The 71,526-nt window shown below is 46.8% G+C and overlaps 3 protein-coding genes across 3 annotated transcripts; 2 read left to right on the top strand and 1 right to left on the bottom strand.

Moving 5' to 3' along the window:
• The first annotated feature begins 50,598 nt into the window (after window positions 1–50,598).
• On the top strand, window positions 50,599–55,467 carry LOC127335359 (ABC transporter I family member 6, chloroplastic). The gene is made up of 7 exons (XM_051362002.2): window positions 50,599–50,967; window positions 51,082–51,132; window positions 52,656–52,877; window positions 53,015–53,137; window positions 54,182–54,358; window positions 54,881–54,980; window positions 55,159–55,467. The coding sequence occupies exons 1-6, from the start codon at window positions 50,716–50,718 to the stop codon at window positions 54,968–54,970; spliced, it is 915 nt and encodes a 304-aa protein (XP_051217962.1). The 5' UTR covers window positions 50,599–50,715; the 3' UTR covers window positions 54,971–54,980; window positions 55,159–55,467.
• Window positions 55,468–55,947: 480 nt separating this feature from the next.
• LOC127335358 (phosphoglycolate phosphatase 1A, chloroplastic) lies at window positions 55,948–58,518 on the top strand. Its single transcript, XM_051362001.2, has 11 exons — window positions 55,948–56,294; window positions 56,383–56,450; window positions 56,537–56,629; window positions 56,720–56,791; window positions 56,907–56,978; window positions 57,169–57,228; window positions 57,312–57,364; window positions 57,625–57,722; window positions 57,814–57,913; window positions 58,055–58,158; window positions 58,242–58,518. Exons 1-11 carry the CDS (start codon window positions 56,039–56,041, stop codon window positions 58,346–58,348), a joined length of 1,083 nt encoding a protein of 360 aa, XP_051217961.1. The 5' UTR covers window positions 55,948–56,038; the 3' UTR covers window positions 58,349–58,518.
• Window positions 58,519–58,920: 402 nt separating this feature from the next.
• Window positions 58,921–61,317, bottom strand: LOC127335356 (uncharacterized). Its single transcript, XM_051362000.2, has one exon. The coding sequence runs from the start codon at window positions 61,023–61,025 to the stop codon at window positions 59,055–59,057; it is 1,971 nt and encodes a 656-aa protein (XP_051217960.1). The 5' UTR covers window positions 61,026–61,317; the 3' UTR covers window positions 58,921–59,054.
• Between the last annotated feature and the right edge of the window lie 10,209 nt (window positions 61,318–71,526).

The raw sequence follows: 71,526 nt of genomic DNA, 5'->3' as shown, positions 1-71,526 counted from the left end.
CAAATATGACGTGTCCAATATTATTAAGGATGATTGTATTGCTTCCACTTCCGGCCGTGATGAGTTCTCATCTTCATCCACTTCACCAAAGTGTGTCAAGACACAAGGTAATGATATGGTGAGTGGTGATGAAAATTGCAATGTTGATATTGAGCTTTCTATTGATGATACTTCATCTCTATCTCATTGCAATGCTTCATCTTTGGACTTAAACACATCTATCTCTATAAATGATTTACATGCTTGTGTTGATAGTCCTTGCATATCATGTGTAAGTTGCTTGAATAAATCTCATGATGATATGCTTGATTTGTCTTGTGGCCATGATAAAAATGCTTCTATTTCCTCTAGTTGTTGTGTGGCTAACAATGTAGAGAAAACCAAAGATTCTATTGGTCAAGACAAGATCTTGAAAGGAGCCTCCTCATCTTTATCTCACGGTTCTCATATATGCCTTATGGCCAAGGGTTCCACGGTACCTCCTACCATGGAACCTAATATTTCTCGTGGGGATAAGGATGAGGATGAATATGAAGAAGATGATTGGGTTGTCTCTCTACGCGATAAGGGTAAGAGTGTATTCAAGGTTCTTTGCAAAGATAAAATTGCTAGCTCTCACTTCTTCGAAATCTTGACTACCGCTATTGAGAGCCAAAAACTTATTTGGTTGCATGAGAACACCATTGATAAAATGGGTGATCTTGAACGAGAGTATGCCGATGATGTGGCATCTCTAAAGGATGAACTTGAAGAAGAACAAACCACCAAGGAAGCTCTTGAGGAAACCTTCGCTCTAGAATTGTCTAGAGAAAAGGAAAACCATGATAGAGCTCTTGAGGTGGCAAATGAACTAAAGCTAAAAAATGATAAGCTTGTGTTTGTTAATTCTAAACTCCTTGAGGATTTTGAGCAACTCAAAAAGGCCTCAAGGGCTATTGAGAGTGCGCTCACCAAACTCACCGAGTCGCATGAGCAACTTAAAGCTTCTTATCTAAAAGAGCATGACAACTTGCCTTCTCCCATTTCTATTAATAATGATGCTTGTGCTACTAACTCTACTTCTTGTGAAACATCTATCTTGAAGGAGAATGTTGAGCTAAGAGCTCAACTTAAATTGCTAACTAGCAATTATGGGAAATTGGAAGAAAATCATGGAAAGCTTTCTAGCTCCTATGAGGATGTTCTAGCCTCTCATGATAGGATAAAGTTAGCTCATGAGGCTATCATATCAAAGGCAACACCTTGTGAGCCTCATGTGGATACTAGCACTACTACCCAAAATGCTACATTGCAATGTGCTAGTCCTAGTAATTCATCCACTCATAATATTGCTAAATCTTGTGATGAATTATCTTCCTTGCCTTGTTGCTCTAACAATGAAGGTTCTACTTCCTCTAGTACTTGTGTTGTTACTAACCATGTAGAGGAAATGAAAGAGCTCAAGGCCCAAGTCTCTTCTTTGAAGAACGGCTTGGTAAAGAGTCATGAAGGGAAATGCAAACTTGACAAGATGTTGAGTGTGCAACAATCCCCCAATGACAAGAGTGGACTTGGATTCAACTCCAACAACAAGAACAAGTCCAAGAACAACAATAAGAAGAAGGGCCAAGTACAAGTCAAAGACCCGGCCAATATTGTTTGCTTCAAGTGCAAGATTGAAGGGCATCATGTTAGATCTTGCCCTTTGAAGAAGAAGCAAAAAGGGAAGCGGCCTCAAGCTCAAACTCATCTTCAACCTCAAGTTGAAGAAATGCCACTTCCCAAGAAGAATCAAGCCAATGCTCCCATTGTGGTAAAATCTAGTGAGAAGAAGAGAAGAAAAGAACTTGCTACATATGCCGTGAGAAGGGCCACATCTCCTCCTTTTGCACTATTGGTACCTCATCCAACTCTATCACCATTGATGATGTTTATTCTCTTCGTAAGGATGGGGGTGGCAATGTGTTTGCCAAATTTGTTGGTGCTCAAAGTGGTGTCAAGAAAAGAACCATTTGGGTTGCCAAGCCTATTGTGACTAACCTCTTAGGACCCAACTTAGTTGGGGACCAACAATCCAAAATTTGATCAATAGGTGCTTGTTGGAGGGCATTGGAGACTTGGCTACATCATGAATAATTAAGGGATCTTCATCATTTATATTATCTCAAGCCAAGTCTTGGTTATCTTGCTTCTATCATATGATCAATGTTCCTCCTTGCGGTAACATATGCTCAACTCATTTATATTGAAAGTTACTCGCCCCTTTGCATGTGTTAGTTTTTGTTCCTAACATGTGTTTGTATATGTTGTGCTTCCTACTTGCTTTTCTTGATAAATCAAGTCTATGCATGTTGGGTTGCACACCATGTATTTGTGTTTGTGTTGGAGCCACTTTGCATCTTGTTGTATCTTATATGGCTCTTATGAGCGATTAATGGACTATCCCATTTTGGGGGAGTGATATTCCTTTGGGAATTTCATGATCCTAACAATGTGTGTACATGAGGAATATCACTTAGAATTGATATTGCAAGATTATCTAGTCTCTATGTGGTATGTCATATTCATGAGAAATTCAAATTCTAATGTCCATTAATATCTCTTGTTGGATCTTATTTGTGAAAGTTTTTCTTGGCATGATTTTTCACAACGTGTCCCTCATTACATTTTTGGAAAACCATGTGCTTCAAGTCATACTATTAATTGCTTTGCGTGTTGGTATGAATACTATTAATTGCTTTGCATGTTGGTATGAATACTATTAATTGCCTTGCATGTTGGTATGACTAAATGAAGCTATCAAGAAACTATCTTTGCATGATGGTTAACTCTTATCTTTTACCATATGCTTTATTCGTTGTAAATATGATCTTATGTATACTTACAAACTACCACCGGGAAATATTTCCTAATACCTCTTGTCCTAGTACAATTGGTAATCAATTATGAGGTAGATATTTATTGATCATATCTACATTGGCTCTTGTGTTTAATTGCCTTATTTATTGCCATGAATTTGTTGTGCTTTGACTCCCATGTGTCTTCCTTGCATCTTATGGATCTAATTTGTCTATTCAAACTTTCTTAGCATTTTTAGTAGATATAGGTAGCGTGATGATCCTAGTTTTGTGCATTTTGTATCCATATTCTAAATCCTAGATAATGCACTAATCTTGGGGGAGCTCTCCTATATTTTTTATAATGTTTAAACTTCTCTTGATCATTATCAAAAATTTGGTTTTGGGAGACATAAATTTTCTTTTTGGTACTTTGTGCCATCATAAAAAGTGTCGAGGGTTTGGTTTATTTATTGGAACCTTGCTCTCTTGGGAGTTGATTATCTCATTCCTTTGTGCTTAGGCTTAATTAGCTTCTTATAATGAGATAAGTCTTTGGAGTCAATCTTGTGTTGATTTGATTCTTTGATATAATTTGGGCAACCATTGTCTCTTGATTTATTTGGTGTTTTGTCCAAATTGTATCTTCCTTTGGTTCTTGAAAGTATTGTGCATGCATATTTAATATATGTATATCTTATGGCATGTGTCACTTTCTTTGATCCAATATATAGGGTAAACTCCATCAAATCCTAATTTGGCTAAGATGTGCATGCAATTCAATTTCATATCTATATGCACATCGAATTGTGGAGTTTGTCCTATATGTTGTAGTGTGTCTAACTACTTCGGACCCAATTAGTTTGGGGACCATTTTGTACTTACCTTTGTGTTAGGTACAATGGATATGCATTGGATGCTTGTCTCACTCTTGGAAAGAAGTGGTGACTCAATGGTAACTTGAGGCAAGCTAGGATGGTCAACGAACACATATCTACTACATCCACACCAATGCTATCTTGGTAACAAGTATCTTCTCATGCATACTTTTCTTGTATCCAACCTTATGGTTGCATCTTGGCATGAATCTCTTGATTTGCAAATGTTGTGCTTCTTGCAAAAGTCTTAATGAAACCTCTTTTTTGTGAATGTGAGTAATTTGAGATGAGTGCATTTGTTGGGAAGTATTTTAAATCATGCTCATGATTCATCCATCCCAACTATGCCTATCTAGCAATTTTATTGCATATCAATTCCTCAAGGCTCTCACATGTGCAATATAGATGAAAGTGCAAATTTAGTTACTTCTTTTGGTATCCTCGTTTGTGATACTTGTTGCCTTTCTCAATGCATCCCAACTATCTTCTATCCCTTGTTGATATTTGTGATGTATTTTAGTTGTTTGTGGTTGAAGTTCATGAATGTACAATAAGATAAAATTGAGCCTTTGGCCATGCTATTAAGCAAAAATTCTTATTGGTATATTGCATGACTTCGTCTTGGATATCATGCTATATGTCTTGTGTGTCTATTTTGTGTGTGCATGTTTCTTTGTGGATAAATATCTTAGTGATTTTGTCCACTTAGAGAAACTTATACACATAAGAGATGATACATCTTCATTTGATATTTTTTTTTGCATGTTGATTGGTCATGCTAAGCAATATAATTCATTGAAGACTATGATGATGCTTTTTGCTCATCCATATAATAGTCTTATAATATGCTTTGTCATGCCTTTCACATATTCTCTTGGTTGAGCCTTTTATTATGGTGCCTCTTACTTGATTGCTCAACCATTTGTTTGTTGCAAGTGTTAAGCTTAATTTTCTATCTATGATCTATTGCAAATGTTTGTGTTTTAAATGGTAATGAGGGAGTGAGGATTCCATGTTATGCATATTGTATTCAAATGCAACATTTTATTTTATGCATGTACCTTGGGGAGCGTCCTCATTTGATTTAGAGCACTATATTTTGGTGATCATTAGAGTTTGATTCACTTGGTATCTTTTGTTTCTTGAATGATATTATGGGAGCGATGATTCCATGTTTGTGCACTTTATACTCCAATGCAAATTGTCTAGTTTTGTGCACAAACCTTGGAGAGCTTCCTCATATTATTTAGAGCAATCTTCTTGATCTTATCATAATATCTATCTTTCTTTTGGTATCTTCTTTGCGGTTCATTTGGTTGCTTGCTTCATTTGTTGAAGCTTCTAGTATTTGTTATCTTTTTGCAATCTTTGATCCTATCTATAGTGTGATTCCTTCCGAATATTCGTCATTGGATACGTGCATTTGATTCCACTCAAATTATGAGAAATGCACACGCTATGGAGGAACTCTCACTATATTGGCCTTCTAAAATTTTCACCCATTTCGGCAATTGGTGCCAATGAGGGAGAAGTTTGGAGGGTTTAAGGGAATTTGGTTATGTCTTTGCTTTGTGCTTAAGCATGTGCCTTTATTGCATTGCATCTTGTTGCTTTGCATAGTTGAATAGTTAGAGGAAACTCCACTAGGCTTTGAATGCCAATATATGCAATGAAAGTCAAGATCATTCACACATGCATATATTATGGGGGAGTTTGCTCTATTTATTCAACTTGTTTGTTACTTCAATTCCTTATATAAACCCTCTCAAAGAGATTGTCATCAATTACCAAAATGGGGGAGATTGAAAGTGCATGGAGCCCCCATGTGTGGTTTTGGTAATTAATGACAATCCCTATGGACTAATGTTTGCATTGAGTTATATTTGTAGGAGTTGTCCATAGGCAATTCTTGAACCATATGTTGGCTTGAAGGTTGCAATAAGAAGAATTTGATGAAGGATATCAAGTGTCAAGTATGTCTTGAAGATGAAGATGAAGTGAGCCCTCAAGTTACTTCAAGACATCAACATGATGAAGTATGAAGAAATGAAGTGCAAGTTCAAGATGAGCCATCTTGAAGAGATCCTTTGATTGACTCTTGCCATCCATATGGTGATCATGGATATGTGAAGTTGCGCCGAAGAAGGAGCTCTCCCATGGTGGTTTATGGGGGAGCAATCTACAAGACTTCGTCAAGCAAGCACAAGCAAGAAAGGCGTTCCATCTTGTTGCGGTCAAGATCGTCATCATCGAGCTCAAGTGGAATGCGCAAGTATAAGGTTTGCTCTTGATAGGGTTTCTTTCTCACCGGTCTCATAGTGTAGTTGGAGACCGGTTTATAGTTTAGTTGCCATACTATCAAGAGGGCTCTCGAGTGAGTAACTCGATCGTATCCTTCGGAGAGCTCAAACCTTTGCATCCTTGCATCATATTTCTTGGTTGTTATTTGTATCTTATCCATATGGTGTTTTAGAGCTTGTGCTTATTCTCATGACAAGCTCTAGTTCATCGAAAACGGATTCCGCATGAATCACTTATTGCGTTTTCGATATTGGAGTTTTTCTCGGTTTCTCGTATTGAGAGTTTTCACTCTAAAACACATAGAAAAACCTACCCCACTTGTTATTAAGCTTTTCACTCTTTGTGGGGTAGCTCTTGTCATCTTCTTTACAACAAAATTGGTTTCACCCAAATCCGAGTTTCCTAACTCAAGTTGTTGCATTTTCGAGGCTGGAGGTTTTACCGGCATGTCTTTTTTAGATAGGTCAAACCTTTCATCATTTATTTCTATCATACCTTACTGGACTATGATGGTTACCTGCATTATCTTGTAGAGCTTGTTACTAGCTTCGAAACGATCCCAAGATCATCAAAATCGGAGTCCGGATGCAAAAGTTATTCAAGTTTCCGTGAAGCAGTTTTTTGGCAGGAAGTTGGCCGGAAGTTCCGGTGGCCGGAACTTCCGCCCTACTTCCGCCGAACTTCCGGAAATGACGATTCTGCACGCAGAAAACATACTGTAAGCTTTCCGGGGACGCCCTACTTCACCCGGAAGTTGGCCGGTACTTCCGGGGGGGCGGAAGTTCCGCCCCAAATGACCGGAAGTTCCGGTTTTGACGAGTTTTGTGCATAACGGGCAGATTTCTCTTGCCCTATTTAAGGGGGTCTTCTTCCCCAAAGTTTCCCAACCGTTTGAGCTCGTTTTTGCCTCCATTGTTGACCTTCTTTGAGCTTGCTATCTCCCTCTGATACGTCTCCGACGTATCGATAATTTCTTATGTTCCATGCCACATTATTGATGTTATCTACATGTTTTATGCACACTTTATGTCATATTCGTGCATTTTCTGGAACTAACCTATTAACAAGATGCCGAAGTGCCGATTCTGTTTTCTGCTGTTTTTGGTTTCAGAAATCCTAGTAAGGAAATATTCTCGGAATTGGACGAAATCAAAGCCCAGGGGCCTATTTTTCCACGGAGCTTCCAGAAGACCGAAGAACACACGAAGTGGGGCCACGAGGTGGCGACACCACGTGGCGGCGCGGCCCAGGGGGGGCCCGCGCCGCCCTATGGTGTGGCCCCCTCGTCTGGCCCCCGACTCTGCCCTTCCGCCTACAAATAGCCTCCGTGACGAAAACCCTACACGAGAACCACGATACGGAAAACCTTCCAGAGACGCCGCCGCCGCCGATCCCATCTCGGGGGATCCAGGAGATCGCCTCCGGCACCCTGCCGGAGAGGGGAATCATCTCCCGGAGGACTCTACGCCGCCATGGTCGCCTCCGGTGTGATGTGTGAGTAGTCTACCCCTGGACTATGGGTCCATAGCAGTAGCTAGATGGTTGTCTTCTCCCCATTGTGCTATCATTGTCGGATCTTGTGAGCTGCCTAACATGATCAAGATCATCTATCTGTAATTCTATATGTTGCGTTTGTTGGGATCCGATGAATAGAGAATACTTGTTATGTTGATTATCAAAGTTATGCTTATGTGTTGTTTATGATCTTGCATGCTCTCCGTTACTAGTAGATGCTCTGGCCAAGTAGATGCTTGTAACTCCAAGAGGGAGTACTTATGCTCGATAGTGGGTTCATGCCTGCATTGACACACAGGACGATGTGAGAAAGTTCTAAGGTTGTGTTGTGCTGTTGCCACTAGGGATAAAACATTGATGCTATGTCTAAGGATGTAGTTGTTGATTACATTACGCACCATACTTAATGCAATTGTGCTGTTGCTTGCAACTTAATACTGGAGGGGTTCGGATGATAACTTTGAAGGTGGACTTTTTAGGCATAGATGCGGTTGGATGGCGGTCTATGTACTTTGTCGTAATGCCCAATTAAATCTCACTATACTCATCATGATATGTATGTGCATTGTCATGCTCTCTTTATTTGTCAATTGCCCAACTGTAATTTGTTCACCCAACATGCTGTTCGTCTTATGGGAGAGACACCTCTAGTGAACTGTGGACCCCGGTCCAATTCTCTTTACTGAAATACAATCTCTTGCAATACTTGTTCTCTTGTTTTACGCAAACAATCATCTTCCACACAATACGGTTAACTCTTTGTTACAGCAAGCCGGTGAGATTGACAACCTCACTGTTTCGTTGGGGCAAAGTACTTTGGTTGTGTTGTGCAGGTTCCACGTTGGCGCCGGAATCCCTGGTGTTGCGCCGCACTACATCTCGCCGCCATCAACCTTCAACGTGCTTCTTGGCTCCTCCTGGTTCGATAAACCTTGGTTTCTTTACGAGGGAAAACTTGCTGCTGTGCGCATCATACCTTCCTCTTGGGGTTGCCCAACGAACGTGTGAAATACACGCCATCAAGCTCTTTTTACGGCGCCGTTGCGTGAGATCAAGACACGCTGCAAGGGGAGTCTCCACTTCTCAATCTCTTTACTTTGTTTTTGTCTTGCTTAGTTTTATTTACTACTTTGTTTGCTGCACTAAATCAAAATACAAAAAAATTAGTTGCTAGTTTTACTTTATTTGCTATCTTGTTTGCTATATCGAAAACACAAAAAAATTAGTTTACTTGCATTTACTTTATTCATCATGTTTCCTTTTAATTTTACCACGAAAAACATACCGGTAGGAGATGGGTCTATAGTTGGGAGAAATAATATAGAAGAATTTTTCAATCATGTTAGTACTATTGAAAATTTTGAAGATAGACACTTGGTAGACCTTGCGCCTACTTATGAAATTGCTTTGCGCATTTAGTCCGCTTGTTGGAAACTAAATTTGTTAATCTTAATCCTATAATCCAACACATGTTCTTTGCACTTGGTGATATGGAAGAAGGGGAAAAGAAAGATTTTGTGTTAGAAACCCTTCTTAGAGAATTTGGAGGTCTAGCAAGAGAAGCTAGAAAGGTGTTTGCTAAATTTAATATGCTTGGTTCTCCAACTAATTTTGTTAGTCTCCTTGAAAAGATGGATATGGATAGAATAAGATTCACTAACAATGTTGATAATGGAGGGGAGATCAAAGCACCAATACCATGTAAGCTCCTAGCTATGAATGATGCGCTAGAAAATAACTATGCTTGGCTTGTTCCTGAAAATTTGTTTGATGAGAGTAGCACGCCTAAGACTAATGAAAAGGGAGATGCTGAAACTTATGTATCCAATATAATATGCCTGGTTGAGAAAAGCCCACACCCCGCTAACGATGCACCACCCTTTGATAATACTTGATGCACACTTACTGCGCCTAGCTGAAAGGCGTTAAGAAAAGCGCTTATGGGAGACAACCCATGTTTTTACCTACAGTACTTTGTTTTTATTTTGTGTCTTGGAAGTTGTTTAATACTGTAGCAACCTCTCCTTATCTTAGTTTTGTGTTTTGTTGTGCCAAGTTAAGCCGTTGATAGAAAAGTAAGTACTAGATTTGGATTACTGCACAGTTCCAGATTTCTTTGCTGTCACGAATCTGGGTCCACCTCCCTGTAGGTAGCTCCGAAAATTAAGCCAATTTACGTGCATGATCCTCAGATATGTATGCAACTTTCATTCAATTTGAGCATTTTCATTTGAGCAAGTCTGGTGCCATTTTAAAATTCGTCAATACGAACTGTTCTGTTTTGACAGATTCTGCCTTTTATTTCGCATTGCCTCTTTCGCTATGTTGGATGAATTTTTTTGATCCACTAATGTCCAGTAGCATTATGCAATGTCCAGAAGTGTTAAGAATGATTGTGTCACCTCTGAATATGTCAATTTATATTGTGCACTAACCCTCTAATGAGTTGTTTCGAGTTTGGTGTGGAGGAAGTTTTCAAGGATCAAGAGAGGAGTATGATGCAACATGATCAAGGAGAGTGAAAGCTCTAAGCTTGGGGATGCACCCGGTGGTTCACCCCTGCATATATCAAGAAGACTCAAGCGTCTAAGCTTGGGGATGCCCAAGGCATCCCCTTCTTCATCGACAACATTATCAGGTTCCTCCCCTGAAACTATATTTTTATTCCATCACATCTTATGTGCTTTTTCTTGGAGCGTCGGTTTGTTTTTGTTTTTGTTTTGTTTGAATAAAATGGATCCTAGCATTCACTTTATGGGAGAGAGACACGCTCCGCTGTAGCATATGGACAAGTATGTCCTTGGTTTCTACTCATAGTATTCATGGCGAAGTTTCTCCTTCGTTAAATTGTTATATGGTTGGAATTGGAAAATGATACATGTAGTAATTGCTATAAATGTTTTGGGTAATGTGATACTTGGCAATTGTTGTGCTCATGTTTAAGCTCTTGCATCATATGCTTTGCACCCATTAATGAAGAAATACATAGAGCATGCTAAAATTTGGTTTGCATATTTGGTTTCTCTAAGGTCTAGATAATTTCTAGTATTGAGTTTGAACAACAAGGAAGATGGTGTGGAGTCTTATAATGTTTTCAATATGTCTTTTATGTGAGTTTTGCTGCACCGGTTCATCCTTGTGTTTGTTTCAAATAAGCCTTGCTAGCCTAAACCTTGTATCGAGAGGGAATACTTCTCATGCATCCAAAATACTTGAGCCAACCACTATGCCATTTGTGTCCACCATACCTACCTATACTACATGGTATTTTCCAGCCATTCCAAAGTAAATTGCTTGAGTGCTACCTTTAAAATTCCATCATTCACCTTTGCAATATATAGCTCATGGGACAAATAGCTTAAAAACTATTGTGGTATTGAATATGTAATTATGCACTTTATCTCTTATTAAGTTGCTTGTTGTGCGATAACCATGTTTACTGAGGGAACGCCATCAACTCATTGTTGAATTTCATGTGAGTTGCTATGCATGTTCGTCTTGTCCGAAGTAAGGGCGATCTACTCTGAGTTGAATGGTTTGAGCATGCATATTGTGAGAGAAGAACATTGGGCCGCTAACCGAAGCCATGTTCCATGGTGGAAGTTTCAGTTTTGGACAAACATCCTCAAATCTCTAATGAGAAAAGAATTAATTGTTGTTGAATGCTTTAAGCATTAAAAGAGGAGTCCATTATCTGTTGTCTATGGTGTCCCGGTATGGATGTCTAAGTTGAGAATAATCAAAAGCGAGAAATCCAAATGCGAGCTTTCTCCTTAGACCTTTGTACAGGCGGCATAGAGGTACCCCTTTGTGATACTTGGTTAAAGCATATGTATTGCGGTGATAATCCAGGTAGTCCAAGCTAATTAGGACAAGGTGCGGGCACTATTAGTACACTATGCATGAGGCTTGCAACTTATAAGATATAATTTACATGATGCATATGCTTTATTACTACCGTTGACAAAATTGTTTCATGTTTTCAAAATCAAAGCTCTAGCACAAATATAGCAATCGATGCTTTTCCTCTATGGAGGACTATTCTTTTACTTTCAATGTTGAGTCAGTTCACCTATCTCTCTCCACCTCAAGAAGCAAACACTTGTGTGAACTGTGCATTGATTCCTACATACTTGCTTATTGCACTTATTATATTACTCTATGTTGACAATATCCATGAGATATACATGTTACAAGTTGAAAGCAACCGCTGAAACTTAATCTTCTTTTGTGTTGCTTCAATGCCTTTACTTTGAATTATTGCTTTATGAGTTAACTCTTATGCAAGACTTATTGATGCTTGTCTTGAAGTGCTATTCATGAAAAGTCTTTGCTATATGATTCACTTGTTTACTCATGTCATACACATTGTTTTGATCGCTGCATTCACTACATATGCTTTACAAATAGTATGATCAAGATTATGATGGCATGTCACTCCAGAAATTATATGTGTTATCGTTTTACCTGCTCGGGACGAGCAGAACTAAGCTTGGGGATGCTGATACGTCTCCGACGTATCGATAATTTCTTATGTTCCATGCCACATTATTGATGTTATCTACATGTTTTATGCACACTTTATGTCATATTCGTGCATTTTCTGGAACTAACCTATTAACAAGATGCCGAAGTGCCGATTCTTTGTTCTGCTGTTTTTGGTTTCAGAAATCCTAGTAAGGAAATATTCTCGGAATTGGACGAAATCAAAGCCCAGGGGCCTATTTTTCCACGGAGCTTCCAGAAGACCGAAGAACACACGAAGTGGGGCCACGAGGTGGCGACACCACGTGGCGGCGCGGCCCCGGGGGGGCCCCCGCCGCCCCATGGTGTGGCCCCCACGTCGGGCCCCCCACACTGCCCATACGCCGACAAATAGACTCCGTGTAGAAAACCCCGGTGCGAGAACCACGATACGGAAAACCTTCCGGAGACGCCGCCGCCGCCGATCCCATCTCGGGGGATCCAGAGATCGCCTCCGGCACCACCTGCGGAGAGGGGAATCATCTCCCGGAGGACTCTACGCCGCCATGGTCGCCTCCGGTGTGATGTGTGAGTAGTCTACCCCTGGACTATGGGTCCATAGCAGTAGCTAGATGGTTGTCTTCTCCCCATTGTGCTATCATTGTCGGATCTTGTGAGCTGCCTAACATGATCAAGATCATCTATCTGTAATTCTATATGTTGCGTTTGTTGGGATCCGATGAATAGAGAATACTTGTTATGTTGATTATCAAAGTTATGCTTATGTGTTGTTTATGATCTTGCATGCTCTCCGTTACTAGTAGATGCTCTGGCCAAGTAGATGCTTGTAACTCCAAGAGGGAGTACTTATGCTCGATAGTGGGTTCATGCTGCATTGACACAGGACAGTGACAGAAAGTTCTAAGGTTGTGTTGTGCTGTTGCCACTAGGGATAAAACATTGATGCTATGTCTAAGGATGTAGTTGTTGATTACATTACGCACCATACTTAATGCAATTGTCTGTTGCTTGCAACTTAATACTGGAGGGGGTTCGGATGATAACCTGAAGGTGGACTTTTTAGGCATAGATGCAGTTGGATGGCGGTCTATGTACTTTGTCGTAATGCCCAATTAAATCTCACTATACTCATCATGATATGTATGTGCATTGTCATGCTCTCTTTATTTGTCAATTGCCCAACTGTAATTTGTTCACCCAACATGCTGTTCGTCTTATGGGAGAGACACCTCTAGTGAACTGTGGACCCCGGTCCAATTCTCTTTACTGAAATACAATCTACTGCAATACTTGTTCTACTGTTTTCTGCAAACAATCATCTTCCACACAATACGGTTAACTCTTTGTTACAGCAAGCCGGTGAGATTGACAACCTCACTGTTTCGTTGGGGCAAAGTACTTTGGTTGTGTTGTGCAGGTTCCACGTTGGCGCCGGAATCCCTGGTGTTGCACCGCACTACATCTCGCCGCCATCAACCTTCAACGTGCTTCTTGGCTCCTCCTGGTTCGATAAACCTTGGTTTCTTTCTGAGGGAAAACTTGCTGCTGTGCGCATCATACCTTCCTCTTGGGGTTGCCCAACGAACGTGTGAAATACACGCCATCACCCTCTCCCTCCCATGAATCTTGCATCTATTTGAGAGAAAGATAGAGGAGATCTAGATCTACATCTTCACCAATCAAATCCCTCTCTTTGTGAGGGGAATCCACTAGACCTAGATCTTGGAGAAATTTGGTGTTCCTCCTCCTATTTGTTCTTCCTCTCTTATTCCCCCAATAGCTTTTGTAGCTTTGTTGGAATATGAGAGAGAAGTACTTGAGCATCTTTGTGGTGTTCTTGCCATTGCATTTGGTGCATCGGTTTGAGTTCTCCACGGTGATTCGTGGAAGTGAAAGCAAGAAAGTTGTTACTCTTGGGTTCTTGGAACCCTAGACGGATTTGAGGCCTTTGTGGCAATTTCTTGGGAGCCTCCAATTAAATTGTGGATTCGTGCCCCAAGCTTTGTGTAAGGCTCGGTTTCCGCCTCGAAGGAAATCCCTTAGTGGAACCGTGACCTAGGCCTTTGTGGCGAGGGTCACCGGAGATTTAGGTGAGGCGCCTTCGTGGCGTTCGGTGTGTGGTGTGAGTACCGCATCTTGGGGTGAGGCCTTTGTGGCGTTGGTGTGCATCGAGCAACCACACCTCAAGGTGAGCCTCTTGTGGCGTTCGGGAGCACTAAGCCACCGCACCTCTCCAACGGAGATTAGCACTCGCAAGAGTGTGAACTTCGGGATAAATCTTCGTCTCCCGCGTGCCTCGGTTATCTCTATACCCGAGCTCTTTACTTATGCACTTTACCTTGTGATAGCCATCGTGCTTGAAGTTATATATATCTTGCTATCACATAAGTTGCTTGTATTCCTTAGCATAAGTTGTTGGTGCACATAGGGGAACCCTTGCTTAGAATAAGTTGTTGGTGCACATAGGTGAACCATAGTATATAGGCTTTGGGCTTGACAAAGTAAACGCTAGTTTTATTCCGCATTTGTTAAGCCCATCTCGTAAAAGTTTTAAATCGCCTATTCACCCCCCCCCCCCCTCTAGGCGACTGATACGTCTCCGACGTATCGATAATTTCTTATGTTCCATGCCACATTATTGATGTTATCTACATGTTTTATGCACACTTTATGTCATATTCGTGCATTTTCTGGAACTAACCTATTAACAAGATGCCGAAGTGCCAGTTCCTGTTTTCTGCTGTTTTTGGTTTCAGAAATCCTAGTAACGAAATATTCTCGGAATCGGACGAAATCAACGCCCAAGTTCCTATTTTCACCAGAAGCATCCAGAACACCCGGGAAGGACCAGAGGGAGGGCACTGGGCCCCCAGATGATAGGGTGGCGCGGCCCACCCCCTGGCCGCGCCGCCCTATGGTGTCGTCGCCCCTTCGGCCCTCCTGCGCCGCCTCTTCGCCTATATAAAGCCCCTGGATCGAAAACCCTGACGCGTTCGACGAAAACCACAGAAACCTTCCAGAGCCGCCGCCATCGCGAGGCCAAGATCTGGGGGGACAGGAGTCTCTGTTTCGGCATGTTGCCGGAGCGGGGAAGTGCCCCCGGAAGGCTTCTCCATCAACACCGCTGCCATCTCCACCGCCATCTTCATCACCGCTGCTGCTCCCATGAGGAGGGAGTAGTTCTCCATCGAGGCTCGGGGCTGTACCGGTAGCTATGTGGTTCATCTCTCTCCCATGTACCTCAATACAATAATCTCATGAGCTGCTTTACATGATTGAGATTCATATGAGTTTGTATCACAATTTATCTATGTGCTACTCTAGCAAAGTTATTAAAGTAGTTCTATTCCTCCTGCACGTGTGTAAAGGTGACAGTGTGTGCACCGTGTTAGTACTTGGTTTATGCTATGATCATGATCTCCTATAGATTATGAAGTTAACTATTGCTATGATAATATTGATGTGATCTATTCCTCCTACATATGCATGAAGGTGACAGTGTGCATGCTATGTTAGTACTTGGTTTAGTTGTATTGATCTATCTTACACTGAGGTTACTTAAATATGAACAAATTGTGGAGCTTGTTAACTCCGGCATTGAGGGTTCGTGTAATCCTACGCAATGCGTTCATCATCCAACAAGAGTGTAGAGTATGCATTTATCTATTCTGTTATGTGATCAATGTTGAGAGTGTCCACTAGTGAAAGTCTAATCCCTAGGCCTTGTTCCTAAATGCTGCTGAGTTACTACTGCTTGTTTACTGTTTTACTGCATTACTACTGCTGCAATACTACCACCATCAACTACACGCCAGCAAGCTATTTTCTGGCACCGTTGCTACTGCTCATATATATTCATACCACCTGTATTTCACTATCTCTTCGCCGAACTAGTGCACCTATTAGGTGTGTTGGGGACACAAGAGACTTCTTGCTTTGTGGTTGCAGGGTTGCATGAGAGGGATATCTTTGACCTCTTCCTCCCTGAGTTCGATAAACCTTGGGTGATCCACTTAAGGGAAAACTTGCTGCTGTTCTACAAACCTCTGCTCTTGGAGGCCCAACACTGTCTACAGGAAAAGGAGGGGGAAGTAGACATCAGCGACATCCGTGTCCTTTCAGCATCCTTGTCGCCAGCATACTTCCAGAGAGGGTATTTGCGAGCCTGAAGAGAGGCTGCACTCTGATTCTAAGAAAATAGGCTGTGATTTGGATACCTGATAGCTCTTTGCCGCGAGTGTTTTGCAACTCGTGGATGCGAGTCATCAATGCTTCTGTCGGAGTTTTTTCCTCTTCGGTAGCCTCTGCGTCCCAAGAGCGGCGACGATAGATTTTCTCGGCACCGTCAAAAGGAGGAATATTGTCTTCAGCACATCCATTGTTCTCCTCATGGATGTATAGCCACTTCTTGCGCCATCCTTGAACTGAATCAGGGAATTTGACGTCGAAATACTCGACATCGGGGCGAACGCAGATAACAACGCCGCCTATGTTATAGGCGACATTGGGAGAGCCATTGCGGCGACAAAAGAAAATGCGCTTCCATAGCACCCATTTGGGCTGGACACCAAGGAAGGCTTCGTAGAGGGTGATAAAAATGGAAATGTGGAGGATCGAATTGGGCGTGAGGTGATGAAGTTGCAGACCATAAACAAAAAGCAACCCTCGAAGGAAAGGGTGAATGGGGGCAGAAAGGCCGCGGATGAGATGGTCGACAAAACTAACCCGATACTCCATTGGAGGGGTTGGGTAGCTTTCTTCGCTGGGGAAGCACAGCGCTTTGGGCTTCTTGCTGATCCCCAGTTTCTTCAGGAGATTGATGTCTTGGGTGGAGATTTCAGATCTCTCCCACTCGGCGCTTCCCAGATCCGCAGAGGCCATCGTCGATTCCGGCGTGCTGTGTCTGGTCAATCTACGCGGTGGCATGAACAATGGCGCAGGAATGCAGCTTGGGAGAAGATGAGCTCAGGGAGTTGTGGGCGCAGGAGGAGGTTTTGCAGAGGAGAGCACGAGAACGGCGCGAGCGGAAGTGCTCGAGAAAGAAGAAGGGGATCTTATATAGAGGTGCGGCGAAGCGGCGGACCGTTGGATGGAAAAAGTATGTGCCAGATGATGACCACGTGGAACAGGGGTAAAAAAGTACTTTAACACTGGAGAAGTTACAGTGCGTGCGCCAGGAAAAGCGGAGGACGTGTGTCCCCCACTTGCACGACGTGTCAAGATAATGGGTAATCTGGGCCCGCAAGGCAGCGGGAGAGGACTTCTCGCAATTTCAGGACTTGCAATCGTGGCTATCGTCAGCAATAACGTCACTTTAGAAGGAGAAAAATTCGACTCAACAGCTTTATAAAAAAGGCGACAGGGAAAAAATGTTGGAGAGCCTTTGATCAAATACAAGTTTTTGATCAAATGCTCGGGGGCTACTTTGAAAAAATGAAAAGATCAAGAAAGACAAAATAGAAATGGCGTGAGCCTATGATCAAATACAAATATTTGCTCATAGCCTCGGGGGCTACTCCCATCGGGAGCGCTGTTCGCGCACCCGAGAGATTTGAAAACTTCGGGAGAGAAAGAAAATATAGCAGCATAAGGCGTGGAGCCTACACCCAACCACAAGTCCTTGGCTGTAGCCTCGGGGGCTACTCCCATCGGGAACGCTGTTCGCGTGCCCGATGAATTATAAAAAAAAGAGGAAAAAGAAAGAAAAGGCGAGAAGACGAAAAATAGAAGAGCAAGAGAGTATATTTCGAGTTCCAAGTAACTCTACATATACTCCCATCGGGAGAGCAATATAAGTCATCCGTTGACTCAATAAAATGTGCCATTCCAGTAGCCGAATAAGCACTCGACAATATATTCTCAGAACGCCAAAGTTGCGATCAATTTCTGAATGCCGCAAATTTGCGAAGATAAGACCTCAGATCCGTTTTGCGTGGCGTGGCGCCGTCTCTAACGTCGGTTTGCTACTTTTATCCATATCAACAGATACGAAGAAAAATCCTAACGGACGCGTTAGCTACCCGATAAATATGACTGGGACTCGACAGAATGGTAAGACCTTAAGCGGCACCTATCGAAGTTTACACCAGTATCCCGAGATCATGTCCAGGGACGTGATCTTGAAGTAGGTTTTTGCGGATTGCCACTAGAGCAGTTAACTAGTACCTGATCCGTCAGATGAACTAGCCCCAATTACCATTATCCCTGTACAATATAGAAATTCATAAGAAGAAATATAGAGAAGTTTTAAAGTTGTCGAGCAAAAATAAACAGTGGAGATTTTCCCTGACTCTACGATTCAAGCAAAATCTCGGGGGCTACTGACATAGGCATCCCCAATGGGCCTGCCGAAGATAGTACCCTGGGTTTACTAAAGGCCCACGACCCGAAGAATATGAAGATTCGGAAGCCCAAGTTGATATTAAGGAAAGTTAGAATTGTAATAGAGGTGGTGTTTGTAATCTTGCGGGATGAGTTGTAAACCTTCCCGGACTCTGTAACTTGTACAACACGAATCCCTCGGCTCCACCTCCTATATAAGGGGGAGTCGAGGGACAAAGAAAGCATCGAATCATTGTCTCTCAAACCCTAGTTTTCATAATCGTCGAGTACTTTTCGGCTGAAACCTTCGAGATCTACTTGCCCTGTACTTCCAAGTAAACCCTAGTCTACAACCCGTAGGCATTGACAAGTTAATCCCTTGTCAGTAACCGCACGTACGGAGTAGAAGCATCACACGCCGGACTACTAGGTCTGCACGTGGAACTGAGGCGTGAGAAGAGTGACTGATGGGTGGAGTGGTTCAACCCCACCCCCTCTTATACAGGCGTCCCTGATGAGCTTCACACTTTATGCCAATTAGTATCCTATAAGCCTTGTCTAATGAGGATTCAATCCAAAATTAGGCTTCCAACCCCTAAAGTGTGTGATACTATAGGTTCACACGTGAATAGACATGACACGAGTACTCTACTTGGATAATAGTTGGTAGCTTCCGCTAGCAAAAACATGCCAACTCCTAAACACGCACAAATATCATTCATAACCATCACAACATTGCATACCTTTTTTTAGAAACACAGTACAAACGCAAACGCTCACATACACGTGCATACACTCACCCCTATGAACGTACACACGCACATCCTACTCCTATGAGCATCTCCGGAAGACTGAGCCGGCGGATTGGATCTTGAAATTGACGAAGTCACCACAGGCGCCTCGCTATCGACGGGAACATCGCCTCCCACTGAATGAATATTCCGCCTTTATGAGACACACGTATGTCAAACTTGGGGTTTGAACTCTGGTGGGTTGGGGGTACAACCACCCTCCTAACCACCCAACCTCAGGTTGGTTCTCTCATTGCATACATTATATTCCCTTTGCCTCATGATATTTGGTCATGCTCCAAGATGATCACTCTTTCTCGATATGTGAATCGAAATCCTTTACTAGGTTAACTCTTAACCTTATATAGCATGGTCATGCATTTCTAGATTCGATTACTCGAGGGAGCCAGAGATATCTCTCTAACGTAGAGAGGGGTAAATCCCATCTTGATTGACCACGTCCTGCAAAATGCTTAAGGACAAACCCGAATGATATCTTCATAACTACCATGTTACGGTGTACCATTTGATTGCCCCTAAGTAGGTTGATTCACATCTAAAGTACATACGACAATCTCAGGGGTGAAACCCCATATCCATGGATCGTATGATGACGCACTCCTACACCGTGCCCCCTTGGGGGCATCATCCATGGAGTCGTGCATCAGACAGATTGACCAGTGGATATCATCGGTGGAGGCGTTTCGCCTGGAAGTGGAGCGGTGTTACATCTACCGCATCGACATCGGTGAGTCCTTGTTGTGTGGCACAACGGGGTCTCGGAGTCCGGTGTCATGGTGGCGTCGATAGGGGGGAGGGGTGCTGACAAGGTCATTATTTTGATCCATATCCTAAAGAAGGGTCAGCGGAAGATGGCATCGGTGACTTCTGGAGTAAGTGCAAAGGTATTCACAGAGGGTATGTACAACCGGTTATGCTCCTAGCTCCCGTTGTGCGGTTTGGTGAGACCTCCAGTTTTATGATGATGTGCGTAGGTATGAGGTCACGTGATGGCCGGCATGGCCACCACCTTCATCAAGGTTCTAGGTGTTGCGACAGTTGTCGTTAGCGAGGTGGCTCCGATTTGATCTCTGTTTCTTATCTAAAAGTCCATGTTAAAAAAAACTATGTGCATTATTTTGATGCAAAGAAGGCAAGATTTCACCTCCATCTAAAAATAAAAACAGGAACAACATTTCAGCGTGTGGTGTACGGCCACGTCCCACAGCGTTCTGGGCGCTGGCGACCACTGCATCTGGGAGTCACAATCGGTTAGCCGCGCTGATGTGATACTACTGATGGTTGGTTCCCTAGCATTTGTAACAAAACACTCTAATGATGATTCCATGACCCATGGAGATGGTTGGTTGCTTCCCTGGCATTTGTCAAAGAGATAAGAAAAATGCTCTTGTCTTTTACTGAAAATGATGGATGTGCACACAACTCTCGTGTAGTTTCTGTGGGTGTCAAGCTTGGTAATGACCTACCGGAGGACTGTGGCATTGAAACTTATTTTTCATCTTTAACTTGTGCTTAGTAAGATGGTTTGGTTTGTCATTGCTTTATAATTGGTCACCACAACAAGCATGCCTCTCCTATGGTGATTCTCCAAAATATCAAAATCAAAGCCGGTATTTGGGCTAGGGCGGACGCAAAGAAGTTGAGTGAATTGATATCTAAAGAGTAATCTGGTTGTAATTTTGTTTTACCTTTATATTCAAATTTATCTTTAATTAATAGATTTTTCCCCTTTAAAAAAGATCACCACCGTCAGATCTCTTCAGGTCTTCAGCTCCCGGGATTACTCCACACTAGGACACTCCAAAATTCAAGATAGCACGATCTACCTATTATCTTGGAAAGCACGATCGATTGAAGTGATAATCTACATCTTAATCCTGTTAGGATTTGTTTGTTAATTAGTAGTACTAAAGGTTTTGTGGAGATTATCCCCACCAAACCTCAAATCCTCACTTATTCCTAAAAGCGTGTTGGTTCTAGTGTATTGTCCTCTGGTTAAGCATGGCAACATCTCCTCTATGAACCGCTTTTTACAACTGTAACAAAAAATAGTACTACAAAAGACATGACTTGTTAGAAAGATGTTCTAGGAAATGGTTGAGAGCATTGAAAAGTCGTTGAGCTAGCACCTTCCTGTTGTTGTCAAAGTTAGCTCGTTTTCAAAAGCTGTCAAACTTAGCTCGTTTTCAAAAGCTACTGTAGCTGAGGAAAGGGAGACGAAGATTTGACCAAACCAGGAAAGCATTCCCAGCATTCTAAAAAGAATGAAAGCATTCCCAACGGTATGAATTTTGGAGTGTGGACGGTTTTGCTCTCCAACAACTGGTTCATTGGGGTTTCAAAAACTGTTTAGCACGTTTGATATGGATATCCGGGCCTGGTACTCTAGGACAGTCATTGATATGATATTTGGGTCTAAGGTTGTACCAGTAGTTTATTATAATCTTGTTATTAGGAAATAATAATGTAACCAGGTCATGTGGTGAGCCATCTAAGGTTTTAATAGAGTCTGTTTGACTTGGGCATGTCCAAGTTTTTTTTTCCTCTCATATAAGGAGATGGCACGGCTAGGGTTTAGGGTAGTTCAAGTTTAGTCTAAAAGATTAGGGTTTCCCTATTGCGTGTGATCACGTGTATCATCCCTTGGGGTACGGCGCTGCCGTTATCTATTATATCCGTTGCAAAGGTTCTTGTGTTCATCAAGGATTGTCTAGCTCTTGGTTTGAGGCGTATCGTTCATCGATCCGTTGCTTGCTGGATTCATTCCCTCTTCTCCAGGCTGCGTTCATCGCGTTGTTGGGAGGATTTACTACCCCAGGTTCTCGCTGTGAAAGATCGGGCATCAACTAAGGAGGATCCAGTGGGTCGCTCCCTTATCATGTGGTATCAGCTTTCTGGGTTGCTCACGGCGAGGTTTTGTTGATCGATCTCTTTGATTGGTTTGCATCGGAGAAGTTTGGCTCTAGATCGGTGGAGCTTGGCTCTCGGTCGAAGGAGGTTGGTTGGAGGAAGTTTGGAGTTGTTCTGGTGCAGTTTGCAGGTCATCCATGGCTGTTTCGGAGGTCAAAATCGCGAAAATTTGCGTCTGGGATCGGGAAGAAGATGATAGTTCGCGACGCGATCCGATCTATAGGCCGGTTGACCGGGTTCTGGACCTGCCAGGCCGGTCCAAACCGGGTTCTCAGCTGGTGCCAACCAGCCGGTGTACAGGGGCTCCAGGTCGGTCGTCCGGTTTCCAGACCGGTCAGACCGGACCCAGGGCCGGACCAACCAGTCCCCAGGCCGGTCCAACCAGACCCAGGGCCGGACCAACCGGTCCGTAGGCCGGTCCAACCGGACCCAGGGCCGGACCAACCGGTTTCCAGGTCGGTCTGACCGGGATCTAGGCTGGGCAGGTTGCTGATGATGTTGTGGATTCTCCGGCGATGCAGGCTACTATTACAGTTGTTTCTCGGGCGAAGCTGGCTGCGGCTGATGTTGTTCTGTCTACCAAAGGGTTAGCTGATGCTATCGTTGTTCTTGCTTTGTCTTCCGACGATAAGCTTGGCATACGGTGTTCGCGTGACATGAAGTCTAGTAAAGTTTTCAATGACTATCTGGATTGCTTGAAGGGAGAACAGCGTTCACCGTCCCGTCTTCGTTGGTATCTCCACCGTCTTGCGACAGTTGAGGAATATGAAGATTGGGAGAGGAACATGGAGTTGGGTTTAAAGCGATGTCGCACATACAATCGGAAGCTCAAAGAATCTTATGCATGCTATCTTGCTCAACGGCGTGTGGACGAGGCATTAGAACACGATTGGAATGATGCAGTTGAAAGAGGTGACTTTGCTTATACTTGGGAGGATTATAAATTTTTTCTTCGTAGTGGTTTTGTGTTACCATACATGGAGGAGAGTGCGGAGCCATCCCGAGTTGTACATGCAACAGAGGAAGTGGACAAATGCATAGTGCCTATTCAGGAGGCTGTTCCACTAACAACAGTCACTAAGTACAAGGTGATATCTTCAGAGGAGAGGAAACCTGGCTCTGATACCAAGAGCACTACTGTGACTGTTGAGGAGGATGTACCATTGAGCGGGCTGAATATGCAACTCAAAAAGGTACAAGATGATGCTTGTGATAACGCGTGAAGCACACGTCCGTTGGGAACCCCAAGAGGAAGGTGTGATGCGTACAGCAACAAGTTTTCCCTCAGTAAGAAACCAAGGTTATCGAACCAGTAGGAGTCAAGGGCCACGTGAAGGTTGTTGGTGACGGAGTGTAGTGCGGCGCAACACCAGTGATTCCGGCGCCAACGTGGAACCTGCACAACACAATCAAAATACTTTGCCCCAACTTAACAGTGAGGTTGTCAATCTCACCGGCTTGCTGTAAACAAAGGATTAAACGTATGGTGTGGAAAATGATGTTTGTTTGCAATGAGCAGCAGAGAACAATGATTGTAGTAGATTGTATTCAGATGTAAAAGAATGGACCAGGGTCCACAGTTCACTAGTGGTGTCTCTCCAATAAGAAATAGCATGTTGGGTGAACAAATTACAGTTGGGCAATTGACAAATAGAGAGGGCATAACAATGCACATACATATCATGATGACTAATATGAGATTTACTTAGGGCATTACGACAAATTACATAGACCGCTATCCAGCATGCATCTATGCCTAAAAAGTCCACCTTCGGGTTAGCATCCGCACCCCTTCCAGTATTAAGTTGCAAACAACAGACAATTGCATTAAGTATGGTGCGTAATGTGATCAACACAAATATCCTTAGATAAAGCATTGATGTTTTATCCCTAGTGGCAACAGCACATCCACAACCTTAGAACTTTCTCACATCGTCCTGCATTCAATGGAGGCATGAACCCACTATCGAGCATAAATACTCCATCTTGGAGTCACAAGTATCAACTTGGCAAGAGCCTCTACTAGCAACGGAGAGCATGCAAGATCATAAACAACACATAATAGATTGATAATCAACTTGACATAGTATTCCATATTCATCGGATCTCAACAAATACAACATGTAGCATTACAAATAGATGATCTTGATCATGATAGGCAGCTCACAAGATCTAACATGATAGCACAATGAGGAGAAGACAACCATCTAGCTACTGCTATGGACCCATAGTCCAAAGGATGAACTACTCACACATCAGTCCGGAGGCGATCATGGTGATGTAGAGTCCTCCGGGTGATGATTCCCCTCTCCGGCAGGGTGCCGGAGGCGATCTCCTGAGTCCCCCGAGATGGGATTGGCGGCGGCGGTGTCTCTGGAACTTTTTCCGTATCGTGGCTCTCGGTAATAGGGTTTTCGCGACGGAGAGTTTAAGTAGGCGGAAGGGCAGAGTCGGGGGGCTGACGAGGGGCCCACACCATAGGCCGGCGCGGGCCCCTCCCTGGTCGCGCCGCCCTATGGTCTGGCCGCCTTGTGGCCCCACTTCGTATGCTCTTCGGTCTTTTGGAAGCTCCGTGGAAAAAATAAGACCCTGGGCGTTGTTTCGTCCAATTCCGAGAATATTTCCTTTGTAGGATTTCTGAAACCAAAAACAGCACAAAACAGGAACTGGCTATTCGGCATCTTGTCAATGGGTTAGTGCCGGAAAATGCATAATAATGACATAAAGTGTGTATAAAACATGTGAGTATTGTCATAAAACTAGCATGGAACATAAGAAATTATAGATACGTTTGAGACGTATCAGCTTGCAAGACAGTTGACAAGGTTCAGCGGTGGAGTTTGTTTCAGACTCAGTGCTTTATCAAGGGCAAGGCTTGCAAGTTGATGGTTGATGGTGGTAGCTGTACTAATGGCATAAGCAAGGCAATGGTGGCAGCGTTGGGGTTGTCAACATGGCGTCTTCCTGAACCTAAACGTCTTGAGTGGTTGAATAGCTGTGGAATGCTGAAGATTACTCACAAGGTGTGTGTGCCATTTACAGTTGATGAGTATGTTGATGAGATAGAGTGCGGTGTGTTGCCATTGGAGGTGTGCGGATTGCTACTTGGGCGTCCATGGCAGTATGATCGCAATGTGACACATGCTGGGCGAGCAAATACATATTCTTTATGCATGGTGGCAAACAGCGGACTTTGAAGCCTATGGGTGATGATCATATCAAGTCCGATGTGGAGTTAGTGGTGCGTAAGGAGAAGTTGCACAAGCCTAAAGTGCAGCTAGAGGTGCATGATATTCCGAGCATTGATGTTGGTGATGTTTCAGCCATGCCTGTAGATGACAAGCCAGTTCTTGTTGGTGACAAGCCGGATGAACCTACACTTGTTGTTGATGTGGATGTTGCAACATGTGCTACAGTTCCAGTTTGTGCTGATGCTAGTATACAGACTGATGATGTTTGTGCTGATGATATTTCAGTACATGTGGCGCAGATGCGCGTGGGAGGAGTGGGAGGCGAGCGCGTCAGTGGAGACAGTGGACAGCGGCACTACCGTGCTAGGAGAACTACAGTCCAGTTTTCCGCGACACCGCGGATGCATCGAGGCAAGGATGGATGTGTGAGACATTTATGTGGCCCAGACATTACACATCTTATGCAGGGTCATGTACAGCGACACAGGGTTCCATCAAAACCTCGCAAGAAGAAGGAATTGGCGCCGAAGTCCAAGCTCATATGGAGAAGAAAGGAGGCGCCAAGTGCTGTATCAAGTCGAGAAGGCCGCGAGGGAGGATGCGGTGTGGAAGGCAAGCAAGACTTGAGGACGGCGAGGACGTGTCATATTCATATCATGTCACCTTTTTCCAGAAGACCCTCACGCATTGGGGACAACGCTTTTTGAAGAAGGGAAGAGATGATATGGATATCCGGGCCTGATACTCTAGGACATTGATATGATATTTGGGTCTAAGGTTGTACCAGTAGTTTATTATAATCTTGTTATTAGGAAATAATAATGTAGCCAGGTCATGTGGTGGGCCATCTAGGATTTTAATAGAGTCTGTTTGACTTGGGCCTATCCAAGTCGAACTAGGTTAGGCCCAATAGGGGGGCCGGCCGGCCACTCTCCCTGTCATATAAGGAGATGGCACGGCTAGGGTTTAGGGTAGAGTTTAGTCTAAAAGATTAGGGTTTCCCTATTGCGTGTGATCACGTGTATCATCCCTCCGGGGGTACGGCGCTGCCGTTATCTATTATATCCGCTGCGAAGGTTCTTGTGTTCATCAAGGATTGTCTAGCTCTTGGTTTGAGGCGTATCGTTCATCGATCCGTTGTTTGCTGGATTCGTTCCCTCTTCTCCAGGCTGCGTTCATCGTGTTGTTGAGAGGATTTACTACACCAGGTTCTCGTTGTGAAAGATCGGGCATCAACTAAGGAGGATCCAGTGGGTCGTTCTCTTATCAACATTTATTTTCTCCGTTTTCATGGATTTTCATGGATGATCTTCACAAGATTTATGACTCATGATTTTGGATTTTGTCTGACGGAATCTTTCTATTTGGGCGTCAGCAAGTGCTTGGTTCATCCCTCACAAGTGGAATGTTTGTCAAGTTTTGTCAAATTGGGTGACATGTGCATCAACTGTCCACAGGCGATGCCACCTGTGACTTAATGTGTGTCACTGCAGATATTTGTGAGGTGTTATAGATAGAGCGACCTAGCATATTGCTTCCTTAGCATTTGTACAGCAAAGAAATAAGCAAAATGCTCTTGTCTTTTTACTAAAAGAGATAGGTGTGCACACAACTCTCATGCAGTCTCTGTGGGTACCAAGCTTGGTAATTACCTACCGGAGGACTTCGGCATTGAAGCTTATTTTTTCAGCTTTAACTTGTGTGTGGCAGGATGGTTTGGTTTGTCATTACTCATTGATTCGTAATTGGTCACCACCATCGGATATCTTCAAGACTCCATTATTTCTGAGTCTTTGTTTTTTTTTTCGAAATGGGGGAAATATCGCCCCAGCTTCTGCATCCAAATGATGCACACGGCTTTTTTTATTAGATTATTCACGAAATCTTACAAGAAAAAAATACAAAAGATCAAACTCGAAGCGATCTTACTATACCTACAGTGGGATGAAGAGGGTGACAATACACCAACTCAAATCATCCAAAACTAAATGCCTCTCAGACCGCCCAATAGCAGGTGAAAAACACATCCAGTCAAGCAGACTCTCCGCGCACGCCAACGCACACGCCACAGGAGTTGCCCCCGCCGTCTTCCTCGACTCCATCTTCAAGAGAGATCAACGCATTAACCTTGCAAGACCTGTCGTCGATGCCATCATGACGCCAGATGGCTCCACCCTCCTGCATGTATGCATCATCCCACATCTATCGTCGATACCTTGCAGCACCATGCCACTGAGACTCAGCGCCAACAATGTGGTAGATGAACACCACTCCACCGAAGTCCGCCAACATCCAGCAGCTGCTTCAAAAACGATGTCACAAGAGGTAGAACGGCGCAGGACGCGCCGCCATCGTCAGATCCGGGAGATCCGGACCTAAGGTTTCCCCCGAAGCAGCCCGAGTGAGAAACCGCAGACTGCGTCGATGATGCCTTCAAGGAGTCTTTGTTGACTCCACCTGCCATTCTCTTGCTAGGAGAGTACAAATCAGAGTAGCAGAATCCACCTGTTATCTTGGAAAGTATGCTCATTCGAAGTGACAAGCTACATCCTTAATTTCTTATCCTGTAAGAAAGAAACTTCCATCCCACTAATTAAGTTGGTGCAAACAGGAATAAATTTCAACTGAACTGTGCCTAGTGTCCGGCCATGTCACACACCGTTATGGGTGCTGGCGGCCACTGCATCTCGGTCTCTCGGACCTGGACACTAACCTAGCGGTCGCTCTGATGTGATGCTACGTGAACAAAACACTAATGATTCCATGACACTGGTGATGGTTGGTTGCTTGACTCTGTTCTTCAGTGGTTGTCGGGGGGAAGACCCCGGATAGGGCAATGGACGCGGAGCAGCCGGCTGGCCACTGGCCGGCTCGCGGCAAAGGCCGGCTGAGGAGCAGCCGGCTGGCGCCGTGGCCGGCTGGTCTGGAAGCCGGCTGGCTCTAGGTCCTAGTCGGCCTGGCTACGGCCACCAATGCTGTAGTTGGGCCGGCTTCTACAAGCCATATCCGACTGGGGTTTGTACCTCAGACCGACTCGAGACTGGCGAGTCTTGCACTGGAAGGAACCGGGTAGGTGATCCGGGTTCCCAAAGTCCACGCTGACTCCATCTTCCGTAAAGCGCGGGGCCTTGTGGAGCAATAGTGCCACGCGCCGGACAGGCCGTCGTGGCTTACGACGATCCGTATCGCTACGGTGGGCTGACGGCGACAGGGACACCTCCTCCATACCGCCGACCGTGGCAGCCGGATGGGACAGGCCACGATGCCTCAACCACTCCCGACGTCACCGCCTCGGGAAGGAGCGGAAGCCGGAGCCGGCCCAGCCGGCCAAGAACTATAGGGTCTTATATGTAAAGTGCCGGTGCCTATATAAGCCGCACTACCCCCTCTCGTGCAGGGGATCGATCATTTATTGCTTTCACCCACCTACAGAGCTGCCCTGTGAGAGAGACCATAGTCTTCCTTAGCCTCTCAGGAGCAGCCGGACACAGCTCTAGGAGCACCATTGTACGGTGTGATCATCATATACACTCATAGCAGGAGTAGAGGTTTTACCTCCATCGGAGGGCCTCGAACCTGGGTACGTCGCCGTGTCGCTCGTGCCCATACCCGCATCCGGATACCGCCGTGAGATCCCTCAGGAACCACTTCTATTAGCCACCCTATGGCATATGCCGTGACGATACCACGACATTTGGCGCCCACCGTGGGGCCTTCAGCATCCTCGGCCGGTGTCTTCATCCGGACGGGCCTCACCACCACCACCGGCGAGCGAGTCGCTTCAGGCTTGATCTGGAGATTCGGCTCCCTCGACTGCGTCAGCGACAACGCTGGCTGCTTCGCTGACCGGCCCTTCCCGGCCGGCGGCAGCGTCATCTCCTTCGGCGGCTTCGACGTCTACGTCGCCACCGTCGCACCGCCGCGCTACCCGCGGCGGGTGCTGCGCTGCGCTAGCCCTCCTCCGCGAGCCGGCAGCAGCGCTCCCGCCAGCCCCGCCGTCGTGCAAGTCATGATGGCTGGCGACGAGCTCCCCACCAAGAACCCGCGCATGCGCGGCCCCGACTGGAGCGCAACATCGACCCCAACGCCTCCGGCTCGGGCCCAAAAGCGCCACCACCGCCGTCCCGGCTGGATGCAGTCCGGGCAAAGCTGAGCACCCCACTCACGCCCGGCGGAGACCCCACCGCCATCGAGGCGGACTTGGAGGCGCACCGCCAGCTCCTCCTCAAGCAAACCGAAGAACTGGCTGCTGCTAAGCGCCGATGGAGATCACCCGCCGCGAGTATAACCGCGCCCACGGCCTCACTCCAGGCGGCGACGAGCCAAGCCGAGCCGGCCACATCCGCCGCAGGGGCCGCGACCTCGGCGCCGAGATCGCCCGCGACGGCGCTCCTTCGCCGGCTCCGTCCGCGGAGCTCCCCGTCTACAACACCCCCGACAAGAACATGCGCGCGGCAGAAGCCGCCGCAGAAGAGCTGAACCGCCTTCAGGGCGAAGAGTTACGCCGCCGGACCGGGCGGGTGGCGAGCTGCTCAACGCAGCCAACGGGCGGATCGCCGACCCCAGGTATGTCAATGCCCCCGCAGCTTCTCACGCTCGTGGAGCCGCAGCAACGACGGGAAGGCGCCGGGGACACGGCCGAGTCCTCCTCCCCGGCCAAGCCGGCGCCATGATTCCCGGGCCACGCACGGCTCGGGCCGGCCAAGCCACCAGCCGAGCGGCAGCCGCAGCCGGCCCCTCCAAGCCGGAACCAGGAGCAAGACTCCGGGCCCCGCCGTCATCACCGGCCGGCTCCGAAGCAAGCGGCGCACGCCAGCCGGCACACTCCCGGCCGGGCCCGCGCATCGAGCCCGCCGATGCCCGAGACCGCCTCGACCGGCTGGTTCAATCCCGCATCGCGGAAGAAGAGGGCCAGCCGGCCCAAAGTGCTTCGGGCCGCGGATCCTCAACGAGCCCATGGTCGATGGCTTCCAGCTCCCGCGCGACACCCCCAAGTACGACGGCACCGCCAAGCCGGAAGACCGGCTGCCGGACTACTCCACGGCGGTCGGCATCGCCAAGGGCAACAAGCGCTGGGCTGTGCGCTACTCCCCCTCATGCTACTCGGCTCCGCCCGCACGTGGCTCAACAACTTGCCAGCCGGCAGCATAAACGGCTGGCTGGACTTTGAAGCCGCCTTCATCAAGAACTTCACCGGCACTTATCGCGGCCGGGTCGCCCTCAACAGCTTGAGATGTGCAAGCAGGGGCCCGGACGAGACGGATCGCGCGTACACGACGCGCTGGTGCGAGATGCGCAACTCTTGCGAGGGCGTGCACGAGATGCAAGCCATCAGCTTCTTCATGGGCGGCTGCCGACCCAACACCATGCTGTGGCACAAGCTACGCCGCGGCGAGCCCAAGACGATGGCCGCCTTGATGGTCATCGCAGCAGAAGTCTGCGCCGGCAGAGGAAGCCGGCAACGCCCCGCATGAAGTTTCACCAGCCCCAGCAAGACTGCCCAACAACAACCCCGCAGAGCGCCCCACCCACGGCAGCCCGCGTGACCACTCCCGCGGCAAGCGTCACAACGACCAGCCGGACCGCCGGTGCGGCTCCGCCCACGTGGCCGCCGTGGCGGAACAACGCGGCAGCGGCGGCCGCCGCTGAAGCAAGAACGGCGGTGGAAGCCGAAGTACACCTTCGAGCAGATGCTCGACTCGCCGTGCAAGTACCACAGCGGCAAGAACCCCTCCAACCACACCACCCGCGATCGCCACTTCATGAAGCGGCCGACAAGCGGTGAACCCCTCCCGCCTCCCCCGCCTCCACCAGCCGGCGGGCCGGGTGGCCAAGCCGGCGCAGAGAACGCCAACCTCGAGCACCACGAGGCTAACCAAGTGCACCATGCCGGCCGATATCTGGCCGAAGACGCCACCTACATCATCTTCACCTCCGAGCCCGAGGACAGGACGAGCCAAGAGCGCCGTTCCCTCGAGGTCAACGCGGTCATACCGCCGGTCCCCCGACGCTAAACCGGTCGAGCAGGCCATCACTTTTGATCGCCGCGACACACCGGCTGTCCTGCCGAAGCCGGGCAGCTACGCCATGGTCCTCGACCCTACCATCGGCACAACCCGGCGCAGCGTGCGTTTCTCGCGCGTCCTCATCGACGGCGGCAGCAGCATCAACATCCTCTACCGCGACACCGCCCGCAAGCTGGGCATCCAGGAGGCCGAGTTGCGCCCCACCCCCACCGTCTTCCATGGCATCGTGCTAGGCCATTGCTGCCAGCCGATCGGCCGGATCACGCTGGAGGTGATGTTCGGGAAGCCGGACCACTTCCGCACTGAGAGAATCGAGTTCGAGGTGGTGGACCTCGTGAGTCCCTACCACGCGCTCCTGGGCAGGCCGGCCCTGACCAAGTTCATGGCGGTGCCCCACTATGGTTACATGAATATGAAGCTGCCTGGCCCCAAGGGGGTCATTACCGTAGCCGGCGATTATCGCCGCTCCATGGACTGCGCCACGCAGAGCTCCAAGATAGCCCAGACGCTGGTCATCGCCACCGAGAAGCAGCTCATCCACGACGCCGTCGCCCTCGCCAAGGCCGCGCAGACAGACATGCCGGCTGCGGGCAACCCGGCTGGGACGACTCACTTCCAGCCGGCCGACAACACCAAGAAGATCCTGCTGGACCCGGCGCAGCCGGACAAGTTCGTCACCATCGGTGCCGGCTTGAACAAGAAATAGGAAAGCGAGCTCACCAGCTTCCTCCGTGAGAATCGGGACATCTTCGCGTGGACTCCAAGAGACATGCCGGGTGTGCCGAGGGAGTTGGCTGAGCACCACCTCCACGTCCGGCCTGAAGCCAAGCCGGTGAAGCAGCCTCTCAGGCGCTTCGCCGAAGAACGAAGGAAGGCCATCGGTGAAGAAATCGCCCGGCTCCTAGCTGCCGGCTTCATCATGGAAGTGCTGCACCCGGACTGGTTGGCGAACCCGGTCCTGGTTTTGAAGAAGAACGGCTCCTGGCGCATGTGTATCGACTACACCAGCCTGAACAAGGCGTGCCCGAAGGATCCTTTCCCCCTGCCGCGCATAGATCAAGTCATAGACTCGACTGCCGGCTGTGAACTGTTGTCTTTCCTAGATGCCTATTCAGGCTACCACCAGATTCCTTTGAATCCGGCTGATCAAATAAAGACTTCGTTCATTACCCCGTACGGGGCTTATTGCTACACGACTATGCCGTTCGGCTTGAAAAATGCAAAGCGCCACCTACCAAAGGTGCATGCAAAAATGCTTGCAGATCAAATCGGCGAAACGTTCACGCATATGTGGATGATGTCGTTGTAAAGACCAAGGAGACGACTACCCTCCTTGATGACCTGAGAGAAACCTTCACCAATCCGAGAAGATTCCGGATGAAGCTCAACCCGGCCAAGTGCACATTCGGCGTGCCGTCCGGCCAGCTCCTTGGCTACCTCGTCTCTCAGCGAGGGATCGAAGCCAACCCGGATAAGATCGGTGCCCTAGAGAAGATGGAACTGCCGCAGGTGCCTCAAGGACGTCCGTAAGTTTGCCGGCTGCCTGGCCTCCTTGAGCCGCTTCGTCGCCCGGCTGGGGGAGAAGGCACCGCCCTGTATCAACTAATGAAGAAGGCGGACAAATTCGTCGGTCACCGCAGGCGGACGAGGCCTTCCGTGACTTGAAGCGCGTGCTCTCAACCGCGCCAATCCTTGCAACGCCGGGTTCAATGGAGCCGATGTTGTTGTACATCGCAGCCACCAACCGAGTGGTTAGCGTTGTCCTGGTGGTGGAGCGCAGAGAAGCCGGCAACAGGAGCAGCTGGTTCAGCGCCCGCCTATTACCTTAGCGAAGTGCTCTCCCGATCGAAGCAAAATTACCCCCACTACCGAGAAGGTCACCTACGGCGTCTACATGGCGGCCAAGAAGCTCAAGCACTACTTCCAAGAGCACCCCATCGGGGTGGTTGCCACAGCACCCTTGGCGGAAATCATAGGCAGCAAGGATGCCAACGGCCGGGTTGCCAAGTGGGCCTGGAGCTAGCCGCCCACACCATCCTCTACGAGCCACGCACAGCCATCAAGTCGCAGATCCTCGCGGACTTCTTCGTCGGCCCGGGCTGAGATGCGTACCTGCCGCCCGTGCCGGATTCCACACATTGGAAGATGCACTTCGACGGCTCGAAGATGCGCAACGGCTTGGGAGCCGGCATCGTCATCACTTCTCCCAAGGGGGACCGGCTGGACTACGTCCTGCAGATCCACTTCGCCGCCTCCAACAATGTGGCGGAGTACGAAGCGCTCATTCATGGGCTGAAGCTGGCCAAGGAGATTGGCGTGCGTCGCATACTCGTCGGCGACTCCGACTTGGTCATACAGCAAGCATCCGGCGACTGGGACGCGAAGGACGCCAACATGGCCTCGTACCGCTTCCATGTCCAGCAGCTATCCGGCTTCTTCGACGGCTGCGAATTCCACCATGTGCCACGAGCAAATAACGAAGCGGCTGACGCCTTATCCAAGATTGGCTCAACCCGGCAAGCCATTCCGCCGGGTGTCGCCTTGGCAGTTCTCAAGAAGCCGTCCATCATACCGTCACCGGACTCGGATTCAATATTCGTGCCGGCTGACCCGGGGGCTGCTCAGCCGAACCCGGGGCTTCATCGCCCAAGTCGGGGGCTAACAAGCCAAACCCGCCGGCTAGCATGCCGAACCCGGGGACTTCTCAGTCCAACCCGGGGCTTCATCGCCAAACTCGGGGCTAGCAAGCCGAACCCGCCGGCTAGCAAGCCGAACCCGGCGACCATGCGGTCGAATCCGAAGCTCCCACGCGAGGAGGCCCTGTTGGTCAGCGTATTCGAGATAAGATGCGTACCTTCATGGGCACAAGAATTCCTCTCCTACCTCACCGACGGTGTCTTTGCCCGATGATAGAGTCCAGGCCAGGCAGATTGAGAGAAGGGCCAAGGCCTATACCATCATCAACCACCAGCTGTACAAGCGCAGCGTAAGTGGGGTGTTCCAGCGGTGCGTCGAGCCGGCTGAAGGGATTGAACTCCTACGGGAAATCCATCAAGGAGAGTGCGGACATCACGCCTCATCCAGAGCCATAGTGGCCAAAGCCTTCCGGCACGGTTTTTATCGGCCGATCGCGCTCGTAGACGCAGAAGATTTGGTGAAGAAGTGCAACGGCTGTCAGCGCTTCGCAAAGCAAAGACACCAGCCGGCTTCCGCCTTGAAAACCATCCCCATCACATGGCCATTTGCCGTATGGGGCTTGGATATGGTAGGCCCATTCAGAACAGCGCGAGGCGGCATGACACACCTCTTGGTGATGATTGACAAATTCACCAAGTGGATCGAAGCCAAGCCAATCAAGAAACTGGACGGGTCCACAGCCGTCACATTCCTCAAGGAAATCATTGTGAGATTCGGCTACCCCCACACCATCATCACCGACAACGGCACCAACTTCTCCCAAGGCATCTTCTCTCGCTATTGCGGGGAAATGGGGATCCGGATGGCCCTATCTTCTGTGGCACACCCAGAGTCCAATGGACAAGTGGAAAAGGCTAACGGCTTAGTCCTAGCCGGCATCCGGCCCCGGCTGGTGGAGCCGCTCGAGCGAGCAGCCGGCTGCTGGATTGAAGAACTGCCCAATGTGCTGTGGAGCCTGCGCACAACGACAAACCGCTCAGTCGGCTTCACACCATTTTTCCTCGTATACGGGGCCGAAGCCGTCTTGCCGACTGATATCGAGCATGACGCGCCAAGGATCAAGCTCTACACAGAAGCCGAAGCCAAAGAAGCTCGCGAAGATGGAGTTGACCTGGTCGAAGAGGCCCGGCTGCTGGCTGAGTCTAGATCTACTATCTACCAGCAAAGCCTCCGACGCTATCACAGCCGGAGGGTCTAGCCCTTAGCATTCCGAGAAGGAGACCTAGTGCTCCGGCTGATCCAGAGGACAGCCGGACAGCATAAACTGTCATCCCCATGGGAGGGTCCCTTCATCGTAAGCAAGGCAGTAGGCAATGATTCCTACTATCTCATAGACGCCCAAGAGGCTAAGAAAAACAAGCCGGACAAGGCTGACGAGGAGATTAAACGTCCCTGGAATGTCAGGTTACTCCGCCCATTTTACACATGAGAGCAGGAATGTATGTATCCCTTGTATCCCTTTTGTGAGTTATGAAAAAGCTTGCGCCAAGAGCGCTGTTTCCGACAAGTTTTTGCATACTTTACCTTGTTTCGCCAATTGGCTTGAACCCTCCCACGCGGTCGGCTCAGTAACGTGATCCGGTTTCCGACAGCCGGCTTCCGATCCAGCTACAGACCGCAACTCGGCTGTCCGGCTGGCGGGAGTAAGGCCTAGGGAGCCGGCACGCGAAAAACGACTAAGGGAAAGAGTAAAAGCGAGTTGACTTGCAACTTTTCATAAAAGTGCCGGATTGCCGAATTCAGCTCGTTCGACTGAAATACTGTCGGCCTCACCCAGCGGCCCGCTCTTGATCCGGCGACGGATCGCAAGTCGGACGTACGACCGGCAAGGGCACAGCCAAAGAGTGGGGCGGATGGGAAAAAGCGAACGAGTCGAAAGAAAGCAACTCGGCACATAGATGATTACCAAACACATTAAAGCGTGCCTTAGTAAAAGGATAATAACATTGTCTTACATATGCACCCGGCATCCCGGGGATTTAACGAATTGTCTTGGCAAAAGCATAAGGAAACAGGTGAAAGCTAAGCGCCGGCTGCATCAGCAGAGCCGGCCGCCGGGTCATCCTCGGGCACATCGTCCGCCTCCTCGTCCTCAGCCGCCTCCTCCTCGTCGTCAGACGGCGGATTCGGGTCCGCGATGAAGAGGGACTTGTCGACGAAGTCGGCAATGGCGCAGGCGCGGGCAAGCCGAGCAGTCTTGTTCTCCGCCGGGAGCTTGTCCTCCACGCCGGCGCGCCGGAACTCCAACTGGTCGAGGCTAACCTCGTTATACCAGGAGAGCACAAAAGATAGCGCCATATCGGCTCCGGCGCGCGTGGCTGACTCCTTCCAGTCCAAGAAGCGGTCGGGAGCCCTGTCCAGCCAAGCGATGAGATTGGAGAGATCTTCTGGCAGCGTCTCCGTCGGCCACAGCAGTCGCATCAGCTCCTCCACCGCCTTCCGCAGCTCCCAGCCGAGCTTGGTGACCGGCTCCACGCGGGCGGCGATGGACGCCAGATAGTCGTCCATGGTGAAGCAGTCGGAGCTCTGCTCCCCAGTGGCCTGCCGGCGATCCTCCCGCGCTCGCCAACAGCCGCTAACGCCTCCTCCTGCGCCTCGTGGAAGGCCGCCGCAAAGAAGAAAAGCATGTCGAAGCCATCAAAGCCGAAATAAGCTGAAAAATGCAAATTTCCGAAGTCCTAAAGTAAGCCCGGCGGCAGCCGGCAAGATCCGATCGCCCCACTGAAGATGGAGATTCCAAAGCTTTAAAGAAAGCACGGCGACAATGGCAAGAACCGATCGCCTCACCCGAAGATGGAGATCGAAAAAATCAAGTTTCTGCCGCCGGCCAACCTAAGCCGGCAGCCGACGGCCGAAAGCCGGCAAAGGGGAAGGCATAAGACAAAAGACTCACCAGCCAAGCCGCGGTCGAGCGCGCTAAGTTCCCCAACCACCGCTTGGCGGTGGCCGACGGCTCGTTGGACTTGGTGGTCACCTCTCGCCGGAGCGAAAGCCGTTGCCGTTCCACCTCCTCCAACCGCTTGCTCGGACCCTCCAGCTTTTCCTCCTGTTCCTTCTTGAGGGCGGCAAGTTCCTTGAGATGGTTAGCCTCAAGAAGGCGCAGCCGTTTCAGCTCCCCGTCAGCCACCTTCAGCTTGGCGGCAGCAGTCCGGTTCGCCTCCTCACTTGTGGCGCATTGAGCGCGGGCAACTCGGAGGTCCGACTCAAGCTGCGGGACCCGGGCGGCCTCAGCTACAAGCCGGCAAAAACAAGCCGTCAGTGAAACAGAAGCGTAAAAAAGAGTAAAGGCAAAGAAGAGAGCCTCACCCTTGACGACCTCCAGCTCACGAGCCAAGGCGGCCCGCTCGATCTTGGCCTTGTGGTAGCTAGTCACCACCTTGTTGTACAAGACGGTGCGTCGCTTCGTAACCGTCTGAAAGAATCAGTTGCTTAGACGAAACCCGGACCGGCTCCAAGCAGCCGGACCATGCCTCGGAGGGCTACCAGGATAATAACAAAATTGCAAAAGAAAACAAGAAGACACCTACCTTGTCAGCATCCTCCAGCGTTGCTAGCTGGGCAAGGGCCTCGGCGGCCTTGTTCTTAAGGGCGGCCCGGTAGCCGGAGAAGACCATCTTCATGGGCGCCGTACCAGGCTGCCCCTCCCGGTTGAACACCTCGCAAGAATCCGCCGAATGCCACGCAGCCTCCATGGTGCCAGCCGAGCCAAGGCTGGAGTCAGAGGCAGACGGCACATGCAGCAGCCGGGCCCCCTTGGCCACGTGAAGGCCCTCAGTTGGGCCCGGCGGGCCCCTCGTCCTCGCCAGAGCCCGGGAGTCGGCGTCCTTGAGCGCGGCGGCTCCCCCTCGCCGGCTCCTTCCCGGTCGGCTCCCTCCTCGTCGGCTCCGAAGGCCGGAGGCGGCGCGGTCGGCGATCGGCCCGGTGGGAGCCGTCGCATCCGGCGCTCGAGGCGCTCCCTTCGGAGAACTCTCCAGCACCACGACGTTGGGCGCGGGCCCGCCGACTCCGGTCGAAGGCGGCGCAGCCCCACCAGCTCCAGCTCCAGCTCCTGCCGCAGATGGCATGCCCCTGCCAGCTCCGGCTGCCCGCTCCACAAACGGGGCGCGACGCGGAAACATGTCGTCTAAGGTCGGCCGGCGCGCCGACTGACCCTGGTCTCCGCCACCAGGCGCCGCAGAAGAAGACGCCCCCGCAGGTGGCGTGGCCGCATGCGGCACGTTAGCAGCCGGCGGCGTGCGCGCGCGTGCTGAAGGTTGCGGGGTTGGCTCCCTCCTTTGCCGCTGAAGCGGCGACGTGACGGGAGGAGCCTGCCGAGAGCCGCCTCCCTGGGTAAACTTAATCGCGGCCCTAGTCGAACAAGCAAGAAAAGATAAGTACAGAGGAAGGAAAGAAAAGGAATCAAACAACAGAGGAAAAAGAACTCACCCGGCTTTCTCCGGGACCTTCTTGGGCGCCAGCCGGCGCTGTTTCTTGGCCCTCGCCTCCGAAGCGGCCGTGGACCCGACGCCGGCCCGCTTCCTCCCCTTCGGCGCAGAAGTCGCCGTGCTAGTAGGCGGCGCCGCGCGCAGAGGCACCGCCGGGATGGCCCCCGTGCCGGATTGGGCCGGCTCCGCCTGCAGCTGCTCCTGCTCCTGCTCCTGCTCATGCTCAGGCGAAGGCGGCGGGTTATGCTCCCCCTGGCCGCCCTGATCCTGCGCCACCAGCAGATCGTCGTCGCCAGCTTGGTCGCCGGCTAAGTCAGCCGGGTCAACGAGATCCGGCGTCCAGACCTTCGTCGCCAAGTCGCCATCCTCGATGCCTTGGCGGACGAAAAGCTGAAAACAAGACAAGATAAATATCGAGTCGGCCACGCTGCCGCAAGTCGGAAGACGGAAAAACAACAAACTTACCAGTTCAGGCGGCTGCTCCCGATCGTAAGGCGCCAGCCCCCAGTCCCAGTTGTCCGGCATGTTGGCCTTGGTGATGTTGTTCACCCGGTGAGCCACCTGGGCCTTGGAGAGCTCCAACTTCGACGTCCGTGTCGGGTCGAGCAGGCCGGACATGTGGCCGATCTTGTGGACGCGCCACTGGAGCGGTATGACCTGGCGCGAGATGTAGGTGCAGAGGAGGTCCTCGGCACTCAGCCGGCCCTCCGAGACGCACTGGCCCAGGAAGTCCCACAGGAGGTTCACCTCCGCGTCCGGGTCCGAGGACTTGGCGTTGAAGCCCCAGTTGATCCGGCCGCCTGGCGGAGCCGGGTTGAATTCCGGCAGGTTGAGCCGGTCGAAGGCCGGGCTTTCGTTCCGCACATAAAAGAAAGACATCTGCCAATTCTTTACAGAATCGACAGTCGGAATCCGCGGGAAGGACGTACCCGTACGGGGATAGATGGAGGCGGCGCCGCAGGTCCTCAGGCGGCCTTCGGTCGTCTGCGCCTTGATGTAGAAGAGCCGGCTCCAAAACTCCACGTCCGGCCACAAGCCGGCGTAGCCTTCCATGAAGGCCACGTAGCAGCTGAGGAGGATCATGGCGTTGGCCGGCAGGTGGTGCGGCTGCAGGCCGAAGTGATCGAGGAACCGGCGGAAGAAGTTGGAAGCCGGCAGACCCAGTCCGCGGTCGAGATGCGCGCCGAAGACCACGCGTTCGCCGGGCTCCGGCCGAGGCTCCTCCTCCGCGCCTGGCGCCCTGGTAATCACCCCCGCCGGGATGCGGCGGAGGCGCACGAGCCGGGCAATGTCGTCGTCCTGCATATAGGAACCCTTCCAGGAGCCGCTCGGCTGAGCCATCGAGGACGAAGAAGAAGAGGAGGTCCAAGAGAGGCGGAAGGGCGAAGAAGAGCCGCTCCTCGCCGGAGGAGATCGCGGTGGAGAAGAGCGCGCCGTCGATGCGTGTGGCCCCGTGGCGCCGGATTGGCGGGCTTGCGGCGGCAGCTCGGCGGAGGATCGTCGGGGCAACCGCTCGCTGAGGTTCGCCAGAGGAACGGAAGAAGAACGGCGTCGGAGCAGCGAAGAGCTTGAGTGAAGCGAGGGAGCAAGGCAGGAGCGCGAGGAGGAAGAAAGGGGCAAGTGCCGCCTCGATACCGCCCCCGCGGCATTTATAGCCGACCGCGGCGGTTGGCCTCCAAGTGGCCGACGTGGGCCACGTCTCCGGATTTACTGCGCCATAACTCCTCCCACGACCGCTACCGTTACCAGAAACGGCCACACCACGTCGCCCACTACCGCACCGGATCCGGAGGGACATTGATGTGACCAGACGAACCGGCGGCAGAGCCCTGGCGTCAGGCCGGTCAAGTCGGGCGCAGGACCCGAGACGGCGGAGACTCCGGCGCACAGCGAGCCGGAGCCGGACAAGAAGTTTCACTCGAGCCAAAATTCATCAGCAAGGCGGAGGCGCCATCAGATCTTGCGAGAAAGCAAAAACTGCACAAGTATAAAAAGCGGCCGGCTAGAAGCAGCCGGCAGGAACGAGCCGGATGAGGGCGCAGCCGGCTGAATGGAAATTCTCAGTCGGCCCCTCCAAGTGCCGTCTAATATATTCGAGAAGCCAGGAAAACCTGCCTAGGTCCTTCTAAACGCAGGACCTTGCCAGCTTCGGGGGCTAATGTCGGGGGGAAGACCCCGGATAGGGCAATGGACGCGGAGCAGCCGGCTGGCCACTGGCCGGCTCGCGGCAAAGGCCGGCTGAGGAGCAGCCGGCTGGCGCCGTGGCCGGCTGGTCTGGAAGCCGGCTGGCTCTAGGTCCTAGTCGGCCTGGCTACGGCCACCAATGCTGTAGTTGGGCCGGCTTCTACAAGCCATATCCGACTGGGGTTTGTACCTCAGACCGACTCGAGACTGGCGAGTCTTAACCGGGTAGGTGATCCGGGTTCCCAAAGTCCACGCTGACTCCATCTTCCGTAAAGCGCGGGGCACTGTGGAGCAATAGTGCCACGCGCCGGACAGGTCGTCAGGGCTTACGACGATCCGTACTGGCTACAGTGGCTGACGGCGACAGGGACACCTCCTCCATACCGCTGACCGTGGCAGCCGGATGGGACAGGCCACGATGCCTCAACCACTCCTGACGTCACCGCCTCGGGAAGGAGCGGAAGCCGGAGCCGGCCCAGCCGGCCAGTAAACTATAGGGTCTTATATGTAAAGTGCCGGTGCCTATATAAGCCGCACTACCCCCTCTCGTGCAGGGGATCGATCATTTATTGCTTTCACCCACCTACAGAGCTGCCCTGTGAGAGAGACCATAGTCTTCCTTAGCCTCTCAGGAGCAGCCGGACACAGCTCTAGGAGCACCATTGTACGGTGTGATCATCATATACACTCATAGCAGGAGTAGAGGTTTTACCTCCATCGGAGGGCCTCGAACCTGGGTACGTCGCCGTGTCGCTCGTGCCCATACCCGCATCCGGATACCGCCGTGAGATCCCTCAGGAACCACTTCTATTAGCCACCCTATGGCATATACCGTGACGATACCGCGACAGTGGTCCATGGCGATTAATGTATCCTCCTCTTCTTTCGCTCTCACACATGCTATTTTGACTCCCCTGTGAGGGAGCACTGAAGATCGATCGAGCCCCGGTGGGTACAAATTCTGTGCATCATTTCGGTTTGCCTTTGCTGTCAAAGCATCCGGAGAAGCAGCGGCGGAGCTTGAGCATAATTAGCGAGTGGCTATCGCTTAAAGGAGAACAGATAGGGGTGCAATTATTTCTACTTGTTTAGACACTTGACTAGTGTGCAGTCAGGTACTTTCTCCAACAGATCGCAAAGTTGGATCGTGTGGGGGCATGTCCTACAGAAAGATCGCTGCCCTTGTAAAGAAGTAATAATCAATACAAAAATAAAGATATTCCTGAACGAGCGAGTTGACTTCTTACTGCTATGATTTGGCCTTATTATTCAAATAATTTCTTGTTTACCGGTTTATAGGTTAAACATAGTTCAAGAAAAAGTTTGATCACTACTACTATAAAATATAAACTGGTAGGGGGGAGTAAATTTATTTTGAGAGTGGTGTTTTGGCACATGGGAGCCTATGCTCATTTTATTTTAAAATACATGTTACACATATTTTGAAATTTCAAAAAAATGAAATGAAAAATTCGTATGTACATCTTTATTTTTTCGTTTCATGAAAAATCGGCGTATCATGCGGTGTGTGTAAAAAACGACAAAAATCCATGATAAAATAAGGCTTTTTAGAAGATAATTTTTCTCTTTTTTACATAGACCACAAAAAATATTTGTTCCTCGCAAAACTTGACAAACGCACATATATTATGGAGATGTACATGTAAAAAAATTCAAAAAATTCAAAAATTCAAAATATAATTTTTTTTTGTTAGAGGGAGCATACGCATCCGGGAGCCGAATTGAATTTCCAATTTTTAGGTAGGTTAATTAGATATTACAATAACCAAAAACAGGAACATCGATCATTCTTAGACTAGTCACAATGAGAAGTATCATACACTAGTATCATGCGTATGATACTAACCCCATAATGCATAGTATCATAAGATAGTATCATAGTATCATCATATTTAATATTTTGTAGAATCTCAATGCAAATGTGTGTACATGATGTGTTTGCCATTAAATTTTCTTGTTTTACGTGCTATGATACGGTATCATATTATGATATCACTCTCATCTCTCACCTCATTAATTGGTGTGCCACATCAGATTTTTGCCAACATGGCATGCATGATACTACTTATGATACTCCCATTGTGGCTAGTCTTACTGTTTTTGATTATGCTCTAGAAAAGTACTATGAGTTACCGTTAGCTAGAATTTATGAGGAAGAAGAAATTAAATGGCTTCAATGTTCCAAGAAAAAGAAACTGTTAGAGTGGGACTCTCTCAATGCTCATTTTATGGCTAATACTAGTGGTAGAAGGCGTAGAAATAAAATCATACCGTTAAAGCATGAGAACAAAATATTCAAAAAGATAAAGAATTGTTGGTGCATGCCACTGGGTACTATAAATCTTTATTTGGACATTTTAGATATATTGGTTCTATTTGATTAGAGACTTCCATTCCATGTATTTTGGTGATTTGCAGATGTTAAAATATGCTCCATTATGTCTAGAAGAAATAAAAAATAGATATATTTCTATGGAAAAGAATAAAGCCACATGACCCGATAGTTTTCCAGCTGAGCTTTATAAAAAATGAATTTAATAAAAATGGATATGTTAAATTTATTTAACGAGTTCTATCATGGGAAGCTAGATATATTTATGGCTTTTTATCTCTGTTAGCCAAAATTGTAGGTGTTTTTAAGCTGCAAGCTTACAGTCCCATTTTGTCTCATAAATGTTATGTTTAAGGTCTTTACTAAAGTTTTGAATAGCAGATGTATATTGCTAGCAGATAAGTGTATTTTCCTAGTTTTGAATAGCATAGGTATATTTTTGTTGAGCAAGAAATAGCAGAGGTATATTGCTAGTAGATAAATGTATTTTCCTAGTTCAAACAACATTTATAGATGGTGTGGTAATTTTACATGAGACTTTACATGAATTGCATAGAACTAAAGCTTCAGCTGTTATGTTTAGAATTTGAAAAGGCATACGATCAGCTGGATAAGAATTTCTTACTCCGTAAATCAAGTTTTGTTAATGAAAAGATTTCCTCCTTTGTTTACTAAATCGGTGGTGGTGTAGTTAACAATGAAAAAGTCAAAAATGCATTTTTCAACCTGATCTCATATGCTCTTGCTCCAATAATTTTTTTATAAAAATAGCAAACAAAATCAAAAAATTCTGAATTATTTTTACAGCGAACATGAGAATTTTTTCTAACTAGAAGCAACGTTGTGGTGAGAAATGCCATGTTTGGTGCTCTATGCAAAAATAATAAAAATTGGTGTTGTTTGAAGCATTTGGATTTGTTGTTTGCAACAATTAGATTTGTCTTTTTTTTGCACATGCCAATGTATCTTTTCTAAGAGAATTTTGTCATGCTATTAGAACACATGTTCATGTTCATTGTACAAAAAATTCAGCTTTTTATGTTATTTTCTATTTCCAAAAAAATATTATTGGAGCAGAAGCATATGAGCCCAGGTGTAGAAAAACAATTTCCTGAAAAGTAGTCGTGTCATTATTTGATCAAATTGGTCCTTATTTTGGAATTGAAAGTGTAGTGAGACAAAGATATCCCATCTCTCCAATTAATTATAATGTTGATGTAGATGCTTTACATATGTTAATTAGTAGGGCGCAAGAAGATGGTCTTTTGAATGTTGTAGTTTCTGATTCGATTGAGGAAGGAGTAGCCGTGCTGCAGTATGCATACATTATTGTTTTCTTTTTTAGGGTGACTTGGAAAGTGCTAGAGATTTCAAATTCATCATTTGTATCTTTGAGTACTTATCTGGTTTAAAGATTATTTTTCATAAAAGTGAAGTGTGTTGTTTTGGGGAAGCTAAGTTGGATGAATCCTATTATGCATCTATTTTTAGTTGTGTGATTGGTAAGCTAACTTTTAGATATTTAGGAGTTCCCATTCATTACACGAGATTAAAATAGTTTCTAGAAGTTTGTAGAAGCTAAGATGGTAAGTAAACTACATACTTGGCAAGGAAATTTTCTTTCTTATGATGGTAGATTGATTTTATTAAGATATAGATTAAGCAATGTAACTTTATATATGATGCTTTCTTTATTTTAGTTTCCAAAAGGACTGGAGAAGAGATGTGATATTTTTAGTAAACGCTTGTTGTGGTTAGTGAAACAAGGAACTAAGAAATATCATTTAGTTAAATGCAATGTTGTTTGTTTACCTCAAAGTCAGGGAGGTTTAGGGGTTATAGATCGACTTGAAAGTGGTTAATTTTGTTTTTAAAGTATGTGGTTATGGAAGTTAGAAACTTAGGATGGTTTGTGGCAAACAATGATTAGAGATAAATATGTAAAATGTGGAACCATATCTACTAAACCTATGTATGTTGGCAAAGATATATGAAACTTCTAATACCTTTTTTTTATAGATGTTGTAGGGAAATTAAGGGTAATGGACATAACACTTTATTTTAGGAAGATTTGTCGGTTGGAGACAAGCCTCTTCGAGAACATTTTTAGAGATTGCACTTGCTTATTCCTAATGTTAATATTACTCTAGCTAAAGATTTTCAGCAGGGATGGGGTTGCATTGGCTTTAGAAGAATTGTTTTTTTTTGTTGGAGAAACAACTAAACTTTGGTTTGAGCCTAAGGAATTGTCTAGGGCTATGAAGTTACTGAACAAAATGATGGTTGTAGGTGGCTATTAACCAAAAATGGGAAATTCTCTACCTACTTCTTAAAACTCTGCAAGTGCATTGTTTCAAAGATTTCGAGAAAGATAGTATATTGACTCTTTGAGCAGCTTTTATGTGGTTAACTTTCAAGGATAGTATATTGACTAAAGACAACTTAGTTCATATGAGATGGTTAGGTGATGTAAGGTGTCGGTGATATTCTTGTAAAGACTCTATTAACCATCTTTTTTCCAGTGGTTTAGTTAGATATGTTTGGAATCTAATCTTATGTGCTTTGATTTTAAGGGTGTTCCTTGAAAAATGAATGATATATGTAATTGGATTTTATCTTTTAAGGGCACTTGGGTGAGACGGGTTGTAGCTTTTAGAACTGTTGCGGCCTTGTGGTGTACATATTTCAAAAATTATGGACATCTGGCTTCCAGAATGTATACCCTGCTTATTAGCTTTATATCTCGAACTCATCTATCTTGGAATGTGATGCATATGAAAATGCTCCGAAAACTAGTTTCAGAAAAAAAAACTCCAGAAATTGCAAGCTTAAGAAGCCGAGGGGTTGCTGGTGGTGGCATCCGAATTTTATCATAGAAGCAAAGGTTAGGCACCGATGACTAGGAGAATAGAGTAAGTGGGATATGAAAAGGAGAAGATCTTAATCTTGAAAATGCTTTGTTTTGTTCCCTTTTCCTATGGTCGATGCGTACGTTATTTTCGGACTGAGTTCTGAGTAGACTGATAGATGTTACAAAATGTTTTAGGTGTTCTAATTGGGTAGATGTATGGAGATCCCTGGATGCGGGTGCTGGGACACAAACTTCTTCTTCAAATAAGTTTTCGTCCTGCTATATTAATATAACAACCACACGGTATAATTATTGGGGCCTCAACACAAGCAAGGCTAAAGAAAGAAAAGAGAAACTAATATCGATAAGGTCAGATAAACAAAAACGAAGATGTCCCGCAACCACGGCCCCCCCCCCCCCCCCCCCCCAAGTAGGGATGGCACCCGCAGGGTATGGGTACGGGTAGAGCCATCCCATACCCGTACCCGTCACCTTGAATATTATCCGTCACCCGTACCCATATCCGTCAGCGGGTACAAGTTTTTCCCATACCTGTTAGCTGACACGGTAAATGGGTACCTACGGGTAAAAATATCCGCACTTACAACACATCAAATTGATCAAAAAATATGACAGGAGGTGAAGCGATCCTAATTAAAGATGTAATCCTCACTAACCTAACAACGATTGTGAGATCGGAAAGGGTGAGGCTCAACATAGCAACATGAAGGCATGATCATGGAAAAATTAAGTAGTTTAGTATATTACATGGCCCACTTGTTAAATTTAGATGGGTACATGGGTACGCGGGTATGGGTTCTATGATCCCATACCCGCACCCACTCTACCCGATGAGTATGATTTTTTCCCATTTACAAATTCAAGGATAATATTTTGTCCCATACCCGCACTTCTATTGGGTTTTTACCCGATGGGTACGTGGGTCATGGGTACCCATTGCCATCACTACCCCCAAGAATTCCCACCACGCGTGTACCATTCTGATACACCGCGTACCAAGCAGCACCTTCAAGAAAGAATGCGACGACGACAACCGCTGCTGGTCGGACTGGTTCTAGGATTTCACCGGTACGCGCAGGGGCCAGGAAGGATGGCTTCACCCAATGCCCTTTGGGAAGGAAGGGTGGCGCCCGCAGGTGTCACCATGTCTGTGTCGGCCAAACCGATAAGCACTTCCCCCGACCTCACGTCCCCGCCCCGGACGCTCCATTGTGCTCCACCAAGTGGGCCGCCCACCAACACGCGCCACCACGGCCTTGCAAACACCAGTGTCGTCTCACCGTGGCCAATGAGACGCGACAGGCAGGATCGAGAAGGGCCTGACGGGAGTGAGAGGCTGTAGGGAACCGCCTCCACCGACAATGGACGTAACCATCCGGATGTAGCGACAAGTGCAAACCAGGCCCACCTAGGCCAGCCAAGCTCGTGGCGGGCTCGTGAAGCCCCGTCACTGTGCTACAGAACACGCATCGCCGACCCCGCAACCCCTAGCTCGAGCCACCGTTCCGCCCGCCGGAGACGTCATGGATGCGCTCGGCCTAGCCCGCCCAAACCCGGGTGGGGCCGAAGGGCCCAGATATGGGCCAGGAAGGCACAACCACGAACCACCGTGCCGCCTAGCCGCTAAGGGGCCACGCCATCGCCTCCCCGCCACCAGTGTTGCGGCGCCCAAAGAAAGATAGAAGGTGCGCCACTAGTGGAATCTCCTTCGATCTGGATGCACCGCCACCGGCCGAGGGAATCCCGCGTCCCCCCCTCCAAATGCGCATGTAGGGGCAGCTCCGCTGCCACCTGCACTGTGCGGGGCTTCGCTGGCAGTGGTTGGGAAGGGCGGAGAGGTGGGCCGACTGGGGTAGGGTTTGAGTCGACCCCCCATCGCCGCGCGGAGCGACAGGGATGGCTGAAGCGAAAGCTCTGCTTTTGCTTGAAACTCTGTTTATTTCCGCTGATTTGTCAGCTTCTTAATGGAAAGTTAGGAGCTATGCTCCTTAAGTCGATTTTTGTTTTCATTTCTAGGCGTATGAAGAGGGAGTTACAACTTACAACACCATTTTGAAGGGGCGGCCAACAGCCCAAAAGCTAACATACCACTACTACTCTGAAACCAACAAGGCAACAACCAAAGTGGATGGACGATTGCACGTCCGAATGGCAAAACACATTGCCTTCAGCAGCAGCATTTCTTGTGACAGAATTCCTCCTCGACATGAATTGCCAGGTGGCGGGCCCTGTGTTTCCAGGTTCCAGGTGAAGACGACATCGCCCTCGCGCCCCCGCGTCAACAGCGGGCCAGAGCAGAGCGACACGGCTTCAACCAGTTCCACCCTGCAATCATCTCTACTCTGAAGCTATGGTGCACCTGGGATGGAAACACGCCAACCCACGAGCTGGCCATTTTTCTCAGCGATCCAGGCCCCCTACGAGTACGATGGTTCCTGGACACAGCGTAGCCAAACGCCCAAACGACACATTGAAACGGTCTCCGGCAGACGAGCGCACGGCGGACAGCGCGGTGCTGCCCACGACGCTGGTGTCTGTCCGGCGTCCAACATCGGCTGTGCCTTTGCGGCGCCCGCCATGCAACAGGAAGGTATTTCTCAAGTAAAATGATCACATACCGCCATGCAACATCGGCTGTTTAAGCCAACCTACGCGCCAATATGCAATGGATACAAGTCGCTGAGGAAAGTGGATAAATGCGCATGAATTTCTATTGATCAGAAGTAATTCCTCAAGTTAGAGTGGATCATGCAGTGCTGAAGCTCTGGTTTCCAAGCTCCACACGACCGCGCGCCGTCTACACTACGCAATATCGCTCGTCTTCTGCATCGCATCCTTTCAATTTCGAATTGCAAGATTATTTTGGTGGAATGTATAGTCTGGAACTCTGGATGGGTGGTAGTTTAGATTCAAACTGGTGGTCTGCATGTACTGCTTCGGGCCTCCGGTCACTTTGGACATCTGATCGTTGCTTACTTGTGTGACTTGCTGCTATGGACAAGTGTTACTTGAAGAAAATGATCTACATCACCAAATCTGATTTTTTTTGTGAATGAACATGAACATGTGTTCTAATAGAACTCCAAAATTTTAGAAGAAAAGATACTTGTAGTGGTATGTGTAAAAAAGATAAATCTGAGTGTTGTAAACCACAAATCTAAATGGTCTAAACAACATCACAATTTGTTATTTTTGCATAGAACACCAAACATATCATTTTTTTCACCACAATGCTTCTTGCCGGTAGGGAACCTTCTCATGTTCGTTGTCTGACTTTGTTTGCTATTTTTTTCGATTTTTTATAGGGCAGGTGCAGATGAGCCCGGGTTCAGATGTGAGTTTTCGGGCTTATGCTTGTTATTTGTTCCATACTGTATCGATCTCAGGTTTTCCCACGCTTTTCGTTGATATTTGTTTCCTTTACCGTTTTAGTGGGATTCTCCATTGGTGATGCTTTCAATTGGTTATCTTCCTTGACGAAATGACATGTAATTCTTCTTCGTGCTTAGGCTGGCCAGTGCATCACCTGTTATAGCCTCGCCACGTCAGTTTTTACCCTCACTCTCACCCTACTCTCACCCCACTCTCACCCCACGGTGCCAGTGCACGGGCTATAGTGCCAGCTCTCACTTCTCTCTCCTCCACATCACCATTTTTTTCAGATTAAGTTATTTCACTCGTTTTTTTTAGACATTCAAAATAATGCAAGAAAATTATTTTATTCAACTCAAAATGTAATAATAAATAAAATTGCATAATAAATTTTAAAAATTACATAATAAATAAAAAAATAAATTCTAATCCTCTTCCTCCTCCTCGTTGTCATCATCTTCGTCCTCCAGACCAAGCTCTTTTTCGACCATCTGGTTAGCCTTCGCATGGTTGCGCTTTTCTGCTTCGTTCATGTCGGCAGTTGATCTGTCTTTCATTTTGTTCCATTTTGTCGCCGGAGGGTATGAACCATAGGGCGCCGGAGGTGGAGCGTATGGCCCATATGGCCCCGGAGGTGGTGTGCCGGAGGAGTATAAAACTCGGGGAAGCGGCGAAGAACCGACATTGGAGCGACGATGTGTCGGAGAGACATCATCTAGGGTGGCTGGTGACCCGTCGGGCTGCAAGAGATCCGTGAACAAGGTCATATCTGGAGTCCAACCAGACATGGTGGAGAAGATTTGAGAGAGTGAAGGAGATGAATGAGATGAAATGGGTGTGGAGTGAGTGAAACCATATGGGGGTATTTATAGGGGGTGGAGATAAAATTTTGGGCTTTTTTTCGAATTTTTTGAGCCAGCAACGGCTACCCCAACGGCTAGCTGACGTGAACGAATCAGATCGCGCCACGTCAGCTAGCCGTTACCCCCTCCCTCTCGCCCCGACCCGCCAGCGCGCCGCCTCGCTCTCGCCCCCCTCTCGCCCCCAGCGCGGGTGGCAGCCGAGCGGTGGATCCACCGCCCCGCGCTGTCGTCTCGCCCCCCTCTCGCCTCCCTATCGCCTCCCGGCGGGCGGTACCGCCCGCGTTGGCACCAGCCTTAGTAGTAGGAGTATGTCAAAAACACTATCCGCAACAAATTGATAAAATAAATTTTCTTACTGGAACAAAAAGTCCTCAACTAAACCATGATGGCTTTGAGCCTTTGATTGATGGAGAGGCGACGGGCACGTGTTTGAAAAAGCTAAACGAAGTCAAAAAAAAAAAAAAAAACCGTTGTAGTAACACAGTACCGGTACTAGTGTGCTACACACCATTGCGGTGCTACCTGATTCCAGCAATCCAGTGGGATCCGGACCATTCATTCTAGTTCAGCGGACAGGATCCTAGTTCGCCGCCGCCGCCGCCACCACCAATCCCTATCGCCGGCGTCCCCCTCTTCTTCCCTCCTCTCCTCGACTCTGCCTCGTCCCCGCTCCCTCCTCCCTCGCCGACCTTCCCATGGCACCGCCGTTCGCCGCCGCGGCCGTCTCCTCCTCCTCCGCTCTCTTCTCACCGTCGCCATCCCGCCCCTTCATCCGCCGCCAGCTGCCGCTGAGCTCCATCTCCGTGCGGCCGAGGCGCGGCCCGCCCGCGGCCTCGGCCGAGTCCGCCGGGAAGCTCCTTCTCGAGGTGCACGGGCTTACCGCCTCCGTCAAGGAGACCGGGCAGCAGATCCTGAAAGGCGTCGACCTCACCATCCGCGAGGGCGAGGTTCGTGTTGCTGTCTGGTGTGGGTGTGGAAGAGGTAGCTGCTCGCTTGGGTTGGGGCTGTAAAAGGTTTTGGGGTGTTGACTTGTGTTGGTTTCTATCTGCGTGTGATCATAGGTTCATGCGGTCATGGGGAAGAACGGCTCCGGCAAGAGCACCCTCACAAAGGTCAGACATTTGTCTTGATTGTTATCATAAAAGCCACTGAGAAATTGCTGGCTCCGTACATTTATGTGCTTGTTGAGATTCCTCTGAGAAATGGAGGCCATTTCATCATTAGGATCAAAAGGACCAAAATGTCAAAATCAAGACTGCAGTTCAATTTTTAGGATAGATTACCATCAATCTCAGTGCTTGCCTTTCAATGAGATTTCACTTGAATAACAAAATCTGCCATATTATTAGTAGTACTAAGCATCTGGTTTGAGCAATCAATTATTCAAGTGTTGAATGGTCCATTCAATCCTAGGTCCCTTGCTTGGTTTTGATGAATCGAATGGATTTAGCCCAGCTCCACCTCATCCTTCGAAACTCACAAGTATAGCCTATAAGCTAAGTATGAAATGAAGATTTGACCACTAAACCAAATTTGATGGATCATCTATTGTTGGACCAATTTATGATGGACGAGGTGGTTACTCAAACTAAACAAACCCTTAGTTCGAAGGCTATGGATCTTATGTGAGGGTTATGCCTTTTAAGTTTCTTGTTTCGATACGTGCCAAATCTAGAAGATATTTGTACTAGAAAAAAGCCAACGATGCCAGCTTATAGTGAGCAACCAGAGCCAATCCGTATAAAACAGCACCCTCTGAACACTTGAACTAAGCTCCCTGCTAGAAAACATATACACCTTTTTCAACAGAGTGACAGACAAAACTTGTATAACAGATCATCTTAAAGTCCTAAGCAGAATAACATAAGACTACCAAGATTTGATATAAGAACGCATAAAGGTTCTACCCATTTATCATGTGCCAAGGTTTTCTTTTGCTCAGTTGGTTTTGTGTTAGGACTTAGGACCTCAGTCTATCATTTGATTCTGGTAACTGCCATGTCCACCGTCGCTTGCTTGCCGAATCCCATTTCTTCAACAATGTTCCGTGCTGCTACAAAGTTGTGCAAAGCATTAACTCCCCATTAATGGCCATGTTGTTGAGAATTGCCCAATTGCACTAAAGCAGATCCATTTGAACCCGTATGAGTGACGACTTGTTCCCAGTTCAAAGCTCCCTTCAAACTACTCCAGGCAAACAGTGACTTTGCTATGGATTTTGAAAATACTTTGATGAATCCAGTCAACGATGTTTGTTTTCCCATCATACAAAATCTAAATTATTAAAGGAAAGATGGGTGCTCTTTTCTTTGCTAAAAAAACCAACTAAATGTACTGCTTATACAAGATCTCTAAGGTACCCTCGAAATTCAGGCCCAGCTTCAAAAACATAGGATAATCCATCTTGTTATCTTGAAGTTGTAGGTCTCGTAGAGATCAACTCTTAAGTATTCAATGACCTTTGTTATGTAGTGCGAGCATTGCAAATTGTGTGAGAAGTTCTGCCATGGCAGTCGTGCAACTTAATTAATCTCCTTCTCATGTTCGCCACTCTAAGGTGTCCTGATTACTATCAGAAATTGACCATGTTCCTTGCCCTCGTCTAGACATTGAGTTGTTGCATCTTTCGTTACAGGTACTTGTTGGCCATCCACATTACGAGGTAACTGGTGGTACCATTCTCTTTAAGGGTGAGAACTTGATTGACATGGAGCCAGAGGAAAGATCTCTTGCAGGTCTCTTTATGAGCTTCCAAGCGCCTATCGAGATTCCTGGAGTGAGCAATTACGATTTTCTGCTCATGGCATTAAATGCTCGCAGAGAGAAGGATGGTCTCCCAGCTTTGGGGCCTCTTGAGGTTTGAACATTATAGCTGCTGTATAAGTCACCAACAGTTTCACTTACCATGCAAGAGAATAATACGGTGTTGTATGTTGCTAGCTGCTAGTTTCTGAGATAATTACAACTCTGAAATATGTTTTCTTTATCACGCAGTTTTATTCAGTTGTATCACAAAAAGTCGAGGCCTTAAAGATGGAACCAAAGATCCTTGATCGTAATGTCAACGAAGGATTTAGTGGTGGAGAAAGAAAGCGCAATGAGATACTGCAACTTTCTGTAAGATTACTATGAAGCCATCTGACACCTTAATTTGGCTGTTACATCATTTATATGCTACCATATTCAAATATCTCATTTTATTGTATCACCTATGAAATACAGTGCCAAAAAGTTCTCTGTAGATTAGCAAAAATTATAACTATGTGAGATCACGATATCAATACGTATGTTGTGGAAAAAAGTAGCTGTTAGGTCAAGTAGTCATTGGCAATTAACAAAAACTGAATTAGCAAGTTCTGTTATTTCACTAGTCAATTCTAAACCGGACCAAATGATCTTTGAGAGATTTGACAGCTTGTTCAGTAAACGCAAATCAACAAGTTCAATCAGTCCCTCTGATAAGCAGTTCAAGAAAAAGCAGTCCCTGTTTGATTTGTTGGACTTATTGTAATACCAATATGACCTTTATACTACCATTTTTTTTTTGGAAACCATGATATTTCTTCAGAGCTCCACAAATACTTTGTATCTAAGCATGACCATACATTACAAATTAAGCGCTTTAGTCTTGACATGAATCTGGGCTGAAATTTCCAAAAAGAATCATATTACAGGCATAATACTGCAGAGCTTTAAGGAGTTAATTGTTTAGGATCTCAGGAAAAATGTATCTGTTGGCTTACCTGCAGCCTTCTTTTGCTGTAAAGAGCTATTGAGTTAAACTCTTCCATTTTATTTTTCGTGTCCAACGAATTCATTCTAGATTTATCTGCCAGTGTGTTTGTGTCCACATACATTTTCAGCTCTATATGAGTGCAAGTGTGATACCAAGACCTATCAGCCGTGTGTGCATTTGAGATTCATAGGCCTTTCTTTCCTCCAATGTTATATTGTTATATCCATCATTATATGCAGTATGCCAGTGTTCTCGTTTTGTTGAGACAATATCAGCAATTTCTTGCATAGGGCTAAGGCATACATTCTTGTACAGAGATAATGCTTGCTGAATATTTTTTACTAGGAATCATAATTTATCCATCTCATTGTATAGTGTATACTTCAACAGTAAATTCCAGCTCTGATTGATGGTATTTAAATTAGGTCGTTGGGGCTGATTTAGCCCTCCTCGATGAGATTGATTCAGGATTAGATGTTGATGCACTTGAAGATGTAGCTCATGCAGTGAATGGGCTCTTGACTCCCCAAAACTCCGTTCTGATGATTACACATTACCAGCGACTTTTGGATCTTATTAAGCCAAGCTATGTTCACATCATGGTAAATTCACATGCGTACTACTTTGTAGAGATTTTGCACTTGATAGACTATAGTACATTTGTCTGTTCAAATGCATTTAATGTAGCATTCCTCTATTTTATTTCATGAAAGATTATTTGGACCCTGAATTAGCTGATCATTTTAGCTGCATGTGCAATTTCAGAGAGTAGTGTCAAAGAGAAGAGTTCGAAGATTGAACTTGTGTCTCCTGACTTTTTGTATGTAGCTTTACTTAATCAGGTGTTAAAGACCTATGGTCTCACTAGGTTCTACACATTTGAAAGTAACTGTTTGCCACTCTATCATTCAACCCAATGACAGCACTTACTGATAAAGGAACTCCTCTAAAGATGATTGTAATTTATGTAGCAAACATGAACAAGATCACTTATGTAATCTTAGCAAGCTGATCAAAATATTGTTGGCACCTTGCCAATTCTTCTACTTTTTTCAAACTGAAAAACTTCTAAGTTAAAGGGCATGTATTGTCATTGATAATGGTTCTGATTGTTTAAATTACAGGAAAGTGGCAAGATAGTGAAGACAGGTGACAGCTCTCTAGCCAGCCACATCAACGAGGGTGGTTTCAAATCAATCGCTTCTTTTGTATAGCATGAATAAGGTTTTTCTTTTGTTCACTTCTTGTTTTCGTTTTTTTTTTTTTTTTTTGAGAGAGATTTTGTTTGCTGTTATTCACATAAAGACACATGCATCTTCATGGTGAAAAATGATGAATTGAATATCTACAAATATGGACCATCTTCTTAAGCATTTGGCTGATTTTAGATACTCCTTTGCAGGTCAAATGCTCGAATTCCCAGCCACTAGTCTATTTGTCAGAACAGATTGGTCACTGGTCGGGTTCCATACATTGTTATACCTAGTACACATGCAGCCTGGAAGTAAAGAGCTCGAAATTCAGTGTAATTTTGGAGGCGGAGCTCTGGAGTTCTGAATTGCCTCGGCCCTATTTCTCTTTTAGTCCTGTAGGATTTTTTTTTTGGGTTAACAATATTAGTACATTATACATGCAGTATATGCAGAGCAACAATATGACCAACAAATTGCATCGGAATTTTCTCTTCAATTGTAAACAGTTTTGAATATCATTCATTGCCTGCCTCTCTGGTATCTGGCCAAGTTGTCCTCTCAGATAACAGGGCCTGCTGGTAACCTATTATCGTGTAGTTCTGACTTCTGAGTGTTCTCTGCAAAAGTTTCAAAATTGAACTCGGGCTCCGTAGCCTGAGGTCCATCTTTTTTTTTTTTTTTTTTTGCAGAATAGCGTGAGCTCCATTTGAACTTTCCGGGTTCTTGTTCGGATATATTAGGTAAGCCACGCTATGTCTTCTGAGTCTTGAACTCTTGATAAACCTTTTCTGATAATGGATGGACCAACCTCTCATTTCAAGAAAGATAATGATGCTCTCACAAGTCACAAGCCTCTCACGACTCCATGACAGATTTTTCCTACCTTTGAACTACAACCACAGCAACACTAGCCCACAATCCCAATCCCTCTCATCGGCCTTCCCAGCCACAAACCATGGACGCGCCACACCAACCTACACATCCATCGCATACGCATTACCGTTACACTGCTGAAACTGAAACCACACCAACCAAACGCCACCTGATCTCTGAAAAAAAACACCGAGCATCCCAACAGCAATAGCAGAGATGCTGCTGGCTCGCGCCTCCCCCAGCTTCCTCCCGTCCACCTCCTCGTCCCCTACCCCGTCGACGCCGACGCTGCCGCCGTGCGCGTCCTTCGGCAGGAACCAGCGCGCCGGCGGCGTCGGACTAACCGCGGCATCACCTCACTGCGCCGTCAGACGGCCAGTGATGGCGGCAGCGGGGGCAGTCCCGGCGGCGAAGCTTGAGGACGCCGAGGCGCTCATCGACTCCGTCGAAACCTTCATATTCGACTGCGATGGTGAGTGAAAGATAAGATCGATCGCCCAAGGCCTGCGTGCTTCCTGGAGCATACCTGAATTAACTGGCTCTCTTGTCTTGGCGCGTAGGGGTGATCTGGAAGGGCGACAAGCTGATCGACGGCGTGCCGGAGACGCTCGACCTGCTCAGATCAAAGGTCTGCTGCGAACTGTAACGGCTTTGGTAGATTCGCTGATTGGGCCATCTTCTCAGACTTCTTGCTGATTTCATCAAGGATTGCAGGGCAAAAGGCTGGTGTTCGTGACCAACAATTCGACCAAGTCGAGGAAGCAGTACGGGAAGAAGTTCGAATCGCTCGGACTGAGTGTCAACGAGGTATCTGTTCCTGTCATTAGCTGCTGTTCTGCATTGGTCAGTTTCTTCTCCTGCTAACTGGGGCTGGGACGATGATCAATATGCATGCAGGAAGAGATATTTGCATCGTCCTTCGCAGCTGCTGCCTACCTGGAGTCCATCGATTTCCCCAAAGATAAGAAGGTAAAATGCATCTTCGTCAGCCAACAGCGCACCATTTTTATGTGACTGCATTGCTTTGGTGCGCACATGATGTGCCACAGAATTCAAGGGCAAAGTTAACACTCGTATGGTTCAGGTTTATGTGATTGGAGAGGAAGGGATTCTCATAGAGCTGGAGTTGGCTGGCTTTCAGCACCTTGGTGGACCGGTATGTAACAAAGTACTCCTTTCTCTGTGACATCCATGATGAATTAAAATCATGTTTTCAGTGTTAGCATGTTAGTAATTTTTGGTAGACAATGTTGCATGCAAATCTGAAATCTGCATCGACTAACTGGAGTGAGTGAGACCTTGGACAAACTTACACACCTTTAGATAATATCACCGTGCTCGTGCAGACAGATGGTGACAAGAAGATTGAGCTAAAGCCTGGATTCTACATGGAGCATGACAAAGATGTCAGTATGATTATTGTTCCTCTTCTAGGTCACAGCAAAATTACTATGCTATGATGCAGTAATAATATTTGGGTTTGTCGCAGGTTGGAGCAGTTGTGGTTGGATTTGATCGCTACTTTAACTACTACAAAGTTCAGTAAGTACCTTCTTGTTCTCCCGTCTCGCCCAAGAAAAAGTGGACTTGGAAAAATAAAATAAGACTAAAGTTAGATGTAATTGGTTCAGTTAAGACTGTTAGGATTGTAAAAATTCAGATTAGTATTTGATTGCACGTTGAGTTATTTACTCATTTGATTTAGCACATGCAAGAGCAAGACCACAAACTCTACGTAATCTACAAAAGTTCGGTATTATCGATTACACATATGTAAACCTGTTACTTATTTACTTTTTAAGGTACGGAACGCTTTGCATACGCGAGAATCCTGGGTGCCTTTTCATTGCAACAAACAGGGACGCTGTCACTCATCTCACTGATGCCCAAGAGTGGGCAGGTTAGTCAGGCATTCCTACTCTTTCAACATATCGTCGCGCCCCTAATAAAAAAACATATCATCGTCCCTTGCTCAAACTTGGCTTGCTCAGGCGGCGGGTCGATGGTAGGCGCTGTTCTTGGCTCAACCAAACAAGAACCACTCGTCGTCGGGAAGCCGTCAACATTCATGATGGATTACCTGGCAAAGAAGTAAGGCTAACCGTGTCCCAGCAGCAGTAGTCCAGCTCCATGAATCCGTTTCCAGAAATCTGCAAGAAATAATGTTGTGAATCAGACAGCTGATGGCTAAGAATAGTTTTGAGATGTTTTACCTTTCTTCTTCGATGGCAGGTTTGGAATCACAACATCTCAGATATGCATGGTAGGTGACCGTTTGGATACCGACATTCTGTTTGGGCAAAATGGAGGCTGCAAAACTCTTCTGGTTCTCTCAGGTATCTTTGATCATAGTTGAACTCGTAGCACTTGCTCTGCCGATTTTGCATCGACACTAAGATTGGTCGTTTGCCTTCTACAGGTGTAACGTCTGTGGAGACACTTCAGAGCCCCAACAACACGATCCAGCCAGATTTCTACACTAACCAAATTTCTGATTTTCTCACCCTCAAAGCAGCAACAATGTGAACAAAAATGTGAACGGACTGTTTTAGCTGGGGGAGGCCCCTTACTTTTGTATAGCAACTAAGAGATCAAAAGGATGGTTTTTTTCCTTTTCATGACGATTTGTAATCGTGAGACCAGATCTTTATATGCAAGCATGTATTCAATGCAATATCAAATGGATCTGCTGCTTACTTTTCCTAGGCTCATGATTAACAATAAATAAACATAAGAGCTATGACAACCAAATATGCCTGGTTAAGGTTGAAATGTATACTGAGCAAATAATTATCGGTCAGAAATGTGACTAAGCACAGGACATACAGAGGGTAAATATGATCTCAGAAGAAAAAATGGCGAATAATAAGTAAAATCACCAACTCTCATGTTGCGTATGAGAAAAAATATTCCTCAAGAGAAGCATTACTCTTCTTATACACTAACATTACTAGCAACATGATACTACCAGGATTCAGTAAGTTACTAAAATATAGAAAAAAAAAGGGACATGCTCTGTACTTTTATGTACAGAAGTTCAAACACAAACTATCCAATCTGGTTCCCACTCTCTAAGCTGAAGCAAGAAGTGCACACAGTAGCATACCATGAGAATTTCATTATATCAGTAAAAACAAGAAGAATGCACTGTACAGATTGTAAAAAAAGCTCAGCCTAATGACAAAATTGCATGATGAAATCTATACAGTTTCAGTTGTACACTATTGTGCCTTTATTTTACTGATTTCTTTAAGCTGCTCAAGAATGTTAGCAAAGCTTCCTTCACATTTTGGCCCTTCGTTTGCCTCGCTTCTTGTGATGTGACACGCAAGCTCTCAAGACCACGGCCCAGGGAGGCAATCATGGGAACAGAAGGTGCAGCTGCGGCGGCACACTCAATCCCATCGCCATGCTTCACGAGGCCAGCGCATGCAACCATGCTAAAACCAAATGTTGCCCAAGGAGTTATTCTGAAAGGTCGGTTGCGCCTCTTTTGCATTATTTCATAGAACGATGTCCGCATCGCCAATATACTAGTTCCCTCTGCTGATGTTATAACAGTGTGTGTCACAGCTCGAATCTTCTCTGCTGAAGCCGTGAACTGGAAAGCAGATGACTTGGAACTAGCACTAACAACCCCATGAGAGAGGAGCTTGCTTAATACAACGCCGGCATGTCTTTGCAGCTTCATTAAGCCATACTTTAAAACCACTGGAGTTTTATAGGGAGCCAAATTAAAAACAGCAGAAGCCTGAACAGTTTTTGACAAAGATGAAAAACCAAGAATTGCTGTTCCTCCTGCACCAACTGCGACGACAGGTTTCTCAGCTATCCAACTCTTTTTATCAGTGCTGTCCAACGGCAGCTCACTGCTATCACCGTCGGTTTTGTTGCCATAATGACTGAAGCACTTGCCAGCTAATTGTGTGATCTCCAAAGGAACAGGAGTGTTCCAGTGTCTCCTTATTCCAGCTAAGCAGCTGGCATCAACCACAGCCACGACGGAACCAAACTCCCTTAGTTGACTTCTGAGAGCTTGAACGAGAAGAATGTGGCACTTCTCCTCAGAAGGGAGTTCAGCAAACTCCAGCTTTTTTTCCGAACCATGATTATCTTTGGTATCAATGCGGCGTCTCCCTGCATTGTTTAAACATATTCTGAGAGCCTCTATTGCAATTCCAAATGCATAGACATCAGATAACATTTCACTGCAAATTGGCTTCCCCTTGTGAACCTGAGTGAGCAACATCTGCACAGAAGACATAGCCTTCACGATCGCCGGAGTGTCGATAAATATAGCATAAAGGTCGGCGAGCAAAGGGTAGACAGTTTGCGCAAAAAGTGGAGGCTCATATCCGTCGGCTGGCTTGCATTCTGACAATTTGCTCTCGGTAGCAGCGGTGGAAGAGATTGCTTGGGACAGCAACAAGTTAGCAGTTGGAGCTAGCGACTTCAGGATCTGCCTCCCATGATCATCAACAAGGCATATCTTCCTGACATTGGAGCTCGCTGCTGAAGTGGCACTCTGAGGGAACAAGCAGCTGCCCTGTAGTTTCTGTCCAGAGTTATCATCCATGGCGGTCTGAGGGAGCGAGCAGGTAGTCTTGGAGTCCTGAGCTGAGGTATTGTCTGAACTTTTTTCGTTGCTCGATCCACCACCCCCATTGCAGTTCTTCTCATACGGAGAGCCGAGCAAGAGAAAATGCGACCCTGTCTCCTCCGCGGCCTTCTTGGCAGCCAACAGGTGGCCGTAGAAGCCGACCCCGAAAATCTCCTGCAGGACCTGGCAGGCGGCAGATTTCACATAGTGCTCCTTGCTCTTCTTCTCGGTGACGCAGCGCTTGATCACCTGGAACGGCGAGGCCGGCACGCCGCCCGCCCCGCCCTGGGCCAGGCACTCCTCCTCGATCCAGACGTCGTCGACCTCGGCGTGCGCGACCTGGGTGATGACGGCCCCGGGGCGCACCGCCCGGATCAGGCGGCCGGCGTCCGCGGCGGACTGCTCGGACAGGTTCTGCGCCGCGAGGATGTAGATCAGCCCCCGCGACTCGGGCTCCCGGAGCGCGAGCACGAACTGCTTCGTCTCCTCCGGGACCGCGAGCGTGCGCACCAGCCGCGCGGACGCGCCCAGGTCGTCGTCCTCCTTCAGGCGGGCGGAGAGCGGCCACAGGGTTTGGAGGAACGAGAGCAGCGCCGTCGCCATGGGCGCCGCATCAGCGGGTTTGCTCCGCCGGCGAGTTCCGATCAGACGGGGAGGGGGCTGACTTGCCCCTTGCCCCTCTTGTTAATTCGTCCGCTCGGGGCCCTGATTTGGCGGCTGATGGGATTGCTCCTTGGCAGCAGCAGCAGCAGGTTCCGGTCCGCCGCTGCTCGCCGCCGGCGGCGGGCGGCGGTGGCTGAGATGGGGCGGCGGACGAAAGCGCAGGGCTGCGGGAATTTGGGTGGCGTGCGGCGGGTGACCTGCCCTAGGATTTCTTATTGAAACTCCTTTTTTGTTTTCTCTCCTATATCGGGTTTCTGCTATAGTACTCCGTACGAGTTTTCTTTTTCTGTTCTGGACGCGCCCGACCCTTTCCAGACCCCGTTTCTGTCACGGTCGCCCATCGGTCGGTGGACATGGTTGGGTGGAACCGGGAAAGACTTTGAACCTAGGTCAATATCACCACTCTTTTGGCCAAGGATTTGGAAGTGTGTGTTCTGAACAATGTTACTCCCTCCGTCCCGATTTAATTAACTTGATTGTCTTTTTGCGAAATCCCCCCTGCCTTTTCTTGTTTTCGGAGCGGGAGATCCTACGTTGCCGAGTCAAGCGGTCAATCCAGCCCCGCGACGCATCCCACGCCCTATCCCACTCATCGTCCAGTCCTCTTCCTCCCCATGACGGACAGTCCTCCACCACCTCCCCATGGCGGGGTGATCCGCGGCAGGCAGAGGCAGGTGGCGGAGGTGCCTCTCCGGCAGCGTCGTGAGGCTGAGGTCTGGCGTGCTGGGATCGCTGACGAGCTCGGATCAATGAAGAGTTGGAGGCCATATTAGAGGGATCGCAGGCGCTGTGGCGATCTGGAATCTTGGCGAGCCTGGGGGCAGGCGGGTGACGGAGGCGCTGGATGATCCCTGCGAGCGGAGACGCTGGATCAATCCCAGCTAGCGAGCGGAGGAAGCGCTCGATCGATCCCAGCAGCTCGGATCCATCGATCAGCTAGCGGAGTTGCTGGGTACCGAGCTGGATGGATCTGAGCGGACAGATTTATGATTGCGCTGTAAAGATCTCAAAATATTGAAGGAGATATGCCCTAGAGGCAATAATAAAGTAGTTATTATTTATATCTTTATGTTTATGATAAATGTTTATATATCATGCTATAATTGTATTAACCGAAACATTAGTACATGTGTGATATGTAGAAAACAAGAAGTCCCTAGTATGCCTCTTAAACTAGCTTGTTGATTAATGGATGATTAGTTTCATAATCATGAACATTGGATGTTATTAATAACAAGGTTATGTCATTGTGTGAATGATATAATGGACACACCCAATTAAGCGTAGCATAAGATCTAAATCATTAAGTTATTTGCTATAAGCTTTTGATACATAGTTACCTAGTCCTTATGACCATGAGATCATGTAAATCACTTATACCGGAAAGGTACTTTGATTACACCAAACACCACTGCGTAAATGGGTGGCTATAAAGGTGGGATTAAGTATCCGGAAAGTATGAGTTGAGGCATATGGATCAACAGTGGGATTTGTCCATCCCGATGACGGATAGATATACTCTGGGCCCTCTCGGTGGAATGTCGTCTAATGTCTTGCAAGCATATGAATGAGTTCATAAGAGACCACATACCACGGTACGAGTAAAGAGTACTTGTCAGGAGACGAGGTTGAACAAGGTATAGAGTGATACCGAAGATCAAACCTCGGACAAGTAAAATATCGCGAGACAAAGGGAATTGGTAATATATGTGTATGGTTCATTCGATCACTAAAGTCATCGTTGAATATGTGGGAGCCATTATGGATCTCCAGAGATCCCGCTATTGGTTATTGGTCGGAGTGAGTACTCAACCATGTCCGCATAGTTCTCGAACCGTAGGGTGACACACTTAAAGTTGGATGTTGAAATGGTAGCACTTGAATTATGGAATGGAGTTCGAATATTTGTTCGGAGTCCGGATGAGATCCCGGACATCACGAGGAGTTAGGAATGGTCCGGAGAATAAGATTCATATATAGGATGTCATTTTATGTGAAATAAAATGTCGCGGAAGGTTCTATGGAAGGTTCTAGAAGGTTCTAGAAAAGTCCGGAAGAAACCACCAAGGAAGGTGGAGTCCACAAGGGACTCCACCTCCATGGCCGGCCAGCCCTAGTGGGGTGGAGTCCCAAGTGGACTCCACCATAGGGGGCCGGCCACCCCCACATGGGAGGTGGGAATCCCACTTTTGGGTGGGAGTCCTAGTTGGGCTAGGTTTGCCCCTCCTATGGAAGGTTTTGGTTTCGGGTCTTATTCGAAGACTTGGACACCAACACTTGGGATCCACCTATATAATGAGGGGCCAAGGGAGGGGGCCGGACACCCCAAGACCATAGCTTGGCCGCCCCCCTTGAGTGGCCGGCCACCCCCTCCCAAACCCTAGCTTTGCTCCTCCACTTCATATTGCCCGCGTAGCTTAGCGAAGCTCCGCCGACTTCTACACCGCCACCGACACCACGCCGTCGTCTTTGTCGGATTCAAGAGGAGCTACTACTTCCGCTGCCCGCTGGAACGGGGAGGTGGACGTCGTCTTCATCAACAACCGAACGTGTGACCGAGTACGGAGGTCTTTGCCCGTTCGTGGCGCCGGAACCGATCGTGATCAAGATCTTCTACGCGCTTTTGCAAGCGGCAAGTGATCGTCTGCGCAGCAACAAGAGCCTCATCTTGTAGGCTTTGGAATCTCTTCAAGGGTGAGACTCGATACCCCCTCGTTGCTACCGTCTTCTAGATTGCATCTTGGCTTGGATTGCGTGTTCGCGGTAGGAAAATTTTTGTTTTCTATGCAACGTTATCCTACGGTGGTATCGCAGCCGTGTCTATGCATAGATGGTTGCACGAGTAGAACACAATGGTTTGTGGGCGTTGATGCTCTTGTTATCTTTAGTTTGAGTACTTTGCATCTTTATGGCATAGTGGGATGAAGCGGCTCGGACTAACTTTACATGACCGCGTTCATGAGACTTGTTCCTCGTTCGACATGCAACTTGTATTGCATAAGAGGCTTTGCGGGTGTCTGTCTCTCCTACTATAGTAAAGATTCAATTTACTCTTCTATTGACAACATTAGTATCAACGTTGTGGTTCATGTTCGTAGGTAGATTAGATCTATATCAAAAACCCTAAACCACGTAAAATATGCAAACCAAATTAGAGAGCGTCTAACTTGTTTTTGCAGGGTTTGGTGATGTGATATGGCCATAATGTGATGATGAATATGTATGAGATGATCATTATTGTATTGTGGCAACCGGCAGGAGCCTTATGGTTGTCTTTAAATTTCATGTTGAGTAGTATTTCAAAGTAGTTGTAATAGTTGCTACATGGAGGACAATCATGAAGACGGTGCCATTGACCTTGGTGCTTCGCCGACGATGATGGAGATCATGCCCGAAGATGATGGAGATCATGTCCGTGCTTTGGAGATGAAGATCAAAGGCGCAAAGACAAAAGGGCCATATCATATCACATATGAACTGCATGTGATGTTAATCCTTTTATGCATCTTATTTTGCTTAGATCGCGACGGTAGCATTATAAGATGATCCCTCACATTAATATCAAGATAATAAAGTGTTCTTCCCTCGTATGCACCGTTGCATTGTTCGACGTTTTGAAGCATCTCGTGATGATCGGGTGTGATAAACTCGACATACAACTGGTGTAAGCCATGTTGCGCACGCGGAATACTTGGGTTTGCTTGACGAGCCTAGCATGTACGTACATGGCCTCGGGACAACGAAACCGAAAGGTTGAACACGAGTCATATGGATGATATGATCAACATGTTGATGTTCACCATTGAAGCTACATCATCTCACGTGATGATCGGTTTTTGGTGTAGTGAATTTGGATCGTGTACCACTTAACAACTATGAGGGATGTTGTATTAAGTGGGAGTTCATTAGTAATTAGATTAAAACATGAACTAATTATCATAAACATAGTCTGAGTAGTATTTTGAATTATTTTTGTAGTATTGGCATCCGTTTACTACTATGCGCTAGTCTTGTTATTGAGATAGAAATACTGTTAAAATCTGACAAGAAACTTTACGGATTGGTACCGTATTGTTAAAGAATCAAGAATTGATTAAGTCCTATTGCAAACTTTTAGTAAACCTCACATTGTTGATTCAAAGAGCTATGGTTTCAATTAGTACCTAAAGTTATCTTGTCTCCGTGAAACTTGAAGTTCAAATCTGTTTGAAAAGTAAGGAGCTGAAAATTTAGTTTTCAGAAATAATCAAGGTATGAGATATATGTGATATCTAAGACCTTATTGCAAGATGATAGAATATAATTTGGTGAGACTACATAAACTCATAAGTTTTATGGGAATGTATGAAGGTTGAAGACGCAAGACGTCACAATCCTCCAGCTATTGGGGCACTAATGATATTCGCATATCCATGAAGTTATCATCCTTAGTATGCACCGTTGCTAAGACTCGTCGTTTCGAAGCATCACGTGATGATCGGGTGTTATAGATTCTACGTGTGCTTACAATGGGTGCAAGCTAGATTTGCACATGCAAATACCAAGGTTAAAACTTTACGAGCCTAGCATGTACAGACATGGCCTCGGAAAGTCGTCATGATATGATGGATAAAACTATGAGTGAAATTGTTCATCATATTACAAAGTTACTAATAGTGAAATCTGATACACTTGTCATATGATGATCAACTTCAAAGTAAGAACCTCAAGGTTATTGGTATTTGACCAACAAACCTAGAAGTTAATGATATTGAAGTGTTTTTCTGAATAATGAGGAAAGCTAAAAAGAGAAACTACAAAAGATATTTTGGCAGAAAGAAAAGAAAAGACTAGAAAGTCTAGCTCAGGTGTATATCAATGATATACATGTTATGGATGTATTCCTCGTTTGGTCCAATGAAATTCTTGGGTATTTGTACCATATTGGTTGGTATGAAGTGTCATACAAAACAACGCAATACAAGAATACAATGGCCTAAGTGACTGACAAGGAATATGATAAGAATGTTCGCCTGGAACAAAAATAAAGTGTTATTATGTTCGTCGTTGGCATTCTATCTAGCCCTTAGGATTTATAATAAAGAGCTTAATAAATTGTTATTTTGCTCTGGTCAAATGAAAACAATGAGTTGTTCAAATTATGACATTACTCCATGTATGATGGATAAGTTATTATAAATCTTAAATGGTGAAACACACATACATAACACTGACGCTAAAAATGCCATAAGGCAAATGATTTGAATTCCACTTATTTGTGGAACCGCAATTTAGGTCATGTTAGAAAGGATCGCATGAAGGAACTCCATGAAAATGGATTTTTGGAGTCATTCGATTTGTTGAATCGTTTGGCACTTGCAAAATCTTTTCTAAAAGGTAATGACTGAAATACCGTTCATAGGCCGAAGAGTTGAACGGGCAACTAACTTAGTGAAAACATACATAATGATATATGTGGTTCACTGGGCATAGTTGTGTGCGAAAGATTCTTCTACTTCATGAAAACTTTCAAACAATGAATTGAGTATATATGTGGATATATTCAATAAGGAAAAGTTTGAAACATTTGAATAGGATTCAAATAAATTTCAGCATGAAGTGGAAATCATCGTAATAGAAATCAAATATCTATGATTGGATCATGGTGGAAATATTTGAATTACGAGTTTTAGCGAACATCTAAGAGAGTTATGAAATTGTTCTACAACTTACGTTTCTTGGAGTATCATAGTGATGATGAAGTATCCAAGAGATATATCCAAACTTTGTTGGATCAATGATGAGATAAAATATTGATGCCATTATATTTTTGTGGATTATGCTTTAGTGACTACCGCTTTTACACTTTGAATAGAGCATCATCATGATCCGTTGAAATGACACCATACAAGTTATGGCATGGGTATAAACCCTAAGAGTCAACCAAAATCGGATGAATGTCTTTGTTGGTTATCCCAGAGATTTCATTGGGAATTCTTCCCACGAGACAAAGACAAAAGTGTTTGTCAATGTTTCTTATTTCCGAGAAATTGTTTCGAGTGAAGTATTTGAGTGGGAGGACAATATAATTTGATAAGGTTTATGAACCTGAGCATAATGATCGAGTAGCGCAGCATCGGAATTGGTTTCGGAAGCGGCCACGGCGATCATGGCTCTCATGACTACAAAATGTTTTAGCCATGGAGATCGAAGTACATATTGAACCTTGTAGGTATGGTTTACTTTGTGATCAAATAAATGATTTGTGGACAAAGGATTGATTTTGATCAATGATAAACCAACTACAAAACAAAGAAGTTATGGTGGGCCCTGACTCCATTAAAATGGCCATGCGCCATGAAATCCAAGATAGATGAATACTTTATGAAAGTAAATGGATCTATGAAATTGATAGACTTGGATGAAATATCCTTGAAGAAAGCTTGACTTATCGAAAAATTGTTTACGACAAAGTTCAAAGAGTTGAATACGATAAGATTAGATCTTCCGTAGCAATGCTTATAATCTATGTGGATTATTCTAGTAATCACTACATATTTCTTTTATGAGATATGCTAGTAGGATGGCAAAATACACTACTTAACAGAAGTATGTATACAAGATACAACCAAGAGTTTTGCTGGTCCGTGGAATACTAGATAGGTATACAAGCTTCAATTGGATGAAGTAAGTATCACGGAGTTGGAATCTTCACCAGATGAAATAGTCAAAGAGTTTTTGATTTCATCAGAGACGATGAAGAGGCTTGCATTTGCAAGAAATTAAGTGGGAGCGCTAAGACACATTTATAATACTTTATGTAGGTGACATATAGTTGGTTATAAATGATGTAATTATATACTTGATTAAAAGGTTTCATTGAGAATTAACTTCAATGAAAGGATATGGACTGAAACAAATTTAGTGTCAAGATCTATGAAGATAGATTGAAACACATAAATAAGTTTAAGTCAAAGTACATATGATGGATATTGAAGTAGTTCAATATAGAAATATTAAGAAAATGTTCTTGTCATGTGAAGGTTTAACAAGACTTGAGTGTATCTGACACTCAATGAGTAAAAACACATGAGTGATTATAGATCACGAATAATATGTACACAATCAGATATCATGTGCTATAAAGTGTTATGAGCATATACCAGAATGATTCATATGATGATCATTGGACGACAGTAAGAATATCCTTGAGTACTTTAGAAGAACTAAGGATATATATATATTTTTGTATGAAGAAATGACAAACAAATCGCTGTAAGGTGTTACACCGATATTGGTTTTGTCACATATAAAATATAATTTCAATCTCAAATTAGACTAAGTGTTGTTTAAAAGGTAGCACAATGAGCTAGAAGTTGTCTATGCTAGATTTAGAAGAGTTCTAAATATTGTGACGGATTCTACAAAAGAAGGCAGAGTATGTCATTGTTTTGACAATGACAAAGGATGTTAAGTCAAGAGGTTCTTTGAGAACATGGTGTAGTTCCGACGGAATCAGAACTTTGAAGCTATATTGTGTATGACAATATTAGTGACATATTTCAGATCGCGGAATTAAGGTTCCACCAGAAGACCAAACATATTTAATGCCGACTCATTTGGAAATGAGTGATGCGTTGAGACGCAAATGAATTACAAAATACATACGTTTCTGAGCGTGTCAGATCCGTTGACTAAAAACCTCTCCCGTGAGCAATACATGATAAAACACCGGAAGGTCAAGGTGTTATATCTTTACAAATGTAAACTAGATTATTGACTCTAGTGCAAGTGGGAGACTGAAGGAGATATGCCCTAGAGGCAATAATAAAGTAGTTATTATTTATATCTTTATGTTTATGATAAATGTTTATATATCATGCTATAATTGTATTAACCGAAACATTAGTACATGTGTGATATGTAGAAAACAAGAAGTCCCTAGTATGCCTCTTAAACTAGCTTGTTGATTAATGGATGATTAGTTTCATAATCATGAACATTGGATGTTATTAATAACAAGGTTATGTCATTGTGTGAATGATATAATGGACACACCCAATTAAGCGTAGCATAAGATCTCGTCATTAAGTTATTTGCTATAAGCTTTTGATACATAGTTACCTAGTCCTTATGACCATGAGATCATGTAAATCACTTATACCGGAAAGGTACTTTGATTACACCAAACACCACTGCGTAAATGGGTGGCTATAAAGGTGGGATTAAGTATCCGGAAAGTATGAGTTGAGGCATATGGATCAACAGTGGGATTTGTCCATCCCGATGACGGATAGATATACTCTGGGCCCTCTCGGTGGAATGTCGTCTAATGTCTTGCAAGCATATGAATGAGTTCATAAGAGACCACATACCACGGTACGAGTAAAGAGTACTTGTCAGGAGACGAGGTTGAACAAGGTATAGAGTGATACCGAAGATCAAACCTCGGACAAGTAAAATATCGCGAGACAAAGGGAATTGGTAATATATGTGTATGGTTCATTCGATCACTAAAGTCATCGTTGAATATGTGGGAGCCATTATGGATCTCCAGATCCCGCTATTGGTTATTGGTCGGAGTGAGTACTCAACCATGTCCGCATAGTTCTCGAACCGTAGGGTGACACACTTAAAGTTGGATGTTGAAATGGTAGCACTTGAATTATGGAATGGAGTTCGAATATTTGTTCAGAGTCCCGGATGAGATCCCGGACATCACGAGGAGTTCAGGAATGGTCAGTATAATAAGATTCATATATAGGATGTCATTTTATGTGAAATAAAATGTCGCGGAAGGTTCTATGGAAGGTTCTAGAAGGTTCTAGAAAAGTCCGGAAGAAACCACCAAGGAAGGTGGAGTCCACAAGGGACTCCACCTCCATGGCCGGCCAGCCCTAGTGGGGGTGGAGTCCCAAGTGGACTCCACCATAGGGGGCCGGCCACCCCCCACATGGGAGGTGGGAATCCCACTTTTGGGTGGGAGTCCTAGTTGGGCTAGGTTTGCCCCCTCCTATGGAAGGTTTTGGTTTCGGGTCTTATTCGAAGACTTGGACACCAACACTTGGGATCCACCTATATAATGAGGGGCCAAGGGAGGGGGCCGGACACCCCAAGACCATAGCTTGGCCGCCCCCCTTGAGTGGCCGGCCACCCCCTCCCAAACCCTAGCTTTGCTCCTCCACTTCATATTGCCCGCGTAGCTTAGCGAAGCTCCGCCGGACTTCTACACCGCCACCGACACCACGCCGTCGTGCTGTCGGATTCAAGAGGAGCTACTACTTCCGCTGCCCGCTGGAACGGGGAGGTGGACGTCGTCTTCATCAACAACCGAACGTGTGACCGAGTACGGAGGTGCTGCCCGTTCGTGGCGCCGGAACCGATCGTGATCAAGATCTTCTACGCGCTTTTGCAAGCGGCAAGTGATCGTCTACCGCAGCAACAAGAGCCTCATCTTGTAGGCTTTGGAATCTCTTCAAGGGTGAGACTCGATACCCCCTCGTTGCTACCGTCTTCTAGATTGCATCTTGGCTTGGATTGCGTGTTCGCGGTAGGAAAATTTTTGTTTTCTATGCAACGTTATCCTACAAATATTTAGGACGAAATTGTAATTTACCTTTTCTAAAACGTTTTCCCCTCCCTAAGTTAATTAAATTGGGACGGAGGGAGTACTAGCAAACAAGTAAATACGAATTGGCTAGATAACATGGTCATGTTCAAATACCGACACTCCGTTCAAACACAACATCCAAACATACTCCCTCCATCCACAAAAATATTATCAACTTTGTCTAAATTTGCATGTATTTAAAATTCTAAATACATATTTTAACAAAGTTGAGATATCTTGACGAAGAGCTTGCAGAAAGTCAACAGCTATCTTGCCGAAGAGCATGCAGAAAGTCAAACTTGTCCAAGAGCACGGAAAAAGTCAAAGGTAGAGGCCCCGGACAATGGATGTGTATCGAGGAAATTACCTCGGGAAGCAATGCAGTGATGACTATATGAGGTAGTATGGGTCAACATGGTGTCAAATAGGGTAGTTAGGGCATCTCCAACCACGCGACCCAAACCGCGCCCGCGCGTCCGTTTGGGTCGAGCCGGAAAAAAACGCGGCCCAGCGCGCGGACCCATCCCTAAAACGGATGGCCGCGGCGTCCGGGACGACCCAAACCCGGCCCAAATCTGGGACGAGTTTGCGTGGCCGCGGACGCCGGATGCTGGTCGCTCGCGTCCTCCCCTTGTCCGCCCCTGGCCCGCCTGTCTGTCTCCCAAAACACACCCAGTCCACTCCACTCCCAAAACCTAGAGATGGCCGACGAAGCGACTGCCGCCGCCACCATCGGAGACGAGGCACAGGTCGCGGCCGTTGCCGGTCCTCCCTTGGCAGAGGCTCCTCAACTGGCCGGGCCGGTGGTCGTGGAGCCCGGGCCGGCGACCAAGAAGGCGAAGCCCGACCTCA

The sequence above is a fragment of the Lolium perenne genome, chromosome 2, assembly GCF_019359855.2.
Source record: "Lolium perenne isolate Kyuss_39 chromosome 2, Kyuss_2.0, whole genome shotgun sequence".
NCBI classification, from domain to species: Eukaryota; Viridiplantae; Streptophyta; class Magnoliopsida; order Poales; family Poaceae; genus Lolium; species Lolium perenne.
This window is presented reverse-complemented; position numbering and strand designations above follow the sequence as displayed.

What these genes read in the sequence shown, in the direction of transcription:
- LOC127335359 (XM_051362002.2), top strand. Translation starts at nt 50,716, where the DNA reads ATGGCACCGCCGTTCGCCGCCGCGGCCGTCTCCTCCTCCTCCGCTCTC. An exon ending in TCACCATCCGCGAGGGCGAG is followed by an intron (nt 50,968 to 51,081) that starts GTTCGTGTTGCT and finishes GTGTGATCATAG; the next exon opens with GTTCATGCGGTCATGGGGAA. An exon ending in GCAAGAGCACCCTCACAAAG is followed by an intron (nt 51,133 to 52,655) that starts GTCAGACATTTG and finishes CTTTCGTTACAG; the next exon opens with GTACTTGTTGGCCATCCACA.
- LOC127335358 (XM_051362001.2), top strand. Translation starts at nt 56,039, where the DNA reads ATGCTGCTGGCTCGCGCCTCCCCCAGCTTCCTCCCGTCCACCTCCTCG. An exon ending in ATTTCCCCAAAGATAAGAAG is followed by an intron (nt 56,792 to 56,906) that starts GTAAAATGCATC and finishes CGTATGGTTCAG; the next exon opens with GTTTATGTGATTGGAGAGGA. An exon ending in ACATGGAGCATGACAAAGAT is followed by an intron (nt 57,229 to 57,311) that starts GTCAGTATGATT and finishes GGTTTGTCGCAG; the next exon opens with GTTGGAGCAGTTGTGGTTGG.
- LOC127335356 (XM_051362000.2), bottom strand. Translation starts at nt 61,025, where the DNA reads ATGGCGACGGCGCTGCTCTCGTTCCTCCAAACCCTGTGGCCGCTCTCC.